This window comes from Ruditapes philippinarum, unplaced genomic scaffold (genome assembly GCF_026571515.1).
Source record: "Ruditapes philippinarum isolate M1 unplaced genomic scaffold, ASM2657151v2 ctg5229_1_1_1_1, whole genome shotgun sequence".
Classification (NCBI taxonomy): domain Eukaryota; kingdom Metazoa; phylum Mollusca; class Bivalvia; order Venerida; family Veneridae; genus Ruditapes; species Ruditapes philippinarum.
The window spans coordinates 1-68,420 of record NW_026864426.1 but is presented as its reverse complement, the minus strand read 5'-3'; the positions used below and the strand labels follow the sequence as shown (position 1 = coordinate 68,420).

Here is a 68,420-nt window from a genome sequence, read left to right as displayed (position 1 = left end):
AGAAGTCATGTAATAATTAGGCGACGGGAATTTCATTTCTTATTCATATGCAAACGCTTCTTAAAACCTTATTATTTTAGAAGACCAAAATATAATCAAAACATCTGAATTAATGAATAATAACAATAAACAAGAACGTGTAAACTTAGGTAAATTTGTTAAGTGTATACTTAGTAGACTTTAAGGCATTGACCACTATGTAATGATTAAAATAGAGCTTTCTTTTCTCCGAATATCAAAAGTGCTGCAAAGTCTCTGTTTCGTTTTGGGAGACCTAGTGGCACCACATTTTATAGTATCCCGCATTTCAACTAGACCACAGATCTTTGATTTTTCTAAAGGAAAGGTCAGAAGAAGTTGTCTAGCTTTAGAAGTACTAATCAACTCCACTTCCGTATCTCAATATCTAATGCTATTTTTCACTATATGAAAATATGTTATTTCTATCTACATTATACAAAAAGAACTTTTTTTCCTCTATGGGCCTATGATACAGCTTTTCGCTAATTAAATATTGTAAGATTGTGTGGGAACTGTGGCCTCCGACACCTTTGTATAGGACTCACCGTGAAGTCGGGGGCACTCCTGTCTTCCGACCGCCATTGGGAAGTCGAGGGACAGGAGTGCACCTGGCACGGCCTGGGGCGCGTGTCATCGCAGGAAGACCTTATTGGAGCTTCCATGCCCCAGGTCGTGCTCTGATTGATTTAAGGTCCACGATAGAGTAGACGGAGACCCCAGTTCCCACCGATCTGAAAGTTTTTCTATAAAATACATAACAGATCATATTCAAATTCATTCTGCATAACTTAACACTTGATTATTACCTAACACTTTAACTAAAGGGAAGGAAATGCAACAACATCTACGTACATAGCTATTTTTGTTATCTCCCCTCATCTACCATTCGCAACTCTATACCATACCTTTTTTGTTATTGTTAAAAATTAGACTTTTCCATTGATACCTTAAAAATGATTCGCATGGTTACTAAAATTTGTGCAGTATATTCATGTACTATGGAACGCCATTCTGCCATGCCAATTCCAATTTACGAAATGACATTTGCTAATGATAAATGCGAAATGCAATTTGCGAAATGACATTTGCTAATGATTATTGCGAAATGACAAATGCGAAATGGCTATATGCGCTTCTTACTCTGGAGCTGGAATGGATGACCAGCAAATTGACGAATTTATCTTGAAACAAACAAAAATCCATGTCTGATATGCACCTACTTTTTAAAGTCAATTCGTGAGCTCAGGATGGTTCCGTTCATATGGACCGGCTACAGAATATGTAAATATTGCTGATGTCAAAACGCTTCTTCGTTCTCACCACAATGATATGTTTACAAGATGTGCTGTAATGAATAGATCATCGAATCACAACCAAAGGCTCGAAATGGTTTTTTGGCAATATTTGAGATAATCTCTGTTACAGACGTGCATGGATTAATTTGAGTGGTGTTTTGCAAACAGACAACGTTCTTCATATATATTGCTTGGAGTTCTGTTTCATTCCTGCAATTCGTAATGAACTTCAATATCATGCACACCATTGGAATAAACATCGTGTGCGAAAGATGAAGAATGTAAGATCTCTTTCTGAAATACCAAACATGATGTACACTACTGCTGAATTGTATTGCTGTACCGAGCAGAGCAAAGTTGCTGATGAAGTGGAGGTTGATCATTGCTTGCAAATAAAAACTGTTATGAACGTAATCAGTATTGCTTTCAAAAATGTTTTCCGACTGGGCCCTTTCTGTCTTTTGAACATACAGATGGCAGATGACAACTAATCTTGATAGAGCATTTTAACTGTTTTCAAATTTGATCATGGAAGTATATAGAAGTGAAAAGATTTGGAATACATGTAAATAAAATCATTATGTCACAGTAAAATTAAGAATAAAGAATTATCGATTCATTTGTTATACATGTACATAATTTAACCATTATAATACTCCCGCAAAAGAAGTTTAAGAAGGGGAAATTATTGAGTCGGTTGTTGGGGTGGTCGGTTGGTCTGTATGCATAAATACCTACATTCTCTTGTGGCGCCAGCTTCTTTCACAATTCTTTAGGAATTGGTTACAAACTTACAATACATCATCATCATGAAGTGAAGATATACATTTTACAAAAGTCAGTTAGGGCAATCCAGGCATTGCAGATGCCTTTGAATATAGACATGCACATATGTATTATTTGAACATTAAAGATTGTGAAGCAAAAGCTTTCATATTTCTTAAGTGACTGGCTTTAATCTTGAATTATATCATAATCATGAAGTGAATATGAGCATGCCACAAAATTATGGTCTGTCAGTTCAGGCATTGCAGAGTTATGTGCCCTTGAACTCAGACATTTTATGTATAAAGGCTTAAATTATTCCTGCATGAAATTAAAGTTTGTTGTGCGGGGGTTATTATTCGCATCTGTGACAATTTTAGATTGAACAAGTAAATTCATTAAATTTATTATGTATATGGTTATCGAGGCATTATATGTAACTCACAAACAGTACTATCTCTCCAGTATGTATTCTCATGTATGAATTCACGTTCTTCGGCGAAAAGAGGGCTTTTTGGTCAAAATGCAAAATACTAACAAATTGAGACGAGTTGGTCCACTGGTAGGACACTCGCATGGGGTGCGATAGTTACAAAGTTCGATCCTCGACGGGGATCTATTTGGTTGTTCTTCGAGCATTTGGAATAGCGTAAAAGGACGTATCAATGAATGAATTATGGGTTCAGAGTGCTATGTGCCTCCACAATTCATTGGAACTCCCCTTCTCTCTCTATCTCGGTTAAACAGGACGACTGTACTTGTCCCTGAGAGGGATTAAACAGTATTGGTACAGAGATATTTGAGAAAAAAATCAACAATTTTGTAAAAAGCATATGTCTTATTTATTTGATTCAAACAGAGAACAAAATTAAAGGAGAGAACACATCAGAATCAAATTCAAGGGAAGAAACACGTCAATTATAAACTACAAATTAACAAGCTGAACTTAGCAATCTCCATCATCATCAACAACAGCAGCAAGGTTTCTGATTCACTATGTTGCAATCTCTTTTTCTTTTTTCTGTAAATCTAAGAAACATGCATGTTATAATACAACAAGGTTACAAAATATCCAAAAGAAGGCAAAAGAAAACACACGTTTAACTTAACAAACTTATTAGCATATTGAAAAATTAGGTATCTCCAAGCAGAGTGTTAATTTTATGGGTAACATTATATGAATTGGGAAAAATCTTGCTTAAAATACAGATATTATATCAAAAGATAATTCATGGATACAAATGCTATGATTGAATATTACCAGTATAAAATATACAGCTAGAATATGAGATATTAATAAGTTTTATATTATTTAAAGAATGTTTTTACATTGTGATCTAAAACCAAACTTTAAACTGGACGGGTCCTTTCGGAAACGGAAGTAGCTATGTCTCGCCTCACAGAATGGAATGTTTCTTTTAACATGAAGGCCGAATTGTAACACTTGCATTTTTTTCTAACAGCGCTGCATGTTGCAAAAGTGCTCATCTTTTTCTGCGTATGTGCGAATGAGATGTATTGACCTATCAGAGATATGGCCCGGACATGTACTAACTATTGAAATTTACAAAAGGTAATAACTCTTAATCTATGAAAAAAGAGTCATGGTTTTTGTGTAATACACTTCACATATATGTAATTAATCTACCTACAAAGCTTCAAATTGATATCTATTATACGTTTTGATATAGCCCAGACAAGAATTTAGTATAGAAATTTACAAAGGGCAATAACTCATAAACTATGAAAGGAAGAGTTATGGTTCTTTTGCACTTTTTCATGTGTTATAGCTTCCTATCAAGTTTCAAGTGGATGCCTCTTGTAGTAGAGTTCTGGAGCAGACACAAAAGTGTGACGGACAGACAGAAGGACGGACAGACAGACGGACAACGAAGTTGAACCCTGTACTAATTCGGACTCATTCAATGGAAAACATACATGTAGCATCATAATTATTATTGTTTTGGCATCAAATGACTGCATATCATAATAAAAAGTACACAGCAAAGACTGAAATAATAATACAAGCAGAATCAACTCACACATAAATTATGTTACATTGTACTCATAACTAACAAACATGATAAATGTTCCATACAATACTAAAAGAACAACTTCATTTCTTTTTCTTTTATTTAAAAGTTTCATTCATAAAAGTCAATATTCTGTCCATCAGATTGCAAGTTATCAGGTACACAACAACTCATTCTTAGGGAAACTCTACACCATTACCATTTTGGTACATACAATAAGAGATGAAGTACATGTACTAGTAATAGGACTAACATTATATAAATTCTTGTTATATGGATCCCCAAAATTTCAAACAAATATATTTTCGTCTAACAAAATGTCTTGAAAGAAAGGACTATGAAAGCGTTCATTACCTTACATATTTATTTAATATGGCTCTAAAAAATTCAACATGTAAAAAAGAAAACTAGATATGAAGGGACCTTTAGAGGACAGTGCAATTGATTTTCTGAAGAAAAAAAAAATCTTTTGAAATAATTTCTTTTGTATTACTAGTATTGAACAGAAAAAAACAAAAGCTGGTCGTATTACAGCCAAAGCTCAAGTATTCAAAGTTTTCACTATATTAGAGATTTTGACAGAGATACAATCAAAATTGAAAATATCAGTATAAATAAAGTTGGAATATTAGAAACTACAAATGTAGTTACATTAGAAAAAGATTACATTGAAACAAAGAAGGTAAACATGCTCCATCACTTTAATGACTATCATTTTATTAAAGTTCTGACATAAGATTCCAGCAAGTCACATCACATTTCTTTACAGTAACAGACTATTTCGGATCCAGCTTAAGCTCCAGTTCTGTTCTCCTTTACCCCACAGCGTATCAAGTACTCCTCAGCCTGCAATACGAAACAATAACAGTAAGTATTTATAGTTACTTGCTACAGGGCATTGGCAGTGTTCATTACCATTAATGTCAATAAATAGTCTAAATCAAGCCCAGTCTTCTATCTTCAGTTTTTGTATGTATTTTTTTGGTTCGGGTGGATCATTTATCAAGAACTTATTGCTAAGTTTTTACTATCAACAATAGGAACTGTCAGATTACTATGGATGGCTTTTCAGTAAGGCTTTGGTCACAATTTTAAACATTTATCTACAATAACAGCTGCCTGCTGGCATAATGAGTATTTTTTAAAATTGATATCTTTGTGACAATGGCTACTGTACTTGCCCGCAAAAATTAACCAAGCTGTGAAGCTGACGCGATTGCCAACACTAGGGTGAGTACAATATCTTGAAATATTCTTGGGGCTAAAAATCATACCTTCATTTTCTGTTTTGTTGCAACAACTAGAGAACTTGTTGGCATCTTTCTTGATGCTTTTAAGGACATGAGTTTCCATTTAAGTCTTCTAAAGTAGGAGCACTACCTATAAAATGTTTTGAAAGAGTTAAATTATTTATATTAGCTAGCAAGCAAATAGAAAGCAAATGTTTCCTTAAAATGGAGCGTCTCGTGGAATTTCCAACAACATGTTACATTTTGGTCATTTTGAGATAATTAAATATTCACAAATCACAATCTATTACAGACATTTTCATATGAAAAGTATTTTAAACTGTAGCTTGGATATTTATTGATTTTGATAACTATTTACACTATATTCAAGCGAAATACCGGAAATGACTTTTAAACAATTGATAAAAAAGTTAAAAACATATATAGTTCTTTTTAATATTTATCACACAGTAAAAGGATAAACATTTGATAAGCATTGGCACACACATTTAAAATGTCATGTCGGGTCCAAATCGTTACCAAAACCACTTGTTACATTTATGTGAATATCGTAAATAAAACTATAATTTTCCTCAAAATATGCCATATTTTGTATAAAATTAATAGGAAAAACACTGCATACAAAAGAAATTCCTTATGGAAATATTATTATGTAAATACTTAATATTATTTGTAATATCTGGTCATTCCTGGTACAAAGTACCTCCTGCATTAAGTACTTTGAGGATACTGTCGTAGATCTTATCCTTCAACACGCCTTAATTGAAGCTTAAAAAACCCAAATATGTGAAAAATATTCTTTATTACTGTTTATCTTGATTTTATTCGCAAACATCTGTTTACTACCTACCTTCCTGGAAGACAGCGGTCTGAATTAATGGTGGAAATTGATCTGAAATAACCTTGTGCCAATAAGCATTTTGCATTTATCATTAGCAAAATATCATTTCGCATTTGTCATTTCGCAAATAACAATTCGCAAATAGCAATTCGCATGGCAGAATGGCTTTCCATAATTTACGTTAAAAATATTGATTGTCGTTTCGACTGTTGAGCTGTAATCGTCAATTTAATACTACACATTGGTGAAATAGAAAGCTAATATGTTAATTAACTGCTATTTGAGCCTCATTATACTTTATTCATGTTTATTACTCCATTATGTCATGTTTGTACATGGAATGATAGAATAAAATGTTTTTTGACTTGACTTGACATGGCTAAGGGACAAGCTGTTAAACTCAGCCTGCAATTTCATGACAACAATAATAATGCAAACCAAGCGGCGATCAGTTTTCGTCCTTTTAAGTTTGACATGAAATTTTAAAAATATCATATATAATTTCTTGGAAAATTTTGAGTTTACAGTTCTTTCTATTTTTCTTTCAATTTATATGATAGAATTATTTTAATTTTGAATTCAAAAACGTTTCATATGGGAGATAACTTTCACACTTTGTTTGCAAGTATTATTCTGGAGGCATTTTTACCACAAATTATGCATTTAATTTCTATATTCGACTTGTATCATAGTTTGAGGACCTTTCTGTTGAAAAAGTGTCAGAGTTAAATCGTATACATATACATGCACAGTGCGGTAACTGGAGTGCAGGTATCAGTTACCCGCATTTCAGATCATGCCCGTTGATTGGCTCATTTTTGCTGGGGTTTACATATTATGACGGCAGAGAAAGGGAAAGCGGCAGAAATATCATATTCAGACGCTCGATCATTGATTTCTTTTTCCCGGGGTTTAAAATTGTGACAACAGGGAACGTGTTTTTATGTTTGACTATGATACAAAAGAGAAAGAACACCAAAGCACTCGGCAATCTGATTTATACTCGGGGGGCTACGCCCCCTCGTACAAATCAGATAGCCTCGTGTTTCGGTGCTCTTTCTATTACTTATCCTACTTGTAATAAAAATGGGTAATGTGATGGGTTGCAGAAAAAATATATTTAATCAAAACTTGAGCAGCCGACAATTCTGACAATGGTAAGACTTAACCTGCTGAATTTGTAAAATTCACTTTTCAAGCTGCCATTTTATCAAACTGTCTTTCAATCTGGGAATATCGTGATATAAATTTCTAAAGTTAGTCAGCTATAAGTACAGTGCCGGTTGTGCAGTTCGGCTTACAAGTACATATCACTTTACTGGTAAATTCTTTTTGGTTACAGCAGTGTAAAGTTGTAATGTTGTTAACAGTTACTGTTGTCATATTAACACATATAAGCTCACTTAAAGTTTGAACAAAATCTATTATACAGTTTTCATTCTGCCTTATTGTCTATGTAACTGTAGCATATGCCTTTAAACTTTCATTTGTTATATTTTCTCAAGAAAGAAATGTTACTAGTACGATAGGTGCATCGAAGAAACAATTTTTAATGACACACAGTCAACGTAATTTCAAATCAAATAAAGTCTATCAATTAAATGCCATTTCACATAACACGAACTATACAAAATATCCGTAATTCTATGAACAGTGAATGTGAGCTTGAATTTCTGACTTTATGAGCATTTTCCGTCATTAAAGACAGCCTGAAAAAATAAAATTCTAGTTTGGAGGCCTGTAACATTCTTAAGAAAAGAACACCGAGTTGGTATTTTGTATTCGTGACCTAAAATGATGATTGTCTCAATAAAATTTGTAAAAAAAAAACTGTCATCTGATTGTGGCAAAATAATAATACATCATTACGACATTTAAAAAGGTAAATATTTCGAGACATTTGGCGTCGGTTGCGACATTTAGCGACAATAGTGCGGCATTTAAACTCATTGAGACATATTTAGTCATCAATAACCCAAAAGGATAAGAAAAATACGACAAAACTGAAATGAAGTACATGCTGCCACAAGACAGCACCTACTATTGCCGGTGTAAATATTTTGAAGTCAATCTTTTTTCACCAGCTAAAGCTCTTTTGAAGTCAGATGTGTAGAAAAACAAAAACATAATTTCATTTCATTTTTTTTTTCTGATCAAAACTGATAAAAAACTAATCACTTTGTTTTTGCTTTCAGTAATGCTGAAACACTTGTTTATGTTTGAAAAAGGGTACACCACGTGCGTGTTCGAATATAATACAAAACTTCAATGATACTCGTGCAAAGATTGAAGTATACACAGCTGAGGTTGACAAGATATGTAAAATAATCAATACCAAAGGTAACCCCCCGTTCACACAATGACGCCGCTTCTATTACGATCAAGTTATGACCGAAAACGTGGCCGATCGTGGCAAATCGCAGAAGAAACGTAGTCGAGTCTACATGAGCGCAGTATGATCGCGGTAGCGTCTTCATGATCGGAAAGCTCTACGCTCTCGCCAAGTTTATTTTGAACGTACGCGGGATCGTGGCCAACAAGAATCGGGGTAAAGTCGTAAAAAGAGTGTGGTAGAAGCGCCGTAGTCGTACAAGCAGCGCGGAAGCATCGTGGATAGTTCTTCATGATCGTAGTAAAAGCGCAGTAAAAGCGTAGTACAGTCGGGAACATACCGAGTACGCTTCTATAACGTTCCCACTATGTTCTTACTACGTTCCCACTACGCTCTCTCTACGTTCATGACAAATCCTACGAAGACCTACCATGACCTTACGACTATCATACTACGACCTGTCGGGCAACAGTTTGTTTTCATAGCGCTGCTATTTGACCAATCATAATCTGAGGAAGCTGTGTCTTCCATTCGGAGTTCTCTCATCAGTGTATCATATTGTCCAAACTGGAGCCTCCTATCTGCAGATAGCCATGGTCGTACCCAGTATCTTCTTGGCCTCCTTCTGCGCCTGCGCCTGTTAACAATCTGTGCAATATTTGTTCTTGTTGAAGTAAAGCCAGATCAGATCAGCATTAATACGTCCGTTCATGTTTGAAGTTTGGAAGTAAATGAAAAATAATTTTTGAAACCCAAGATATATATATCATCGCTAAAATCGTACCAGAAGCGTACTACAAGCGTGATATGATCGGGACCGTCGAAGCGATATCGTTGAACAGTCTTCTAGGTCTGCGTATCGTCGTAGTGTGATCTTGAATGTCGTAGCGGCAGCGTAGTATAAACGCAGTAAACGCGGCCGCTGGTCGGCATCGGTAAGCGTAACATCGTAGTAGAAGCGTGTCAGCAGCGCGTTTGACGTGGGAACATCGTAGTACAGTCCTAATGAAGACCAAAATTTGCCAAATTGTTCGATTTCGACGCCGATCGGCCCCGATCCAATACTTTTTCAGATCGTGGCTTGATCGGCATGATCGTATTAAATTCGCAGCTTTGTGTGAACGGGGGTAAGTTGATGATGATCACTGATTAAAAGAAAAATAAGACGTCAGCCGAGTTCGATATAGGTTATCTGTTTACTCATCCAATGGAATTCAGTATTGTACTCAACCTAATGATAATGCACGTCGTGTAGTGAAAATAAATACGTAATGGTTATATTATTAGTAATACAGATTTTTGACAAGTGATATGGCCATATATAAAATTATAAACGGTTATTTGGAAATATAACCCGAGTCGCTAGGCAAGGGTAATATTTGAAACAATCGTTTATATACGGTCATACAACCTCTCTGGAAGATTTATAACGAATTTATAATACAACAAAATTGCTTTTTAAGAGAAAAATGTGAGATTTCTTCGTAACAGAAAACTATATAAACGTCCACCTTTCCGCCATTTTGTTTAAAGAGTATTACAACTTATCGGAAATTTTTTACCTAAAGAGTTCCGATTCTTGATTTAATTTGTATCAATTTTCCTCAGATTCAATTGAGTTCTTTTTTAATGTTCTCTTTTCTCAAATGCAAATTAAAATTGGCGGTATTAGCAAGTAAGCAAGTCTGGGGAAATCTCGAAGATCGTGAATTTGCATTATTTATTCTATTATGATAAAAAAAAATATATTAAAACATGTTTCGCTGGTTAATATGATAAATAACAATGGAAATGACGCTATTGCGATTACCGATTTCAAAACACATCACCTATTCCTCCCCATGAAATTTATCTTCCTGGTCATAATCATTGTCTTCAATGAACAATAACTTGATAAACTAGATTAATTATTATTAAATACATTTGTGAATACATGAACTTCTTTTTTAAGTTAATTGATACCAGACAAACAATCAGACTATCAAATTTCGCAAATATCTAATTCAAGCGAATGTATAAAATAAGATAAGCACTTGATATTGTTTTTCTATTTCAACATTAATAAATAATACGCAATTATTTATGATTGAAATATTGTTTTATATAAGGCTTGAATTATATTGGTTTGAAGATCAATTTGATTAACATCAAGAGCATTAAATTTTATTCACATTGAAACGTAAATTATAACTGTTATTCAATTTGTTTGTTATCCTATTTGTAAAATGTTTAAACATTTGATTTTCTGCCCGGTGCAATAATGAAAACATTTTGTTTTTCAATTTTCAGAATTTAAGAGAAATAAGCCGTGTGTTATTAATCAGTTGACAGAAGCATACTACCCATGCGTTGAGAAAGAAAAATTACCATTATTATTATTTTATTCTTAAATTGCAAAATTCAAACTTATATTGGTAGAAAACCTTCTGCAAAAATTTTGCAACTTTTGTACAAATGTAAATTTATAGCAACATACTCCTAACGTATTGTGTGACTTTCAAAACTTTTGCAATAAGTTCTACCCTAAAAGTTATATTGATTGTATACTAGTAATGAACTTATTAATATTCTAGAATATAATTTTCTTTACAGAGACTTGCAGAAACTTTTCAAGTGTATCGGTGATGCATTAAATGGAAAATACAATGGTGACTACACCAACACAGTGTATGGAATAATTAAGACTTCGTTTAATGACGCCATTGACTGTGACATCACTAGCACCGCTTTTGTCATTTATCCAAATTACACTGTTTTGTTAATATTACTGTTTGTATATCAAAGTATGTTTAAAAGTGCTTACATCAACAGTTGAAATATATAAATGTTCTCATAGGATAATATGGTAGGTCAGGTGTGTCATTGATGCTCCACTTGATGTATTTAACTGTTCTTATGAAGTGAATTTTTAAAAATAGAAGCTCGATTATTTAAAGTGAATTTGTCTTTAATGGAATGTCTGTAATACAATGAATAGCCTTGTTAAATTGAAAGTAGTTAGCATCAGACATTACAACAAAACACAAAAAGAAATATATATGGATTGTTGGCAAATATGAGATAGGCCCCTATATAATCCGATATTACATATATACTCATATAGAAAATAATAGATCTATACTGTATGGTTCTATAGAACGAAATGTTATTATTCGTGATATAATGAAAAGTTTATACTTAAGCACTTGGAACTTTAAGATCTTTTTTTTTCAAGCTATTTTACTGCAAGATAGGTGTATTTTTCAACATTGAAACACCCTGTCTTCATATGTCCTCCAGGGGACACATGAAAACAAAACTACATACTTAAAGGTAGTTGGTAATTCGGATATTACTCAGTAAAAACACTAACACACAACACAGTACACTGTCACACACCATAACACACAAGGCACTACTCACACACAGCACACTAACCTACCACTGACCAAACACACAGGACACAACTCAAACACTGACACAAATAGCACTACTCAAACACTGACACAAAGCATACTAACCAAACACTGACCTACCACACAGTCTCTACTAAAACACGGACTACAGGACACTACGAAAAATCTGACACAAAGCACACTAACCACACAGGTTACTGTCACACACTGTAACACAAAGGTCACTACGAAAAACACTGACAAACTTGACACTAATCACACACGGACCTACACACAGAGCACTGTCACATACTATAAAATAGATAAATACAGAATCCCTGAAGAAAGCCCACACAACAAAATTGAAAATGTTGCAGGCTCGGTTTGATTGAGCCTGTTCATGGACGGTACTGGAAAGTGCAAGCTACCGTCCACGCCCCCTAGCACCGGCTTAAGCAGAATTCAACATTTAAACATGAAATAGTAAAATTTTGAATTTAGAAACATCCGCAGATGTGTTCATACGGCGGTTATCACTATAACACTAACTAACACTTACAGGATATAAATCACACACTGACACACAGGACAGTCTTCAAACACTTACGTGACTTACAGAACACTCCTCAAACACTGACCTGACACATTAAACAATACAGCACACTACGCACACAACATACATGAGTAACAGGAAACTACTCAAACACAGACCTGACACACAGAACACTACTAAAACACCAACCTTATTACATACAACCTTATAACAGACAGAACACTACTAAATCACCGGCATTACACACAGAACACTACTTAAACACTTCCCTTAAAACAGAAAGTACTTTTCAAATTAACGCGAATAATCAACCAATAGTCCCCTAGTTGACGTTAAGTGATAGCATTTGGTAGAATTCATCCATCTTGTCATATAACCATGTTAAGTTCGAATAACCAACTACCAGAATCAAGTACCAAGGACCAGCTGTTTAATATTTGGGAATTAACAATTACCAACTACAAGCAAGTACATAGTTTTCAAACTACCTACCGAATTGACGCTCATCCGTAAACGAGTGGTTAACAAACCATTTGCTATCCGAGGTATGATCAAAAAGTTCTCGGCCCGATATACTCCTTGCCACTACACTGACATTTACACACCCTACTTCGATACCGATATTTTATTGAAGATTACTATCCGAGATACACGTGGTTTTACACAGATTAAGTAACATAAAACACACATTGATCAGTAGAGGGGCGAATCATTTAGACCAAATGTAGAAAGTTGAAATCAGAGCCATTAGACATTAAGTACCTCTGTAAGAAAGGGATGTCCCCCAAGGATATCAATGAAAACTTCATGGATACACTTGGGAAGCAGTCCCCTTCCTATAGCACTGTGACAAAATGGGCTTCTGAATTTAAAAGGGGCAGAAGGAGCATTGGACATAATGAGCGGCCTGGATGGCCAAAAGAGGCCACCGACGATGAAACTGCCGAAGCTGTGCACGATCCTATCTGGTCATGTGCGACAGAAGGCAAGACCTGCGAAGCATTGCTAGTGAAGTGGGTATAAGCCTGGGTTCAGTTCAGACAATTCTGACTATGCCAAATGTTTCCGCTGGATGGGTCTCCAGACATTTACTGACGACCAGAAACGGACCAGACTAGACATTTCAAGATATCCTTTGTCTCGCTACGAGGATGAACTTGATTTTATCTACCGGATTGTAACTCAGGATGAATCATGGGTCCATCATGTCGATCCAGAATCCGAAAACAGAGCAGTGGAAGCACCCTGACTTACCCCCTCCGAAGAAATTCAAGAGGGTGCCATCAGCAAGGAAGATGATAACTTCAAGTTTTTGAATGTCAGGGGATAATCATGATTGACTATCTTGAGCAAGGTCGTACCTTAAACGGTACGTACTATGCAGACGAATTGAGACGTTTGCGTCAAGAAATCACGCGTAAAAGGAAGAGCAAACTGACTCAAGGAGTTCTGCTTCTGCACGACAATGCGCCAGCTCACACATTCCATTTTGCGATGACTGCTGTATCTGACTGCGGCTTTGAAATTCTTCCCCATTCCCCATATTCTCCGGACTTGGCCCCCTCTGACTTCTACCTGTTTTCGAAACTGGAAACCAAGCTTCGTGGTAGACGTTTTGGAAGCAATTAAGGCGTCATGAAGGCGGTCAATGAATTATTTGAGGAGCAAAATAGAGAGTTAAATTTTGAAGGGTTTAACACTTCGAGCACAGGTGGGCAAAGTGCAATGATGTAGAGGGCGATTATATTGAAAAGTTAGACCATGAGTTGGGTTCTCTGACTACCGGAAGTACATCGGGTAAGACCTTTTTTATCAATTCTTGTATATTATATCTTGTGTTAAAGTCTATTAAAAGATGTGTCACATATAACATAATTAGTATTTAGAACGCAGACTCAAGTAATTTGGGTATTGTATCTGTGGCGGAGTGGTAGAGAAGTCGTTGATTACGAACCACTTTAACCCCATCCCTGTGGGTAATCCCACCGAATCCTGTCAGAGACTTTAAAGAGTATTAAGCTATATCTTATGAAATATTTTTATAATATTTATCAACAAACAATGAAATTATGTTAGTTCCATAATATTATGATCGGTTCTTAAAAGAGTTGTAGCATAGAATGTCACACATATGAATAGTGTACGTAAACAGAATAAAATGTTTCCGAAATTTTAAGCAGGGTTCTAACCGTTTTGCAATGATTTCATGCATGCGCCAATGGCTTTTAAGGTAATTTATACTATCATATTTATTCCATACAAGTAATTTGTAAGTATTGTTTGGTAAAATGTAATAAACAATAATTTTTTAGCAGATATATAAGTTTATACAATTAAAATTCTTACATGTGAGGAAGTTATCCAGCTAGCTTACGGAACGTCGAGGGTTCTACTCAGATACCTATGCATAATGTGATTGAAATAATACACGGAGTAGATATAAACTCTTCCTCCACCAGTTGACATATGATCAATGATGTAAAGAAATATGACTTTGTGCAATGTCATTTATTGATGGTATTTATTTAAGAAAGAAGTCATGACCTATACCAACCGGGACACATGCATGTTTAAGCACCGACATTATTTTTGGCGTCCGCGCCGAAGCGCGACGCCCTTATGGAATGAAATCAGATTTTGTGAAAGGGCAATTGCAACTTCTCGAGCCTTTTTGTCGGCCATAATAGACGAACATTCCGATAATAATGTGTTTGATTATCAAAAATTAAATGTCGCGATATGTAAAATAAATAGCGAACTGGATAATTTCGCAATGTAAACATATTCAAATGAAATTATCTTATCCGTCAGATTAAGTCATTAAAATAGTAGATTGACCTCCCAAATAAATCAATTAACAGATGCTTCTAAAAAAGCTAGTGGACTTTCCCTTTTTCAAATGAAAGGAACATTTATGAGAATCAGGTAGAAGAAGATATACTATGATCATCTTTGAGAAAATAATTAATCACAGATATATTGGAATCTATGAAATTTCTACCGAATATGTCTAATTTGAATAAAAGAATGAATATATTATGTATAGGAAGGTGCATTCCCTTTTACTGGACACTATATATTCATATTGTGACCACCTATAGTGGGTAGAATTTTAAACACGACATATTTACTTTGAGTGAATGTAAATATGTTTTAATTAACAGTTTATATTTACAACGAGACTATGAAGATAATATCAATATTTTCTTTTTCTAATGTCAAATTTGAGCATAGTTTATGTACTCCCCTCTACTCATTTGAAATATATATTTTTTGCCTGTAAATACACATTATTAACAATGATGGCCTCAGGTCGATCAGAAGGTAACGTGTAACCAAGGCAGAAAAGCCTTATCCATTGAGAAGTTGCAGCACTTTGAAATCATTTTAATGGAAAAAATGAACGCAATCTAGTGATTTTTTGGCAATTTTGTTATGTCTCTTCGTAGCCATGGTAACAGGAAATTTAAGATTGACCATGCTGTTACAAAGGCTGTGGTCCAGTCAACATTAGTGCCAAGTATGAATGAATATTGAAGCATCTTTTATAGATTCATAGCAAATTGAACTTGAAACAGGAGGTTTTTCAACGTAAACAGTCATTTTTCACAAAATGCTTATGCAGTAATGGGTGAATGATATTGTAAAAAAATAGTTTCTGCTAAAAGCAAACGCATAATTATTCGACGTAAATCATTAATTATTAATCTGCTAACTAAACATTTACATAAATAAAAATAAACATTCTGCAAATGGAAACGTTTTTTTTTTTCAATTAAAACAAACATTTGCCAACCCAGGTAACAATCCATGTTCCAGTTAAAGTGTATAAATAAAATATAAAGAGTCACTGATGTATATGAATTCTAATGGAAACATAGACCTACTGGTTTCTTCACGCTATTTCATTTTGAAATGTTTTATTAATACATTTTGTATATGTAATTCTAATATCTCTTTTGAAATTAAGTAATAAATTACCAATTTACAGATCCATTTTAATTATTTCGTTTTAACAGACTATTTCTAAACATAGCATTTTATGTATTCATACAATGTGCATGCAATTTAATCATTTCCCATTAAAACCAATGAGACTGAAAGAAAACTTTATTTTTTATGAATTGGTTGTGATGTAATTGATTTAAATCCATGTATTCTTTGATCATAAAATTAAACTTTAAAAGACACTCCCATGTTTTTTAAGCTGTCGTTGTTTCATAGCCAGTGTCTCTCGAACATAGCAAATCCAGGGCCTAAAGAAATGGTTTGTTCGTAATACGCAATTATTTATGATTAAAATGTTATTTTATATTAAACTTGAATTATATTGGTTTGAAAGTTTGAAAATCAATTTGATTAACATCAAGAACATTTATATTCACAATAAAACGTATTATAACTGTTTTTCAATTTGTTTGTTATCCTACTTATAAAATGTTTAAATATTTGATTTTCTGCCCTGTGCAATAATGAAAACGTTTTTTTTTTTCACTTTTTCAGAATTTAAGAGAAATAAGCAGTATGTAATTAATCAGTTGACAAAAGCATACTATCCATGCATTGAGAAAGAAAAATTACCATCCATTATAAATAATGTCGGTATGTGAAACCCAAAATATTCCATTTTTACTGGGGATTAGAGGGGGAAGGATGGAGAAAAATTGAAAACTCTTATTTAGCGAGTCTTTTAAAAGTACTTTTAATAAAACCTAAAGTAAAGGTTAAGTATGTATTAGTGTTAATAAAAGATTCATTTGAAATACTAAAATTATATTGGACAAAAATAATTTCAAACACTATCAGGTCTGATAACTAAGAGAGAAATAAAAATAGAGTTTGCCTTAATTTTATAAATTTAAAAAAAAACACTATTTCAAGAACTAATTTTTCTTATTGCTCTGAACGAAAATTAAAAACTTTACCGTCACGCAAAAATAACTATGAAGTTGTTTGGAAATATGTGACGTATGGTGGCACCAAACTTTTATTGTAAGAAAATGCCTTCTGCAAAAATTATTACTTTTGTACAAATGTAAATGGCATCATACTCTAACGTGCAGAGTGAATTAGTTCTACCCTAAAAGTTATATTGATTGTACTAGTAATGAACTTGTAAATATTCTAGAATACAGTTTTCTTTACAGAGACTAGCGCAAACATTTTAAGACTTTTGTGTGTCGGTGATGTCATAAATGGAAAATACAATGGTGACTACACCAACACAGTGTAACTGTAGACTTCGTTTAATAACGTCATTAGCTGTGACGTCACTAGCACCTCTTTTGTACACTGTTCTGTTAGTTTTCCTGTTTGTATATCAAAGTTTGTTTAAAAGTGCTTACATCAACAGTTGAAATATTTAAAAGCAAGCTATCATGACAATTTTAACATGACAAGTGTATCATTGGTGCTACCATGACTATTTCGCATGATGTATACATTAACTGTTGCTATATGGTAATATTTAAATAGAAGGTCGAGGTTAAAGCGAATTTGTCTTTATTGGAAGGTCTGTAATACAATGAATAGCCTAATTAGATTGAAAGTAGTCTAGTTAGCGTCAGACATAACAACAAAACACAAAAGAATTATATATGGATGTTGTTGGCAAATATGACATAGGCCTCAGAATATCCGTTTCTATTGGTTTGTTTATCAATATTTGAAGTACTTTTAGAAAATGTGCCCATTGTAAACCAATCCACTTTATTGTTCAGTTGGTATCCGAAACCAGCATCATCAAATTTTCATGATTTAATTTTGTTCCTACAGTGACTTTCTATTTTCGAATCAGCAGACTAGTTGCAAAGTAAACAGTGTAATTTTATTGAAATATACTTAATTTATGAAAATCTATATTAATTTCATTCATCGATTTTGAAAAAATAATTTATTTCTAGATCTAATAATATATCTATCTGTAAGTTTTTTAATGTGTCTACTTCAATTTTTATATTGCTTAAAATTATGTTTCGTTTTGTAGAAATAATGCGTTGTTTTCTTGAAAAAATGTGTTGTTTTGTTGAAATGAATGTGTTTTTTTGTGTGTGAAAGAATGTGTTGTTTTTATGAAATAATGCGTTGTTCTGTCGCAATAATGCGTTGTCTTGTTGAAATAATGTGTTGTTTTGTTGAAATAATCTGTTATTATGTTGCAATAGTGTGTTGTGTTGGTGATATAATGCGTTGTTTTGTTATAATAATGCGTTGTTTTGTTGAAATGATGTGTAATTTTGTTGAAATAATGCGTTGTTCTGTTGAAATAATGTGTTGATTTAGTAATATAATGCGTTGTTTTGTTGTAATAATGCATTGTTTTTGTCAAACATATATTATAATTTTAATAATGATCATGACAATGCGTTATCGCCTGAAAATAAAGCCTCTATTGATTATGACTTTCTAAATTAGAATAAAGGTTGTTGTGCAACATTATACCCGGTATTCGTAGAATCTTACCAGTATCACTTCTTTCTGCAATATTCTAGTGAAAAATGCAAAATATATAACACGGTAAACAAGTTTTCAAAAAGTTCGATATCCAACCTTTTAAGTTGCATTTAATATTCAATATACCAGTCCCCTGGTCGATTTATGGTGAAGGGATGTTACCTTATTATAGAAAACACATTTTTAGTTATATAACCGTAACATTTGTTTCAGAAAAATACTTTGTTTTCAGAGGAATATATGTAATATCCGAATTACCAACTACCTTCAAGTATGTAGTTTTGTAGAATTGAGTATCGCTCAAGCCGGTGCTAGGGGGCGTGAGGGATGTTGCACGTATTCATTATCCTTTATGTACAGACTCATTCAAACCGAGTCTGCAATTCTCTTGTAATTTTGTTGTGATTAATGCTTCCGAGGGATCACTTTGTTACCAGAATTTTTATACTTCACAACAGCAGGTGTCAAGTGCTGTGTGGCAGCTGTAAAAAGTTGCCCAGTGTTGTTATATTTTCTGGTCCTTCGGGATCATTGATGCCAGCACTATTAAGTGTTGAGAATTGAGTACCGCTCAAGCCGGTGCTAGGGGGCGTGAGGGATGTTGCACGTATTCATTATCCTTCATGTACAGACTCAATCAAACCGAGTCTGCAATTCTCTTTTAATTTTGTTGTGATTAATGCTTCCGAGGGATCACTTTGTTACCAGAATTTTTGTATTCAGGCGAAAAAACAACTGATTCCCATGGAGGACATAGGGAGACAGGGAGTTTCAATGTTGAAGAATACATCTTTCTTGCTATATATCCGTCATATGTGCTCCTGTTTGAGAGGTAAACATGCAAAGTTCGAATTACCAACTACCTTCTGGTAGGTAATTGTGGATTCACGCGAATAACCAACTGTGTCCCTTGGTCGATTTATAGTGAAGGGGTGTTACCATATTATAGAAAACACATATCTTGTTATATAACCGAAACATTTGTGAACCGTTAACATGCATGCAATATCCGAATTACCAACATCATTCTGGTTGGTAGTTGAGGAATCACGCGAATAACCAACTGAGTCCCTGGTGGACGTAGAATGCGAGTTGATACCATTTGGTAGAATTAATCTATCTTGTCACATATGTTATTTCTTACCTTCATTTTGTATCTTCTTTTATATTTTTACCTTTTATCCAATAATACTTCTTTTGTGATTGTTCTTTTATTTCTTATGTACAGCGCCTTTGATCGTGCCCTGCATGAAAAAGGCGCTTTAATTATAAATCTGGTCATTATTATTATTATATCTGTTTTGTTGTTGTTGTTGTGTGTTCTTTTGCATATTTTGACATTTATTTGGTAATTCACGTGGATTGAAAGTGTTGTTTGCAAAATATAAATTATCTTTGCTCACTCGAAAATATTTTATCTTTAATTTATATTGAATTTTTATAATTTTTATGAAAATTCGCATGAGTCTAGAGACTTGCTGCTTAAACATACTTTTTCACCTAATTTCCGCCAACAGTAATATTTTTAACATGTGAAAATTAGATTAGATAGACTTGTCTCACATTAACAACAAATATTGATTACAGCTTACTTATTGTCAACATTAGAACTGCGATTCTATATAACGCAACGTGGCATTTTCTGGTACGGTTCTTTATTGTCAATGCCTGTCAACAGTCTTACTTATTTTCCCTTTACTACTCGTTTGTGTAAAGGCCTTTATCATAACCCCTCGAGCAAGGACACGAATGTCAGCCATTGTAAAACACCTAAGACCTAAGAGCTATGTAATAGAAAGAGCACCGAAACACGAGGCTATCTGATTTGTACGAGGGGGCGTAGCCCCCGAGTATTAATCAGATTGCCGAGTGTTTTGGTGTTCTTTCTCTTTTGTATCATAGTCAAACATAAAAGCACGTTCCCTGTTGTCACAATATGAAACCCCGGCAAAAATGAACCAATGAACGAACATCTGAATATGACATTTCTGTCGCTTTCCCTTTCTCTGCCGTCACAATATGTAAACCCCAGCAAAAATGAGCCAATCAATGGGCATGCTCTGGAGTGCGGGTAACTAATACCCGCACTCTAGTTAACGCACTGTGCATGTATATGTATACAATTTAACCCTGACACATTTTTAACAGAAAGGTCTCCAAACTATGATACAAGTTAACTATATAGGTGTGATAATTCAATTGTATAACTCAATTTCAAGTTTATTAATGCGATAAGACACTACTCAAACAATGACCTGACACACAGGACACTCTTCAAACACTGTCGTGACACACAGAACACTACTCAAACACTGACCTGACACATTAAGCAATACTCACAGCACACTACGCACACAACGAGCATGATTTACAGGAAACTACTCAAACACAGACCTGACACACAGAACCCCCTAGCACCGGCTTAAGTAGAATTCAACATTTAAACACGTGTGCCCTAAACGAGAAAACAATGGGCAGAACTAAATAAAATGGTATTTCGAAAGGGGACCTGGGGATATGAAGCCTGCATATCACAGATAAGAGGTCAAAAGACAATTTAAAAAGCAGGCGACATATTCTAACGATTATAAGACAGTAATCAAGTAGGAATACTGGAACAACCAAGGTTGAAAAAGGCCAAATAGAAGAAACTAAAAATACCACATAACATGTATAAACAACAATTATGTCGAGCTGAACGATCTTCAAGGGTGGAAGATATATCATGTTTGATTAAATGTACGGGGAGACTTTTTACGGTCGCGACACAGCACAAATAACACTGGTGTGACCATATAATTACACACACAATACAATACCAACACACAGATTACTAGCAAGACACTGACCTCATGAGAGGAAGCTGCCCAGCTAGTTTACGTTCTACTCAGGTGCCCGCCCGTACTTGAAATAACGCACGGAGGAGCATCTGAACTTTTCCTTCACCAGTAAAGCTGGAAAGTTGCCATAATTATGACCTATGAGATTAATAAATATGCTCCTAATTTACATGTCATTTATTGATGGTATTTATTTAAGAAGGCAGTCATTACTTATACCAACCGGGACACGTGCATGTTTAAGCGACGACATTTACTTTATTAAAATTTATGAAATCATTCATTTCACGTGAACTATTTAATAATGAGGGGCAATGGTTTCGTCTTATCAATATACGTACTAAATAGCGTGCCCTGACAATTCGAATTTAATCTACAAAGTATTTGTAACGTTCTGTTACTTAAAAAAAAACGTGTCACATACTACTGTTTTTAAGGGTTTTTTTTAAAAAAAATATGAATTGCATTGTTGATAAATTGGCAATCAATTAAAATCCATCATCGATATATAGAATAATAAATTATTTAAAACTAAAACGTTTTTAATTCAGTATAACATATTTATGCTCTACTGCTTATTACCAATGACTTTCACCGTTGTGTTATAAAATGTCATTTATTAAAACAACCGTGAAATTTAAGAATGTTTTACAATTCTTCGGAAAGATAGAAAAAAATGTAGTTGGCATTCCTGTTTTTCAATTGTAAAATACAGTAAAATGTAGTGTTAAGCTTCGGGTATGCTACTGGTATAACTGTTACAAGTTTAGTGACTGAACGCTACACACAGTTTTAACATCTACAAGTTTATTAGTAATATAAAGAGCATCGAAACACGAGGCTATCTGAAATGTACGAAGGGGCGTAGCACCCCGATTATAAATCAGATTGCCGAGTGTTTTGATGTTCTTTCTCTTTTGTATCATAGTCAAAAATAAAAACACGTTTCCTGATGTCACAATATGAGACCCCAGAAAAAAGGAACCAATGAACGAGCATCTGAATATGGTATTTCTATCGCTTTCCCTTTCACCGTCGTCACCCTATGTAAACCCCATACAAAATGAGCCAAACAATGAGCATGCTCTGCAGTGCGGGTAACTAATACCTGCACTCCAGTTAACGCACTGTGCATGTGTTTGTATACGATTTAACTCTGACACATTTTCAACAGAAAGGTGCCTAAAGTATGATACAAAGATATACTAAGATCATCCTTGAGAAATATATTTTAATCACAGAAATGTATTGAAATCTATGAAATTCTTACTGAAAATGTCTAATTATATATTTATATTAAAAGAATGAATAAACTATGTATAGGAAGGTGCGTTCCCTTTTACTGGACAAGTCAAGTATTTTTAATGACACTATATATTCATATTGAATTTTGAATTCATATAGGTAGAATTTTAAACACGACATATCTTCTTTTGGTGAAAGTAAAATATGTTTTAATTAACAGTTTATATTTACAACGAGACTATGAAGATAATATCAATATTTTCTTTTTCTAATTTCAAATTTGAGCATAGTTTATGTACTCCCCTCTACTCATTTGAAATTGCCTGTAAATACATATTATTTACAAAGATGGCCTCAGGTTGATTAGACGGTAACGTGTAACCACGGCTGAAAAGCCTTTGACTCTGTCTCAATCCACTGAGAAGTTGCAGCACTTTGTAATCAGTTTTAACGGAAAAAATTAACGAAAACTAGTGATTTTTGGCAATTTTGTAACGTCTCCTCGTTGTCATGGAAACAGGAAATTTAAGATTGAGCATGCTGTTACAAAGGCTATGGTCCAGTCAACATTTTAGCCAAGTTTGATGAATATTGAAGCATCTTTTATAGATTCATAGCAATTTGAAGCAGAACTTGTAACAGGAGGTTTTTCAACTAAAACTGTCGTTTTTTACAAAACGCTCATGCGGTAATGGCTTAATGATATTGTATAAAAGAAATTTTCTGTTAAAAGCAAATGCATATTTATTCGACGTAAATAATTAATTATTCATCTGCTAGCTAAACATTTACATAAATAAAAATAAACATTCTGTAAATGGAAATGTTTTTTTTCCAATTAAAACAAACATTTGCCAACCCATGTAACCGTACAATGATAGTTATGCATGTCAATGTTTAATTAGAATTAGAATACAAAAAATAACTGATGCATATGAATTCTAATGGAGACATAGATCTGCCGGTTACTTCTCGCTATTACATTTTGAAATGTTTTATTAATATATAATGATCCATTTTAATAAATTCGTTTTAACCGGCTATTTCTATACATAGCATTTTGTGTAGTCATACAATGTGCATTCAATTTAATCATTTTTCATTAATTAAAACTAATGAGGCTTACAGAAAACTGTTTTAATCTTTTTATTTTATGCATGGGTTTATTGATTTAAATCCATGTAATCTTTGGTTCATAGAATTACATTCTAAAAGTCACAAAAAATGGTTATAATATAATATATGATATGATAGGATATAATATGATATGATATAATATGATATTATATGATATACTATAAAATAATATAATATAATATTATAATACGATACGATACAATACAACACAATACGTCAATACAAAACAATACATAATTTAATATATAATATAATGATACGATGCGATACGATGCAATATCATAATTTATCATATCATATTATGATATGATGTGGTAATCGTTCCGGGCTGCCTTATTGTTAGTACGCCAGACCCTTTGATTAAATATTTCCTTGAAATAACCATACCATTAACTGGTTTCAATTGCCCATTTTATTTTATGATAAGACAACGAAACTATTTATTCGGTATAAAAGCATGCTTTATTCGGTATAAAAGCATGCTCAAGTACATACTTATTTTACATTGGAATTTGGAAATTTTTATTCCCATTGGAAAATTAAAAGCTAAAACAAAATCAGGCTGAAGACGAACACAATTTTATTTAACATATACATTTACATACGTCTCTCGTTATACATCAAAACATAGACCATATACATTTTAAACAATTTGTTGCGGTAGGAAATAGATATCATTTTTGAGTGAATTTTTGTAGAATAATTAACGGTTATGTGTATGAATAAAATCACGAAGGCCGTTATTATTACAAAGCATTTGCACGACAGACCGTGCGTTATTGTAGTATTACTACAATGTAAGAAACATTAATATCTATTTCCATTCTAACATGCTAATAAAAAGACGGAAATTAATAAAAATATGTTGAACTACATTTTGTTTAGAAGTAATTTTCCTGACCTCATTTGACAGTTTATTGACGTTAAATCTGACATCATATGGCGTGGAAGAACTCTTTTTTATTAAAATAGATGGTCAAGTGTTGTGGATAAAATGTGTTCTTCACAGGTGGGTTTTTAAATAATAAATATTCATGAATTTGCTGTATAATTAGTCTATATGACATATTGCAAACAAGACCCAGTTGCGCAGCCCGTGATAAATATGATAGAGCACTGATAGTAATGTCCAGTCCATATCTTTTCCATTCCATTCGGAATTTCCGGGTATCTCTTTATGGATATGCACGCAGTATGATCAAAGCTTTTTTTCTAATATGGCACGCATAGGAGCGTAGGCCTAATGAATTTTGATGATTTTAAAAGAAGCGATGTGCAACATAAAAGTAAACAAAGTATATTAATATACACATATTCTAAAAAAGCAACTAATATGCAATCAGAGACAAAGATAACATATTTAAGTATCTTGTGCAAAGAAGTAATTAGCATAAATACACATAATTTGCTAAATCAGCATCAATTAAATTTAATGTGCGTATACATGAGTATACATGCAGCTTGAAATTTATTATTCACATTTCGTTTTCGTATGCAAAACAATAAATCAGTATGCAATCAACATACATGGGATAAGTAGTAGTATTTAGATATAAACATGTGATCAAGATAATATACTTCCGGCGGATATTCCCCTCCTTATCTTAAAACATGTACTTATTTATGTATATTATTATTACTAGGACATTGTGCACAAATACAAAGCAGAACTGTGTTTAACCTTCTCCTTAGTTGAACGGCGTGCGAACAACAACTTCGCAAAGTTGCATGAAATTACCGTTTGTGTGTTGGACTTTTAGAAACTTTCCGTAAATCGCATTTTCACACACCATCGTTAACTTAAATGGCGCTGTGCTGACTTCAGGACCAAAGTAGGTTCCGCAGACTGTTCCTACGTCATTAATGACATCATTACGGGTTGTAGCTACACTGACTGTAAAACCAGTGTTTCGGTAATCTATAATAAAGATACAATATCGTACATTTTACAGTTACATTCTATAACTTGTATACAGCGTAATATTCTACTTTCTACAAGATATAAGTTATGCAGCAAGTTGCCATTATTCTTTTCCTCAAAAGATCTATATTTTATTCTGGAATTTATTGAACAAAAAAGAAACCAGTCAAGTCAAATATTTTGAGCAAATGCGATGATTTTTAGATAACATGTTAGGTCAATTACATTTTTTACTATTACAATTACAGATTTCGACAAATGTATATATTTATATGTATTTGGCCGTTTAGCGTACGAATCAATAGATAATAAAATGTAACGTTAACAATAAATAGAGGATATTGAATGAGTGTAGGTTTAATACTAAATTTATTGAACGAGTTGAATAAAATCATATTATGCGAGCCTCTGGCGAGCATAATATTGTTTTATTCAACGAGTTCAATAAATTTAGTATTGAATCTACACGAATATAATGTTCTATTTATCACATATATAAAATAAGAACGGTAAACTGTTAACAAGAGTCATTTTTCTTTGACGCGCCGATAGTGTAACGCTAACATTAGCGCGCTTTAACGCTATGTTTATAGCGCAAATTACGTGACGTCAAAGTGTTATTACATAGAGGATATTTGTTTGTTTCAGTGTAAGATCGAAAAATATTTCACCGAGTGAACACCAGATGCAATATTTTCCACGAGTGGCGTAGCCACGAGTGAAAATATAATAGCTGGGGTTCACGAGTGAAATATTATTTGATCTCACATGTAAAACAAACAAATTTTCTGTTTATTTCATGATTTTTTAACGATTTTTACACCATTTTACTGATTTTTGCCGCGTAACGTCATGCTCTTATCTTCATGACGTCATCAAATAATGACGTCACAATGTTGAAGCAAAATATAATTCCATGATTATTTTTAGATTTTAGATGTTTTTCAGCACAACGTTCGTAAATATTTACGAACTACAGTTATCACGTACATTTTTTATTATGATTGACTACATTTCCGCTGAAAAAACATTCATTAATGATAAATATTTTATTTTTACGCCAAATATAGTTCGGCTACTGTGAAATTATATTTGGTAATCATTACTGTGAAATTATCAGAATATAATTTACCGTTATAATTCAGTAATCTACTGCAAAACATGTAATAAACTAGTGTAATATTGACTAGTGTAATATCGTTTTTATTAAATGGCTTTATTACACTCCTGCGACGCGGTTTATGTGATAATAATAAATATATTCACATGAATCTAGACTGTAGAGATATAAGTCTACTTCTTTAACGAGACCGGCTGTACCAAATTCCACTGCCCAGTATGAATTACCCGTCTCCTGGTAGAAACAGGAAGTGGTGATAGTGGCAAAGCTTGTCGTCACGCCATCTATTGCCTTTTCGGCACTCGTACCACCCGATAAGGATTGCCACGCCACTGCACCGTCCAGAAGGTTGACATCTACAATTGAATGATTGATCGATTGATTGAATGACTGATTAATTGATTGATTGAGTTCAATATACAATGAGATACCATAGCACATTCATAAAACATACACAAAACAGAAACAATACATCTAAATTTATGAATACTATATCAAATAATTGATATCAAGATAAACATAACCGAAAAATATGAAATTATAAACGGGTGAAGTGCAGAATTTTCATTTTGGATCAGTAAATTCACAAAAAATCATCAAATTCATTCGATTCAAAATTATTGAAATTGTCTGATTCATATACAGTTTAATTCAATGATTTTCATCTCATTTATCATATTATTGAAATTAACCGATTCAGATACAGTTTAATCTAATATTTTTTGCCTTATTTATTGAAAATGACTGATTAAGGGAACTCCACTGAGGTATAAAAAGCCTAAAACATGAAATTTAAATTTCTTACTTAGAACAGATTGGGCACATAAAACAGAAAGACATTCAAAAGATAAATAAGAAATATACTTAGAAATTAATTGAAAATTGTATTAATGTGCCTCTCTAAACTCAATTTCGATGAAAGGCGTTGCGTATTGTCATTTTTCACAAGTAAAATAATTATTTTGAGAAAAAAGGATTGGACGAATGATCTGAAACTTTACACACAAATTATTGGTAAATGCCTTCATCAAATGGAATATTAATCTCGAAAAAAATTGCTAGTCCCGTCTAGTCACAACACCTTAGTGGAGTCCCTTTAAGATACAGTTTGGTCAAATAACATTTATCTCAATTTTTGAAATTCTCTGATTTTCAGATATAGTTTAATGCAATATTTTTCATCTTAATTATTGAAATTGTCTCCATGCAGATACATTTTAATCAAATAACATTTATTTCAATTTTTGAAATTATCTGATTCAATTACAGTTTAATCCAATAATTTTCATCTAAATTTGTTTGAACAGCCACTTCACAGTCTAATAATGTCTTTCAATATACCCGGTAGTTGATCGATTGATTAATTCAAATAGCTTGACCAAAGACAGAAAACAACTTATTTGCGTTGAAATTAATTCATTTTTAGACAAAATTTAAAAAAAAAGCAAAACTGAAACATTTGAATAAAAAAGATTTTTTAGAAGGTCCAATTTCTGAGAAATTATCCGTCACGTAACAAATACATTTCATTTTTTAAACAACAACAACAACTATCTTATTAGTAAAAAATGGCCTTAATAATATATAACGCATATATTATGACATCACGCATTTTTAAGTTTGTGTCATATATTACATGTTTCATAATGGCATATACAGAAAAAATCGATTTATTTTATCATCATTAGAACAATTCATTACAAAAAGATACAAATTCATATTCACATCTACCGTTTTATCAGCTTAGTAAATATTGTTAAAAAATACATGAAATTCATCTTCAGTAAAGTTAATATAACAATACTGACAATATACGCTATTCACTTGGAAAACCAAGATGACAACCAATTTCAATAAAAACATGACTTAAACAACGAAATTTTGCAAATCAAATGCTTTTCTAACTTAACATTATAGTTTTGATCGACAAATATCTCTCGGTGTTTAACATAGTTTGCACGCGTTTGTTTAAAATAATACAAAACTGCATTGATATCAATATCACCTATAGTTTGGTTCAACCAAACAAATTCAAAACCATATCTGTATAACAAATTTCTCAGGGCAATTAATCTCTCATAAGCAGACTAGCTGTTTTAACATTAAATAAAATTTTCATGGAGGCATAGATAAGACTTTAGTCTCAGTAATGAAAATAAATCATCAATTATTTTGTCATTGGTCCTGTTTTTTTCCTATAACAAAAACGGACATTGTCCTAAGTAATATTTCTTTATGAACACGTGGCAATATCCTAATATTTTTTACATGATAAACGCTTTAATATTGACCTATTTTTTTCTTTTTAGGTTGCTAGGCATAAATATCAAAATTCACAATAAACAATTACCTTTTCCCGAAAAAAAATACCAATAACAGTAATAGTGTTCAATATTCAAGTTTAATTTTTTTTAATCTGACTAGACCAATCTGGTTTAAAACCAGTCCCTAAAACGTTCATCTTTAGAAAAAAATAGATGTAACTTTAGTCAGCTTGTGAGTGGACTTTTAATAATTTTCTAAATCTTTTTACCATTTGTTGTAGATCTATACCAATAACTTGGATGTATAATTTCAGATCATTCGCCCACTCCGTTTTTTTTGTAAAAAAACATTTAACCGTGAAATCGCACCAAATATCGATTTTCAATTTAATTCTGAGCATACTTTTTTAGTATGATTTTCACATTTTTTTTCCGTTTGGCGGCCGTAAGATTTCAAATTTTCCGATTTTAGGCTTTTTTGACCCCTTCAGTGGAGTTTTTTTAAGCGCCAGTTCATCAAATTTATCAATTAATAAAAATCAATAAAAATAATAAAAATTTAGATCACCTATGAACAGTATATTATTGATGTAGTAAAGAAGCTTCCAAAAAACAAACAAACAAACACCGACTTACTTGGGAAGCGTCGAAAGTACACTTTCCAGCCGGCCTCGGTTACACCGGTACTTGTCCCTCTCAGAGGATAATAATCAGTCAGTTGACACTTTTCGTTTTCTTTATGGAAATTTACCGAAAAACACCCAGTTGTTGCGTTACAGAGGATAAGGCAGGAATGTGCCGAAGTTGTATCAAAACTCGCAATGGTAGTTTCGAATTTTTCATCCTCAGAGAACAATTCGAAGACGAGTGAGCAATTTAATCCGATTATTACCGCATAAAAATAAAAACAAATGTGTATAACGAAAAATGATTTCTTCATATTTTTTCACCTTAAACCTCAAAGAAATTCTTTTATCATTTATGAGATCCTTCTAGTCAAATGCGTGCAAGAAAAGTGATGATTAAAACTGTACGGCTCGTAAATTATTTGTCAAGTGACACACGAAGCATTTCGCGAGGTGTCACAAATATATCAATAATTGTGACGAGATTACCAAAGCGCTCATTGAATTAAGAATTATAGTTCACGGTTCCTCGGAATTTTCCAATACCTTACTTTCAACCATTACAATTCAGAGCATGCAGACATTTATTACATGCTTTTTGGTGGTTTATAGAAATATATCATAGAAATAAAACTGGTAATTTCACTGTTTGAAACAGTGAAATTACCACTTTGGTAATTTCACTGTTTTGAATTTAAGCCCCTTACGTTGTTTCAGTGAAATACCAGCGTGCACAGTACTGGGAACCAACTTAATGACGTGACGTCGTAAATGACGTTGTATTATTATTTGGCGCGCTTTTCATTCAGTATTAGGTTTAATGTCTTTTTAAAATGTTTCTTTGCATATAATAAAAAGAAAATTTGTTTAGTTTAGTGTAAGATCGAAATATATTTCACCTTGTAAACACCAAAAGTTCATATTTCACTCGTGGCTGCGCCACTCGTGAAATATACCTTTTGGTGCTCACTCGGTGAAATATATTCCGATCTTACACTGAACGAAACAAATATCCTCTATATAATAATTAGTTTGATGTTAAATTTTGTCAACGGTAACTCGAAGCGAAAAATTATAAAAGGCGTTACAATTAAAGGTCTTCAACATTAATTTTTTTTAACATAGTTAATCTACGTTCGTGTTAAAATTGTTTATTGTAACCTTGTGTAAAAAAAGTAAATATTAGAATCAAGTATCCCGAAGGTCTAGAAAAACAACAACAACAGTGATAAAAATATGGAGCAGCATTTTACAGCTTTATTATGAAGGCAATGTACTCATTATCTCATTATCTCATTATCTTTCTCATTGGCAAATGTGACCATCTCAACAAACCGATTTTCACGTTTGAGCATTCACATTCTAATGCAAACAACAGTGTGTGTGTGTTCAAAATGTTAGCTAATGTATTAAGTGAGAATTTGGAGAAGGGATTAGGTAAGTAGATAACTTGGAAGAATGCTATTGGGAAATGGATAAACTCAAGAATATGCGTAATTACAGGGGAATGGGTAACCTGTTGCTGTTGGTACCAGTTTTGTCTGGATGACTAAATAACATACGATATAAGTCTGGCACAGATTTTAGATGCACCATTGGCCCTTTGCTGACGATTTTCTTGTGCCATTCTCCTTTTTTTAGCGCCAATGCCTGAAGTGCACAAATAGTTGAAAATCTGACACATGGTTTTATTGAAATGATATTAATTTAAGTTCAAAATATCACGTAAAATCTCAGAATCAAAAATCTCAGACTCGGCGTCTGGCACTACTATTTCTAGATACTAATATAATTACTTTAATTTGCTATATAAAGTACAACATCTTCAGTAAAATAGATTGTCAGAGACAAAGAGTTTGATTACTGAGATTTGTTGCTCTAGATTGATTATATTTAAAGTGATGTCTTCAATTGGGAATAACTGATAATGTTGTTGAGATTATTGTTATACAGTTTGGCTCAGCAGTGTTTTCTCTGTGTTCATCTTTTCCGTAGTTCACTATGATCTACTTCAATGGCCGAATTTTACATTCAAATGAGTCCATTAAAATAAGCGGCACATTGGTTTATTAATTATAATTAAAACGCTCATATATAGACACTCTCCTCTTGGTACCTTTTTATTTTATAAAGCACTGCAAAAAGGCACTGCCCCTCTGGTACCTTGGTATGGAACGAGGAAGAGTAACCATAAACGATTCGCTTAAATTTCTTTATAGAATAATTATCAACAAATTTGCTATTTACCGTAATCAAATTTTCATTACCGAAATCAACTCATAAAATTACAATTAACCCATTACCCGATATACACGCCTTTTATCGCCTTTTTCACCCCCCCCCCTCTCCCTTTGTTGTCACAATGGTGAAAAATGCCTTATTTAGGCCCCCAACACTTGTTTTTGTTTGAGAAATGTTGTTTTAAAAAGTGACCACTTTTTCGGCGCCGCCTCCTATACAAAAGATGCATCAGGGTGGTTGCCAGAACGGGGATGTGCCCTCTGTCTGGGGGTTTGAAGGGGCGATAGCCCCCCTCATCTCCAAGAAAATTTTGGACACATTAGAGGCTAAAAATGACGCCAGGTCGATCATAAGGTAACGTGTAGCCAACGCTGAAAAGCCTTTGACTCTATCTCAATCTATTGAAAAGTTGCAGCACTTTGAAAACAATTTTGCTGGAAAAATCAACGCAAAATAGTGATTTTTGGCAATTTTGAGATGTCTCCTATACGAGGTAACAGGAAATTTAAGTCTGAGCATGTTAATTGTTACAAAGGCAATGGTCCAGTCAATATGTGTGCCAAGTGTGATTAGTATTGAAGCAGTTTTTATAGTTTTATAGCAAGTTGAACTTGTAACGGGCGACTTTTCAATGAAAACAGCCATTTTTCACAAAATGCTCATGCAGTAATGGGTTATATTAATTAAGCGTTTTAATACATGTATTTTAATTATTTATTTTATCATAATTTATTACAATAGGTTAAGATTGTCTAATTTCAACGTCTGAAGTCGGGCTTGAAGGCTATGGTCACTGGCAGCATTAAATTACTATTTATTTACATGTGTAGATTCTTATCTAGTAGGTAAGGCGGTAGACCCGTTCTGTGTACTCGAAGTTTGTCGGAAAGCGCCGAGAAGATGCGATTCTTTGTGTTGTTTGTGGTTATTGTTCTTTGAGTTCATTTTCCGGTAAAAATACTCTTCAAATAAAAGATAAACCCGGAAGTGAAACTTCCAAATAAGAAATAAATATGATTTGCAATTAAATGTGAAAGAATATGGATAAAAAGTATAAAAGCGACCCTTATGATACAAGCCAAAGAAACCCCCAAAGACTAAGACAAACAACCGCAAGTATGGATTCCATAAGTAACTCAGTTTCAGAACAATCGGCCTCATTTCCCATGAACGACTCATCGAGTGAAAAAGATACTGGGTCGCCTTCAAAGTCGCTTTGCTCCTCTGCTTCCTCGTCATCAGAAAATGTTCAAGCACACGAAATGAGAGTAAGTTGTCCAAATCTGGTGTCCTATTGTACAGTATTCCTCAAAAACCAGATACCCCTTGGTCTTACTAATTGACTAAGGTAAAGAGTCAACTCGGCCCTAGGCTATACTAACTCGGTCAACTTTTAAGAAAACATAGTGTAAAAGTAGACAAAGCTTGTGAACAGGGAAGTCAAATAAAAAATCATTTTATATTTTCTGTTTTGAAAGTGTCATTCGGTATTTTATGCATGGCATCCAGTTTGACTAGTACCCAGTGCACTTCACTGATAGGTATGGAATTCTATAATATATAATTATATATTTTTTTAAAATTTAACTTCCTCTTTTAAATATACACATGTAGTCTATAGTCGTGCAAGCCAAAGCCTAGGACAGCTACCTGTGCCGAGTTGGAATAGGGCTGAGCTGACTCAGGGACAGAGTACGTTTTAGGGCCGAGCTGACCCTGATTCCTCACTAAAAAGTGTCCCGAAGCAGTTCACTTGCTCAAAAACCATCATATATCAATTCTGAGAAAAGTGGAGCGTGCTCACACAAAAAGGTTTTGTTTGTTTAATTACTAGTATTCATTAATTATACATTAATGTATTAGATGCGGGTAAAAAGACTATGAGAATGAACATTTTTAAACTGTTAATATTTAGTGAAGGAAAACATGAAATCAAGCTGAAGCTGCTGATGTTTTTGGATATACTTGTGTAAAACACACTTTAATCTGTGAAAATGAAATAAGCATGTTTTTAACAGGCAAGCGTTAACAACACATGCAGCACTCTTGTTATAAATGAATTTAATATTGTAATTATTTTATTTTATTTTTAGCAACAACATAGATCACAGTTACATAATAAGATATATATATAAATAAATATATATAAAATAACAGTTTATCCAAATTAAAATATCATTTCATATTAAAAATAAATAAAACAAATTTAGTTAATGACTGAGATCAGATGAGGCATTGTTAAATGTATTTTAAAAAAAAATTAATAAAATCACATTTCAGATTAAAACTACAACAGTCAGAATTATAATTATCACAGAATATTGTTTAAAGTTACTGATAAACATGATATAAAAGAAATAAAAGAATTTCTATAAAATTTCAATACAAAGTTTTTATTTAAAAGTGATCTAGACTCTATGGTTACAAGGATAACCCATTAAGCTGGTGTGCTTATTTCCTATGGGGTCCTGTTAACCAAATAGATGGAAACAAATTATGTTTTTCTTTTAGTGGAAGAGCTTTAACACTGCATGCACTGCTTTTGTAGTAAATATCTACTGTTTTATATATTGTGCAGGTCTTCAAAGAAAACTTAAAGCATAACAGCCAGTCTGATGAACCTCCTATGTTGGACGGAGAAAAACAACAGGAATCGACATGTGAGTTGTCTGGATATAGGCATTATCTTTTCTCAATTTCATACAAGAGTGTTGAATTACTTGAAAACTCTGATTATAACAATTTAAACCTGCCAATGTTGAGAGATTCAGTCAGCTCAACTTTTTTGTGTGCAAATTTGATGAAAATTCAATTAAATGTACATGTATGTTAATAATTATATGTATTATGATCATAGACAGTAAAAATTCGAATGTTGTGAAATAGGTGTGTTAGGTTGTCCCAGTTTTCATTTGTTTACGATGCTTAATTGCCCAATTTAAAATGCATCGGTTTATTGGGTTTGAAATGTGTTAAAACATTTACTGTCAGAAAATTTAACAGATAAATAATGTACACTACTTATATACTTGTATATTTCAGTTCATATAAGATCATAAGTCCATATCACTAGTATTTATATATCATTGTCTTTACAGTGACAACTTAATTTTACTTGTTAATGCTTTTATTTTTGTTTTGGATAGGGAGAGAGGTGACCTACTTATGTCCTTACAGTGACTTCATCAAAGGAAATTTAACCATCACCAATTACAAGCTTTACTTTAAGAGCACAGATAGGGTAAGAATTACTATTTACTATGTACATGTGTAATAATATAATCTGCCACTGGGTTAAATAAAGGAAATGCCTAACCTTCTGGCGATACGTTTCATCTGGAACTTGAAGAGTATGTGTAGGAAAATGTAAAGAAGTGTTGCACATGGAGTGTCAAGAGAAGCCTATTTGTCAGAGATAAGATTTTCTAGCACCAATGTTTTTATTGACAGAATATTTTATTGTGGTAGTGAGAATTTTCCAAATGGTAGAGTTACACAGTAAGATAAAGCTTCATACAAGTATGGCAGTGGAGGGAAAAGTGGGTGGAAAATGAGTCGGGGGTTTTCTCTTACATCTGTGACAGGAGGGCAGTATAGTTGTTTTGTGTTAATGGGGGATACATGTATGTCCAACACACAGTGGAGGAATTTGGTGGCACCATGATGTTGCCTCTGGCTGTTATGAAATGTTTGAAAATCTTTAAGTCAAATTCTCCTTTTCTTTTTGGGTTGGGAGCACGGATTGCAATAGAAAGATGCATAACAAAACAATTAATTGACTTTACTTTGGGGGATATAAATGTCTTAAAACAACTGTTCAATAATATTTCTTTTCATAATCATTTATAAAATGATTTATATACTTTATTAGATACACATGTATGATACACATGTATATGCAGCCTAATTTTTTTTTTGATTTCACAGGAACCTCCATTTACGCTTGATGTACCCCTTGGTGTAATCAGCCGTGTAGAAAAGATAGGGGGCGTTTCCAGCAGGGGAGAAAACTCCTACTGTATTGATCTAACATGTAAAGTATGTAAGATTATTTTAAAGCTACTCATTCAAGTATTTTTTAATTGATTCAAAAAACAATTCCTAGCAAATGAGGACCTCGTCCATTTACCAGTCCATTTTAGAGGTGTCATTGATAAGGATTTTTGTATCGATATATCGGTAATGAATTATCGGCGATACAGCAATATATCGATTGCCAGGCTAAATTTTAGCTTTCAAGTCTTTTTAAATGTTTCCTAAAGACACTGACAAAGCAGTTATATTAAGACAAATGCAAAAAAGATAAACTATGAAAACTGAACAATTTGTTTCCTTTTTTATCATTTAGCTATAAATGCAAAAACTAATGACTAGTAACTATAAAGTTTATTACTTTAGTTGTTGTTGTTGCTATTACGTAGTTACTGATCATGCTAAATACCGTCCATGCCGTTCCAATTAAGCCGGGTTTAATTGGCAAATTATACTAGACTAAGTGTTAAGAACCTGAATAATTATTAAAGTTTAACATTTTGTAATCATAATTTTTACAAAGAAACACTGACAAATTTTTCTTGGCATTTTCCCTTTTTAAAATCTGAAATGAGGGGTCTTGACATCCACTTAGCAGACGTGCGAGATTACAACGAAATTAGGCAGCATTCGTTAGAGACACTGGGGGGTAACTTTGGCATTGATTTCCGTTTTCATTTCAGAAAAAAAAATGTTTCTGGCTTCCATAACTTTATATGTCGCTTTTATTTTGACGTTTTGCGACAGTAAACAGGTCTATCAGTTCTTTAAAACCTGTTCGCTGAAGTCTCTTTAGCTAGAAATATATGTGCATTCGATATCCGATATTTAAAAAATGGAATCGATATCGAATCGGATCACAAAGATCGTTGATACACCGATATCGATTGAATCGATGACACCCCTAGTCCATTTTAACCCTTTCTGTGCTAAATATTTTAAAAATGAACTTGTCCGTTTTTTAACCTGGATAAATTTTATCAATTTTAGGGGAAATTTCAAAATATGTAATGACTGAATAGCAAACAGTGCAGACCATGAACAGTTATCTGGAAATTGGTCTGAACTGGTTTCATGGGTGAATTCTGTTAACACAGGCAGGGTAAAAGTTAAGTTTTGAAAAATAAATCGAAACAACTGTAATCACCACTTTGTAGGACAACATAATAATTTCGTAGATATATTTAGAGTTTTGGTGTAGAAATATTGCATGCTGTCAGGGTGCTAATTGGAATCAGTATAGTAGAAAATGTAGTTTTTCCACCGTCAGTAAACTTCTTAAAATCTATATGACATACCATCAGTTTGATCAAAATTCAACCAAAATATAAACATTCAATATTAAAGGCACATTCATACCCAGGAACATAAAAATTCATGTCCATAAACAGAGTCAAGACACGTGTCACAGTTTAAAAGTTTATCAACTTTTAATTATGTGTTTAATCACTGGTAAAATTATAAAGCATACTTTCGAAAAGCCATGGATTGGGTTGATAATCACTTTATCGTGTAATACACATAATTGTAAACAAAACGTATTATAAATGTTTAGGAAACATTGTGGACTGACTATGGAACTCTTCGCATGTATTTTAAACAGACATCGGAAAGTCTCCCTATTGAATAATTGTTAACACATTCTGTATTTTGACATCAATAAGAATCACTAATTTTGTTTTTCATACAATTATGTAGTATTGGAAATAAGAAATATGCCGATTTGGTATCAATTCAGGCCAGGAACAAACTGTTAATGTATTGTTATTATTTTTATAATGTAATTGATGTTCTAAAGAACAAATGGAGCTTTAACATTTCTGTTTCCATGCAAAGTTTTTCTCAGAAAATGACTATTTCTGGTTTACTCATCAGATTGACTTTTATTTTGTTGCTAGGATATGAGGAATTTGAGGTTTGCACATAGACAGGAGAATCATTCAAGACGTCTCGTCTATGAGAAGATACTTCAGTTTGCTTTCCCATTAAGTAATAAACAGGTAAAATTTCAATTTATATCTTAAAGATGTATACATGTCTGCAGGTAAGTGAATTAAGTTTTCAAATGATCAAACTTAGGAAAATTAGTTTAAATAAAATTTAGTTTAAATGTTAAAGAAACATTAAGTAATAACTAGGTAAAGATTTCATTCATACTCTAAAGCCCAAAGTTTATAGATAAATAAGCAAATTTTAAACAAAACAAACAAAAAGGAATAAAACTAGGAATAAAAGGGAAAATTTTTGATAGTAAATGTGAAAGAAATGTATACTTGATAGTAAATGTGAAAGAAATGTATACAAATTGTATAAATAGTTTCATATTATTAGACACTTTGTATGTTAAATGAAAAATAGGGCTATGAGAATAATGTAGAGGTTTTTTGCAATTTTATAAGCTTAGGTACTAAGTAAGGGCTTTTTTGTTACGTAGTTCTGACAAATTTGAATTGAAATATCATGTGGATAACAAGTACCAGAGGCTATTGTATCTTTTTTAAGTGAATATGAAATAAAACTTTTCATGTCAGAATATTTTTTATATTTTCACCCTTGCTATAACGATATAAAAAGTCATCATTTTTAAAGAGATATACAATGTTTCCATATTTTACTGACAACAACCACATATCTGGTATCTCTTGTTTACAGCAACTTTTTGCCTTTGATTTTAAAGAGGATTATGGGATAAATGGATGGACAGTGTACGACCACGAGGCAGAATTTAAGAGACAGGTATGTATCCTTATATGAGCCGCGTCATGACAAAACCAACATAATGGGTTTGCGACCAGCATGTATCCAGACCAGCCTGCGCATCCGCGCAGTCTGATCAGGATCCATGCTGTTCGCTTACCAACCCTATTACAAGTAGAGAAACTGATAGCGAACAGCATGGATCCTGATCAGACTGCTGGATCCATGCTGGTCGCAAACCCATTATGTTGGTTTTGTCATGACGCGGCTCAATTATGTAAGGACTTCTTTATTTCTGCTGATAAAATGTGTCTGACAGACAAATAGTAGACTTTAGTTTAGTTCGAAGAATAACTTTGTCATTTCTTGCCTTTTTGTCTGACAGTGTAACCACTGGAGTAATTGCCAGATATCAATTTTTTTTTAAATCCAGGGTCATTTTAAAAAGATAATTGGTTTGCAGTTGTGTCATTGACCAACCTATAATATCATGCACTTTCTTAATTGTAAAGGTTGTCAGTCCATGTTTAGGTGTTAATAGCTAAAACTTACATACTACAGGTTGGGCTGTCATTGAATATCGCTGTATCGATATATCATGGATATTCATCATCCGATACAATATTGAGACACACATTCAAATATCGATACAAGCTAAAAAAAATTTATTTATGTTGAAATATACCTCCCTATTTTGCCTTATAAGAGAAGTTATTTTTTTCCAGATTTCTTGGCTGACTTGAACTTTAAACTCTGTTTTCGAATGTCAGTGACAAAAATAACAGAAAAAAAAACAACTTTCATTTAGTTAATACTATTTGTAATGTCTAATACAAGCATGCATAACACTATGATCCTAATTTATAATCCATATTTAAATGTTTTTCATTGTATCTACTGTCAAAGTAGATATATCACTTATATTTGTCTCTTGATATATTGATACAAAATTTTCCATCAATGACAGCCTTAACTACAGGTGCACGCAATGATGTACACATGAAGGAAAACTTCAAGGCACTTCATGCCTTAAAAACAAATAAATATTTCATTCTTTAGAAAAGGCACACATTAACATTTAAATGAGCCGCGTCATGACAAAACCAACATAATGGGTTTGCGACCAGCATGGATCCTGATCAGACAGCGCGGATGCGCAGGCTGGTCTGGATCCATGCTGGTTGCAAACGCATTACGTTGGTTTTGTCATGACGCGGCTCAAATAATGGTTTTAGAACATGTTAGATGCTTATCACCTGAGGAAAGTAGAAATACATGTGACATTTCTTTGTCATAAAGGTAGCAAAATGTAAACAAAGTAGTATTTTGACTTCCTTTTAAAATACTATATATTTCTATATCTGTACTAATTGCCAAAATACAATAGAAGCAAAAAGATGGTTCAGGTAATTGGCCAATGAGTAACTTTTTGGAAATATAACAGGGCACCAAATATAAAAACTTTTGAGAAATGAAAATGAAAGCATCCCTAGGGCATGGGCCTTTTAAAAGACGGTAATTTTTCACTATCTTGGTACCACAACAGTATTGTAAATCAGTTATGTTCATCTTAACTATCTAAAATAGTTAGACAAGGGGAAGGCTATACACGTAGCATAATAATTGTACATTTTTAAGTTGATATTTTATTAAACAGTAAAATTATTCACCAAACATTATTTAGGAATCATGATCTCATTGATCACTGTCAACCTTTGTTTAGCTGCCAGGCACAGAGATTAGTCAAGTATTCAAGGACAACTTAATTATTGATGGTACAGACTTGTTTGGTTATTTCCGTGTTTGCTCTATCAATTAATTCTTTTTCGATGCCATATCATCTATTCATCTTGAATGAATGGAATTAGAAATATGTCCACAAGCTTCACATAAAGAACTGAAAAGGATGTTGGAATGAAATGTATAACTTTTTAGATTGAATACATTTCAGCCTCATAACATATTTATATAAATATCAACATAAAATTAAGTCATGCATTCAATATAAGGTATTTGATCAGCTTGGGGTTTTAATTGTTAAAAAAGTAGTTTCCTGTTCGCTATTGTATATTCTATTATTTTATAACTATGCAAGAATTACATTTTTATTGTTTTGCGTTTATATAGCTACTTTATTTTTGCAAATGATTGGTTTGTTACATGTAATTAATTGTTTGGTTTTTTTTGTTATGGATGTCCTAGAGAACTGAAAAAAACAAGTTGATAATTAATTTAAAAGTCTCAGAACTTACTATCCTGTTAGAGGTGTCTGTTTTTGTATTAAGTTAATAACCACATGTTAATGTGATATAATGAACTGCTAACCTGCCAGAACCAAAAGAGATTAGCCTTTGCCACATCCGTGCAGTCTGACCAGGCTCTACGCTGTTGGCTGACTTAACTTTGAATTTCTATCTTGCTATCACCAATATTGATAGTGGACAGTCCCAAAAATGGAAACTAGATGAGACCATTAAAATAAATATACCAGGTTAAGGGTTATTTGTTTATTTGAATATTTTATGAACAGGGTGTACCCAATGATAACTGGAAAATCAGCCGGATGAACGAGAAGTACGATGTAATTGACACATATCCTAGTCTGGTAAATATATTTCATTTCCATAATCTTTACATGTGTAGATTCTAGACAGTTTCATAAAAATTGAGCCACATCACGACACAAAACCAACATAGTGGATTTGCGACCAGCATGGATCCAGACCAGCCTGCGCATCCACGCAGTCTGATCAGGTTCCATGCTGTTCGCTTACCAACCCTATAACAAGTAGAGAGACTGATAGCGAACAGCACGGATCCTGGATCCATGCTGGTCGCAAACCCATTATGCTGGTTTCGTTGTGACCCGGCTCAAATGATCAACTTCTCTTAGAACACAAGACCTGTAACTATGTTAAGCTTTGGTTAGATTTGGTGTGAAGTATTGTGTAGTGAGAGCCTCTAACAAGTTTGGCAAGCTAAGGACTTTGGTATAAAAAGTGGCCTGCCCTATGGATAACTTGAGTGCACAGTTTAAAAATCAAAATCTTCCTGAAAGTTGAAGGCCTAGAGCTTAAATGTTTAGTACAGTTTGTATGTAACATAATCTAGTTGTCCTCTTTCAAGGTTGTTTAAATCATGGGCAAGAGGTCAAATACGGCCCATGTCAAGCTCTAGGGATCACTTAGTTATTTATAGTCTTAGGGTAGTGGGTACCACGGTTCTCAATTTTTCAAGTTGTGTAACTTCAAAAACCTTTTTTAAAATTAAATTTATTGTATCAATATTAAAGAAATTCAACTGAGGTTCAAAAGATTAAAAAACATAAAATTTTAATTTCTTATATAGATCAGCTAGGACACCTGAAACAGAAAGATATGCAAGAGATAATTAAAGGTTATACTCAAAAATGAAAATGAAATCATAACTTTGTGCTATTCTTAGCCTGGTTTGAGTGAAAAGCGTTCCAACAACTTTAAATTTAGGTCATTTTTGGCCGGGTTGCACTGGTGCAAATCCGGGTTATAGTATGGTGAATGTTCGGGCGGCGGGCGGGCAGGCAGGCGGGCGGGCGGCGGGGAAAATATTTTCGTAACAGTTTTCTCAGCAACTACTTATATCACAGCCTCTTGATATTTGGCATACAGCATTAACACATGGTCCCATACCGTGGGATTCGATTTCAGGTCTGTCGCTCATCCACTTCCTGTTTATCCACTTAGTTAAATTAGTTAGATTTTTCGACATTAATGGTCAATGGTAGGAAATTTTCGTAACAGTTTTCTCAGCAACTACTTATCACAGCCTCTTGATATTTGGCATACAGCATTGACACATGGTCCCATACCGTGGGATTCGATTTCAGGTCTGTCGCTCATCCACTTCCTGTTTATCCACTTAGTTAAATTAGTTAGATTTTTCGACATTAATGGTCAATGGTAGGAAATTTTCGTAACAGTTTTCTCAGCAACTACTTATCACAGCCTCTTGATATTTGGCATACAGCATTGACACATGGTCCCATACCGTGGGATTCGATTTCAGGTCTGTCGCTCATCCACTTCCTGTTTATCCACTGAGTTAAATTAGTTAGATTTTTCGACATTAATGGTCAATGGTAGGAAATTTTCGTAACAGTTTGCTCAGCAACTACTTATCACAGCCTCTTGATATTTGGCATACAGCATTGACACATGGTCCCATACTGTGGGATTTGATTTCAGGTCTGTCGCTCATCCACTTCCTGTTTGTCCACTTAGTTAAATTAGTTAGATTTTTCGACATTAATGGTCAATGGTAGGAAATTTTCGTAACAGTTTTCTCAGCAACTACTTATCACAGTCTCTTGATATTTCGCATACAGCATTGACACATGGTCCCATACCATGGGATTCGATTTTAGGTCTGTCGCTCATCCACTTCCTGTTTATCCACTTAGTTAAATTAGTTAGATTTTTCGACGTAGGAAATTTTCGTAACAGTTTTCTCAGCAACTACTTATCACAGCCTCTTGATATTTGGCATGCAGCATTGACACATGGTCCCATACTGTGGGATTCGATTTCAAGTCTGCAGCTCATCCACTTCCTGTTCACATTAATGGTCACTGGTAGGAAATTTTCGTAACATTTTTCTCAGAAACTACTAATCACAGCCTCTTGATATTTGGCATACAGCATTGACACATGGTCCCATACTGTGGGATTCAATTTAGGTGTGTAGCTAAACCACTTCCTGTTTACCTACTGAATTAAATTTTCGGCATAAATGGGTCAATTGAAATTTTTTTTCGTAACATCACAGCCTCATGATATTTGGTGTACAAATGCAACCCGGCCTTTTCTGTCTTTGACCCATTTTTTACAATTAGAATAATTACTCTCTAAAAATGGATTGAGCAAATGATCAGAAATTTTGCACACAAGTTATTGGTCTAGACCTTCATCAAATGGAACATAAATCTCCAAAAATTATTATCAGTCCCGCCATGTCAAAAAACCTCAGTGGAGTCCCTTTAACTTTTGAATTTAAAGAACATATGTCTACAAAAGTCATTAGCATTCATGATAATCTGCCATGTTATTTGTTGGCGCTAGTCTCCAAATTACCATGTTTGAGATATCCATGATATATAATTTCTGTATTTTATTAGTAGATGATTGTTGATTGTCTAATATTTTCCTATTGTAGATGGCAGTCCCAAAGCAAGCTTCTGATGATTTTTTGAAGCAAGTGGCAACATTTAGATCTCGCGGCAGGATGCCGGTAAGATAAAAGTGTCTGTGTAGAGTGGTCTTGGGAGTTATTACATTACATTATATTATCACATAAACCTGCGGCGCAGGAGTGTAATAAAGCCATGTAATAAAAATGATATCACACTAGTGTAATAACACTTTGACGTGACATCATTTGGGCTATATAGAAACATAGCGTTAAAGTGCGCTATTGTTAGTGTTACACAATAGGCGCGTCATTGAAAAATTACTCATTTTAGCAGTTTACTGTTCTTATTAGCTCGACTATTCGAAGAATATGAGAGCTATTGTAGTCGCCCCGGCATCAGCGTCCGCGTCGGTGTCTGCGATAGTTAGAGTTTTTTGTAAAGTCAAATATCTCAATTATTACTTGAGATATTCAATTGAAACTTACAATACTTATTTATAGTAACAAGGTACATCAGATTGACAAGTTGGATAACTCTGCCTACAATATTGACAGAATTATGCCCCTTTTTAACTTAGAAATTTTGGTTAAAGTTTTTTGTAAAGCCAAATATCTCAATTATTGCTTGAGATATTCAATTGAAACTAAAAAATTCTTATTTATAGTAACAAGGTACATCAGATTGACAAGTTGGATAACTCTGCCTACAATATTGACAGAATTATGCCCCTTTTTAACTTAGAAATTTTGGTTAAAGTTTTTTGTAAAGTCAAATATCTCAATTATTGCTTGAGATATTAAATTGAAACTTACATTACTTATTTATAGTAACAAGGTACATTAGATTGACAAGTTGGATAACTCTGCCTACAATATTGACAGAATTATGCCCCTTTGGAACTTAGAAATTTTTTGGTTAAAGTTTTTTTGTAAAGTCAAATATCTCAATTATTGCTTGAGATATTCAATTGAAATTTAAAATACTTTTTTTATAGTAACAATGTACATCAGTTTGCAAAATTGCATAACTCTGCCTGCAATATTTGCAGAATTATTTGCCCCTTTGAAACTTAGAAATTTTTGTTAAAGGTTAAAGGTCTTCAAAGATATTTACTTGAAACTTTACACGTGCACTTAGGGTCATAATTGGAGGGTCATAATTGTATGTCACTGACCAAGTTCCATAACTCATCTTGCATTAAGGCTGATTCATATCCCTTTCTACTTAGTCTCTTGGTTAATGTTTACATGCAAGTTTTACATATCTCAATAACTATTAAAGATATTTATTTAAAACTTCTCATATGCAATTAGGGTCATAATTGTAGGTCACTGACAAAGATCCATAATTCTATCTTGCATTTAGGCTGATTTTTCTCCCCTTTTTTCAACTTAGAAATTCATGGTAAAGTTTTGCTTGTAAGCTGTTATCTCAATAACTACTTAAGGGTTTGTGTTTTTTTTGGGACAATTTTATGCATTCATGATAACAAAGCAGTGATTTACTTGATAAAACATCTTAATAACAAGCCTTTGTACCTTTTCTGTCAAATTTATGTATTCATAGGTAATTAGTATTATTATACTCAATAAAACACCCTTGTGACATTTCCTTCCGAATAGTCAAGGCAATACTGTATAATTAGACTCTCTCTAAGGCCTATAACATGAATTTATGAAAAAAAATTAGCCCTTTTGTAAACTTAAAAAATTATACATTATCAAGGCTCTTTTACTATCAAGCACTTAGAATAGTCGAGCGTGCTGTCCTACCGACAGCTCTTGTTTTATATATGTGATAAATAGAATATTATTTTTGTGTAGATTCAATACTAAAGTTATTGAACTCGTTGAATAAAACAATATCATGCTCGCCATAGTATAGTATTAGATTACACTCATTCAATATCCTCTATTACTGTAATTCGATGTTGGAATGTATGTACTGAGACTCGCATAATATAATTTTATTCAACTCGTTTAATGAATTCAGTATTGACCCTTTACTCATTCGGTATCTTCTATTTATGCAATTTGATAATTAACACTTTTATAGAAGCACTCCTCTCGATTGATCATTATTTTCATAAAATCTTAAAAATTGTTCAAATGAGTGAAAATATTGCAATGTATACTAAGTAAGTTATTTAAAATTTGCCTAGCTCCTACTGGTTGTAGAAATTACATATACTGAACCAAAAAAGAAACTTTCGCAAAGTATGTGCCAGTTGTTCAAGGGTACCACTTAGATGTACACACTTATATACACTTATATACATGTAGTAGCTTGTAAAACTTGTTTTGTTTGCCAAATCGGTCAGCTAGTCCCCGTATAAAAGCCCGATATGTTTATTCAACGTAAAAATCGAGTTTCAAAAGGATTGAAAAACTGTACTAACATATCTACATTCAAACTTGGAGAAAGTTTCTTTTTTGTTTCAGTATACATGTATATCAAATTATGCAGAAATTTCTCTTATTGCAACAAGATAGAATTTTTATAATAAAAATGTCAAGGTATGTCATATGTTGCCCACTACATTCAATATCACCTGGATTGGTAAAATTTATATATTTCTATAACAGTAGATATAGATTTCTAAACGTTTTTTGAAGGATTCAAATCATGCCACTTTGAGTAACAGTTTAATGCTTATAGTAAAAAAACTTCAAATTTTACAATCTTTATATGTATTGAAACATTTTTTCATCAAATTTATAATGTTGTCTGCATTTAGGTATTATCATGGATTTCTTCTATTTTATTATGTCATCTGTATGTAGGTATTGTCATGGATTTCTTCTATTTTATTATGTCATCTGTATGTAGGTATTGTCATGGATTTCTTCTATTTTATTATGTCATCTGTATGTAGGTATTGTCATGGATTTCTTCTATTTTATTTTGTCATCTGTATGTAGGTATTGTCATGGATTTCTTCTACATTGTATTTTATTATGTCATCTGTATGTACGTATTGTCATGGATTTCTTCTATTTTATTATGTCATCTGTATGTAGGTATTGTCATGGATTTCTTCTATTTTATTATGTCATCTGTATGTAGGTATTGTCATGGATTTCTTCTATTTTATTATGTCATCTGTATCTAGGTATTATCATGGATTCATCCCAAAAGTCAGCGGACAATCACCCGTCTAGTCAACCTTGATTGGCGTGGCTGGTAAGGCGAAACAAGGACGACGAGATGTACGTACAGATGATTATGGATGCCAACGCCCACTCAAATAAACTGTATATCATGGACGCGAGACCCAGTATGAATGCAGTTGCTAATAAGGTATGGTACATATTTTGGTTTTGTAACCATTACTTATAGAACTCATAGCCTACAGACATATTACCTAGTTTAGCATGTGCAAAAATGATGCAATTTCAATATTTCATCATAAATTGTGTTTACATTATATATGGTCTAACCTGTTCAGAAGGACTTTTTGTAAAAAAAAAAACTTAAGTAAACTAACATTTAATATTAATGTGTTAAAATGTGTTAAAATAGTAAAGGTGATAAAAGGGCAAAGCATAGGTTAAAAAAAATAATGACTTTATCAACATTTTGCTTAACATACAATGTAAGTCATCACATGTAATTATTTTATGAATGTTGAAAAGTTTCTTTAAATTATTACCGTCTTGAATGTTATTTTTGAAACATTTGCCATCTGTAGGTGTGCAGTTTTAAGTCTTGAAATGATGTAGTTCTTAAATGGCTTGAACTGGAAGTGATATTAGCTTTTGTCACCAGTAAAGAGCTAGGACAGCCTTCATACTTGTTATTCAAAACATGATATGACCAGTAAATGAACACAGAAAAGGATTAGGCACAGAAATATTCATACAGTATTCATATTATCCTTTCATATTACCTGCTTACAGGCAAGAGGCGGTGGTTTTGAGAGTGAAGATGCATACACAGGGGCAGAAGTTCATCTTCCTTTGATTTTAGCTCGACTTTTCTATGAAAAGGGGAGCTATCCTACTCGCCCCGGCGTCGGCGTCGGCGTCACACCTTGGTTAAGTTTTTCGTACCACCCCACTTTATTTCAGAAGTATTACAAGTATGGCTTTGAAACTTACCATACTTGTTCACCATCATAACCTCCATCTACAGACAAGAGTACATAACTCTGTCAAGGTTTTTGACAGAATTATGGCCCTTTTTTGACTTAGAAAGTGTATTGAGCTTGGTTAAGTTTTTTGTACCACCTCACTTTATTTCAAAACCATTGGAGGTATTGCTTTGAAACTGACCATACTTGTTTACCATCACGACCTTCATCAACAGACAAGAGGACATAACTCTGTCAAGGTTTTTGACAGAATTATGCCCCTTTTTGACTTAGAAAATACATTGAATATGGGTAAAATCCACTTATTGCCTTAACCCTTTGAGATATTGCTTTGAAACTTTTAATGCTATTTCACATCATTACCCCCATCTGTACGCAAGAGAAGGTAACTCTGTCAAGGATTTGTTTTAAAAATTAAGGCCTTTTATCGACTTAGAATCTTGGTTAAGTTTTTAGTACCAGTCCACTTTTTGACTGAACTGTTTGAGATATTAATTTGAAAGTTGGAATACTTGTTTACAATCATGATTCCCAAACATGTCCAGGAGAAGGTAATTCTGTCAAAGATTTTATTTGAATTATGGCCCTTAACTGTCAATGTTTTGTATTATAGGCAAGCACTAAAAAACTTTTTCTTTCTTACCAGCCCTCTTTGACTTAAACATTTCAAACTTTGCTGCAGTGTTCAAGGGTATCCACAATTCAGTAAAATAATTCTTCACTAAATATCTTAATGCTCATGGCCATTGTTCACTTTAAAAATACAGAGATTCTTGTATTGCCTTTTACTGCAAAAACTTTTTTTATTGGCAAGCAATAAAAAAAGTCGAGCGCGCTGTCTTACGGACAGCTCTTGTTAACTGTCTTTATAAAAGCAATGCCTCAATGGCTGAGTGGTCAGTCACTGATTTCAAGTTACTTGCCAACAACCTTTGTGGGTTGATTCCTGGTATATACATGATACATGCAATTGTTTTTATTTCATCTAATACATAGAAGGTAAGTGGTCCTACTCTTGTACTTAAAATAATGCCTAGATATACACACTAAAGTCTACTTCTATCAATAAAGCTAAAAATTAGCCATTTGACCTTTACATGGGTGGCATGACTTAAAAGCCAAAAACAGCAAAATCAACAGAAAAGTCATTAGCATTTAAGCTCCACATTGTATATTTTTGATAACAAAAGCATCTATACCTGGCTACAGAGAAACAGATTACCAGGAAAGCATATTTATATGCCCACTATTTTAAGGGGGAAGCGTATGTGTTTGCCATTGTTTGCCCGTCCCTTTTATTTGTCTGCCGTCCTGCTGACTGTCTGTAGACTGATGAAACCTGTGAAATGTTTAGGGCATCCATTTTGTAATGGACACGTTTTTAATTACTAATAACTATGTCATTACCATGTCTTTGCAAGTTTAAGAAAGTTGAATAGATGTAGTTGTTCCCAACTATAGATGATTCCAAAGTGGTTAAGTAACATAGAATCAACACATTTGGTAGATCATTATCAAGGTATGTGGTATTGAGTTAGGTAGAATCTAAGACAGCTTTTGTATCATATTAGATTATGTGATACTGGTAAAATTGAATCTATATTATTGGTTGGATTACATGGTATACAAAAAGTACAAAAGTTGTTGATATCATGTAACTAAAAGTACATTTTTTTTGTGTTTTTATGTACAAAAAATAAATGTATGTTGAGTTTTGTTGTACAAAAAATAGATTTGTGTTGTGTTTCAATGTACAAAAAGTACATTTTTGTTGTGTTCTAATGTACAATAAGTACAGACTCCCAATTTCTGCAACCATATTTTCAAAGATTTTTCTTCAAATAAGGGGTATTTTCACAAATTTAAAGAAATCTTTGTATTTTTTATGTCAGAACTTTCTGCTTTGTTTAACAAAAGACAATTGATTTAAGTTAACATTGCATTTATTTAATTGTTTATACATTTAAATGTTCACAGCAAATCCTGGCGGGAGCTGTAAAAGTGGCTGACAAAGTTGAGAACAATAAGACGTCGGTGCTGGTACACTGCAGCGATGGTTGGGACCGTACCGCACAGCTAACAGCACTCTCCATGATCATGTTAGATCCTTACTATAGGACCATCAAAGGGTTTGAGGTACTTCTAGAGAAAGAATGGCTCAGCTTTGGACACAAGTTTGCCCAGGTTTGTTCTATTTTTGTAAACTATGTTGAAGATAAGTTTTAATAAAAAAATTGCCTTTTTTTGGGTGGATAGGGGTGTTGGGGGGATATTTTAATGTTTGTTTGATAAAGGTAAAAATATATAATATTCTTCAATAATGAATGTTATTTCATAAAGAAGATAATACTGTTTGCTCTTCCATTTGTGTGCTTGGACACACATAAATTGTCATGGTTCAGACGATTTAACACCTTGATTAAAATGTTATAATTATGTTATAGGGTTTCATATTGTTTAAATACAACATTAAGATTAAAATTAGGATGTGACTAAGATATGACATTAAGTTTATATATCATAATGTAGAGGGTGGGACATGCTGAAAATGTGATGTTTAAATTATATAGGGACATGGTGAAGATAAGACATTGACATTATATATTATATTGTAGAGGGTGGGGCATGGTGAAGACAAACATTCTGATGCTGATAGATCTCCAGTCTTCTTACAGTTTATTGACTGTGTTTGGCAAATGACAAAACAGGTATTTCAATCTTTTACCAATATTTGGTGTAAATGTACTAGAAAAAGAAGTTTTCATTTGATAATAAATGTCTTCATTGTCTTAATGAATAGAAATTTTGCTAACAATATCACAAAAATATTATTTTCAATTTATTGTAATTCATTCATTTATGCATTTTTAGCTCGACTTTTTTTTTTTTGAAAAAAAAAGTAGAGGTATTGTTATAGTCAGGTCGGCGTTGCCGTTGCCGTTGCCGTCCGAAACTTTGTTACCTGGATCATAACTTTTTTATTTCTTTGGTGTATTTGTCTTTCATACTTGTAATAATATATGTATATATACATATATACATATACACATATATATATATATATATATATAATATATATATATATCAAATATATATATATATATACATTATAACATATACACATATATATATATATATCAAATATATATATATATATATAACATACATATACATATACACATAATATATAATATATTACATATAATACATGTATAATATATAATATATATATATATATATTTTTTTTTAATTTTTTTTTTTGAATATATATATGCATATATATTATTATATATATATAGATATATATATATATACATAATATATATATATATATGCATATATACATACACACACACATATATATATATATATATCAAATATACATGTATATATATATATATATATATTTTTTTTTTGAATATATATATGCAGTATATATATATATAATATATATATAATATATATATAATATATATATATAATATATATATATATGCATATATACATACACACACATATATATATCAAATATACATGTATATATATATATATATATTTTTTTTTTTTTGAATATAATATATGCATATATATATATATATTATATATATATATATATATATATATATATATGCATATATACATACACACACACATATATAGCATATTATATATATATATATATATATTATATATCAAATATACATGTAAATATATATATATTTTTTTGTTTTTTTTTTTTTTAATATATATATGCATATATATATATATATATATATATATATATAATATATATATATATATGCATATATACATACACACACATATATATATATATGAGGCGCGACGCGAGAAAAACCGGTCTTAATGACATTTTTTTTCGAAAATTTGGTTTTTAACTAAATTATTGTAGATATTTTTTTTCTGCATAATGAGAGTGAAAACCGTTTTAAAAATCAAAAAGATTAATTATCGAGATATGCCCGATTTAAAGAACGTCATATATTTGAACACTTTTTGTTATCAAATGAACGTCGAAAAATTAAATTGACGTTTAAACGTTATTAATTGTAGACTTTTAAATGCGGCAATTACGTTTTCTTAAGAATCCACTCAATAATTATGTTAAAACTTTAAAAGAAGTTAGTAATTAAGTTATTTAAACATTACATCTCTCGCTAATTGCGATTTTAGTGTTGCTTAGCAACGTAATAAGAACACGGCAATATATAATAAAAGCGTGTCACACCACGGGCGTATTAACCATTGCCACGTTATATTCCTTCAATTTGTACAAAACATTTCAACATCCTTACGGGATTTTTTCAAAAAATATATACTGCCTGAAAACAAATATTGCAGACCACGAACAGAAGGCGTTGTTTGGGTTTTTATATGCACTGATCGAATATGTTTAATCCGTTGCCGTCAGCAGAAACCTTGTTAGGCCAAATACCAAATACAAAATGTACAAAGAAATAAATAAACAAACAATATAGCGTATGTGTCTAGCGTTATTTTGAACAATTATTTTATTTTTGCGGCTATGGCAAAACTATAGACAGTTTTAAATAAAAAAGCTCCATTTTTTCCTTTACAACAGAAAAATGTAGAAAATTGGTAAAATATTAAATAATTATCTTATTAAGAACATAGAAACAATGGTGATAGTTTTTTAAACTACAAACAAAAGTTCTGTGGATACTTAAAGTCAGCACTTGCAGTTATAACAGTGCCCCTTAATCACTGATAATATGACTGACTGTTTGACTGACAAACGCTCGCAAAACTTCGCGACAAATATCTCTTACGCTCTGATGTCATTCCCTCCGGGCGTAATACCCTTGGACGGGCAACATGAACTGGAACCGGAAATCCGGGTTCTTTCAAGACTTGGATCAAATGTTCCTCGCTTCAGGTGTTTTTCTCCGCCATTACCACTCCCGGTGTGTCCGACTGGAACCGGAAATGCTGGAATTTTCTATCAAATAGAAAAATGATAAATATCCGTTATGACAAATGCAACAAACTTATTTCCTAATATGCATCTATAATATAAAAAATAAAGATTTTTCAGAGCTTATTTAGAATTATTTAAGTTAAAAGAACCGGTAGAGCTTGGAAAGCTCTTACATAGCATGACCGTTAACTTGGGTCACGCGGGCAGAAAAAATTGTTTAAAGAATTTTATTTACGTTAAAGTGTATTAAGAATGGGGGTTTATATGCGAGAGACGAAATTCGTCTGCATAATATTTTGTTCCGGAACATTTTACATGTATCCTGTTTCATAATAAATATAAATGTGGAAGACATTCTATGTGACAACTCTTTTCTTTTCAATTTTTCATGTGTAAAGTATTTATTAGATATTGCTTATAACTTTTTAAGAACCATTGAGTAAAATCAAAGAAAAAAATACTAGTAAGACGATTAATAGAAAAAAACTCTTAAATTTTCATGTATAAGATATTTTCTCTTTCTATGGTTCAGGAACGTAGAGTCTGGAATTGTGAGTTAACAACATTTTTATTTGAATGAGATTAACCTAGTTTACTTATACAATAATTGGTTTTGAAAAAATCTCTCTAGAAAGGGGTTTCCATTGCCGCCATGACCACTGAGGGTAACATACAGCACTGTTGGTTGTAGATGATTTCTCTGTTACAGTCGGCCAGCTGTTGAAGAGTTTCTACATCATGCCTCCGGAATTTAATTTTTAGATGTGCAAATTCCCGCATCAACTAAAACACCTCGCATGTTCCTTAAAAGAAAATTTAAATCATTTTAATTTGGAAAAGCCTTACCTATTGCGATTTAAAAGGAAAAACATAAATAAATTATGCTTTTTGAACAAAACTACGGTGTTCATGTTTACATATATTTTGTCCTTGGGGGGAAAAAAAAGATAAGATTGTCAAATTTTGTGTAGATTGCCCAGTTACTAGAAGTTAAAAAAGAATCTAAGTAATTAAGATTTCTTGAATCAGTACCTGGTACTTGCATATGATACTCCGATCTTTTCATTCTGTCCTGTCATAACGCGCCCCACATAAAATATCCAATAGTGTAACGGTTTTTATTTTTGCCCTTGAAATAAGGCATGCTAGTTTAAAATAATATTCAATTAATTTTTGTATGGAGCAATAGCAAATGAGTTATACACAATAAGTATTTTAATTGTGGAAAAAAAGTAAGACTGATATTTTTAACTATTGTACAGACCATGCATTTAATTGCATTACTTGGTATTGATACTGCAGTACCTATAGTGCATATCTTATTTTGCAAAAACTGCATAAGTACTGTCACACACAAGATATGCTGCACTTGTACTGGTACTGAATAACTGCTCAAAATTTGGTACTGGTACTGCATTTGGCACTACTTTGGATTTCATTATAAATTGAAAAGAACATTTTTATAACATATATTGTTCTATTTAATGGAAAATTTATACTTTTACCATTACGGAACATTTGTTGTGACAGTCTGTATGCAAACTAAGTACTGGTACAGGAAGTACTGGTATTTCTCCTGATATTACATAAAGTTGAAACTGGTTTCTGGTATTAATTTTAAAAAGTATATATAATCGCAAGTATTAATAGAATTTTATATCTGATCGGGTTAAGAATGGTAGTTAAGGTGATATAATCTAACCGCATTGTAAATATTATGTTAAAAATAAAAATAATTACCTGGGCAATTATCCAGTGTATCGACAAGGCAGGAGTCTGATTAAGCGTGATCTGCAATTGTCCAGTCTACCATCGACAGCACAGCGTCAGGTCCGTGTGTCCCTTTACCATCTGGACCCTATGGTTTGATCTTCGTCAATCAGGAAGTTTGAGTTGGTGAGGCCATGCCATCCAGTTCTTACTCCGAATATTTGTATTTTACGTAGGGTTAGAAAGTATAATGGACCCATCTGGCGAGAAAAAATGAGGCAAACTGACGTTCTGACTAAAGATCAAATGTAAGATGGACAAAAACTTTTCCTCCGAGTCACGTTGTGTCCACACTACGCCGTATGCACTCATTATATAGATCACGTTCCTATAAAATTACAAAAAATATATATCCAAAGTAAAACATAATTTTAAAAACTTCTTTCTTAAAAAAACAACGATTTTTTTTAATATTCAAAATCATAAGAATCATAATATTTTCGGGGATAGAAAGCACATGCATTTTTTTTCAATACTTTTTCGGGCATCGAGTCTTATTCTGTTATATAAGATATGCTTAGAAAATAATTAATAATTCATGCAGGTCAAATATCTGGTTAAATTATTTATAAGTGTGAAATTACATTATTGTTTTTTTTTTCAATCATTAACCTTGTGCAAGAAGTACGTGGTCCCCGCAGTGCCGTCGTTGTTGCTGTGTCACATCCTACTTTCACTGTACCTGCTATTTGTCTTGCGCAGCTTCTCACAAAGTTTGGCACATACATCAATCTTTTAGGGCTAGCTATAACGTATATGCGGTAAACATGTCCGCCAGATGTCTTTGAAATGACGGTGAGCCTATAAAGGCGCGTACACGGGGATCTGAACGAAGACTGTTTGTACAGGCTGATGCATGGGTCTTTTTTGGGGTTGTGTCAGAAGGTCAGATACACTGGTGGGATGTTTGGTCCGTAGGCAGACCGAGGGGCTGGCAGGTTGAGGGAGACCTCTTTCTTCTGCATAATTTCGGGAATGAAAAAAAAACGCGTATGACAATCATGATACGTAATAGAACTTTGGTTTTTACCTGCGTGCCATGGACTTGGCCTTGGAGTTACGCCGAGATGACTTGACATGTTTTAACAATGGCTCCTAAATGCATATTCGTAATGTCATATACATAACATGAAATGTTCCTTTGCAAACCTGTTTTTCCTGATACCCGAAATGTCTTCCTTGAACGCTGCCTTTTTTTGCCAAACGTTTAGTTTTCTCGTCGTTTTCCCTCAGCCACTAACGAACATGATACAACAGTTCTTTCTCATCCTTTGTCATTTCCCTGATAGAAAGAATATGACTCAGTATGTCGTCAAATTTAAAAACTTTTGTATGACAATTAAAGAGCGACAACCAACAACCTTTTATAATAAAAATATGTCTTACTGTCTGTGGTATCATCACTATGTTTACACAAATTTCCTCCTCACTTACTATTACTATTCCGTTCCATCGCAATGGGGAAGAATCTGGACTGTTCGCGGTGGGGAAGTCTCTTGCTCTTGTAGATACGGAGTTCGGGCCTCGTTCATTCTCGGGCATTCCTCAGACAAAAATCTGAGTCGCTTATTATCTCCCCCCAAAATTCTGTGTTTTTGAGAGTTTTTAGGAGTCCTTCCAAAATGATCCGAGTAAAAGGGATTCAAAGATCCTATAAATGAAAAAAAAAAAAAAAAAAACGAATAAAAGATGTTAGCTTCAGCTGGGATTCGAACTCGGATTTCGTTGCGTGACAGGCCAAGTGCAAAATTATCCCACTGAGGCTATACACTTATCGCAGTTCTAAATTGGTATATTAATCAATATTATAATCTAAAAAACATTTTTTACTCATGATGACTTAGCATATTTGGACATATTTACTTTCCTATTTCTTGCAACAATTTTCCTAAAATGAATATGAGTAATAATTTAACTTGCGACTGATTTAGATTATTCTTTTTTTAAACAATTTTGCCGATAATTATATGAAATTAATGAATTATGAAAAACAACGGCTCACTACAATAAAACAACTGTACTGGGGACAGTTAAAATCAAAACCCAACGTTAGAATTTCATATCTAAATTATTCTATATAAAGTTGCCAATTCTTATTCCTTTTGTATATTGTATACTAGATCTAATGAAAGTACTGGTATATCTGTAGGCTTATTACTGTTTACAAACGTCGGTTACTACCAACAATAAAAGATTATCAATGCTATGCTCCGATTATAATTTATAACATGCAAAATATGTTTTTTCCTGTTGAATTTTCAATCAATTATACATAATAGACACTTACTTCTAATTCCTCCTCCATAATTTTAAATGTTTCCTCTGAAAATTCCAAAGTCAAAACACTTTTAAAAAAAATATCAATTAGCACACGTATAAACAGTATTGTCCGTATTAACATGTGTAAATACGCCCAACAAGAGTGACGTCATTTAAATCCGCCTGTAGTGCACATTTTATTGTCGTGTCATTTAGACCGATTTTTCTCGGCGTCGCGCGTCATATATCCAAATATACATGTATATATATATATATATTTTTTTTTGAATATATATATATGTATAGTATATATATATATACAAATAATATATAATATATAATATACAGTATATATATATACATATATATACACATGTATATATAGTATAATATATAAATATTTTTTTTTTTTTGAAATATATATATGAATTATATATATAATAATATATATATATAATATATATCAAATATATATATACATATATATACATGTGTATATATATATAATATATATATATATTTTTTTTTTTTTTGAATATATATGCATATATTATATATATATAATATATATATATATATAGTATATATAGATATATAGATATATATATGCATATATACATACACCACATATATATATATAATATATATATATATATATATATAAATATATATATATATATATATATATATCAAATATATTACATATGTATATATATATATATATATTTTTTTTTTTGAATATATATATGCATATATATATATCTATATAATATAGATATATATATATATATAGATATATATATATATATATATATAGATATATATAGATATATATATATATACATGCATATATATATATATTGCATGTATATATATACACACACATATATATATATAAATTGCGTCATTGTTTCATTTTTAAAAATTGCGTCATTTTTTCTATTTTTAGAAATTGCGTCATTTTTTTCTATTTTTAGAAATTGCGTCATTGTTGCTATTTTTAGAAATTGCGTCATTTTTTCTATTTTTAGAAAATTGCTGCATTGTTGCTATTTTTAGAAATTGCGTCATTTTTTCTATTTTTAGAAATTGCGCTCATTTTTTATTTTTAGAAATTGCATCATTGTTGCTATTTTTAGAAATTGCGTCATTTTTTTATTTTTAGAAGTTATTCATTTTTTTCTATTTTTAGAAATTGCGTCATTTTTTTCTATTTTTAGAAATTGCGTCATGTTCTATTTTAAGAAATTGCGTACTGTTGCTATTTTTAGAAATATGCTTAATGTTTCTATTCATATATATACAAAATATATAAACAAAACTAATGTGACAAGACAGACCAACTAAATTTATAAAAAGGAAACGTCAGTATATGTTCAAACCTTTCTATGTTTGCGTTTAGAAAAAGTAAAAAGTCGAGCGTTGCCCCCGCCCGGCGGTGGCTCTTGTTAATTTTGGTTTTTGTTTTAAATACCTCAGCTTATATGTATAAGAATTTTATGTGTTTACACTTTAGGACCTCAGTGGAGTTCCTTTAAGGTATTTCAATACTAAAACATGAAACTTAGGCTACAAACAGTATCAAGCCTAGTCAAACTACATGGCTGAGCAGGGAGACTATACAGGTGGTAAAGTCTAATCTTTTTGGTTAAGTGTTAACAATTCAATAACTTTTTTTCTTGCAGTTTCCAAATGCATTTGAGTTTAATGAGCACTTCCTGATTACAATCTTGGACAATCTGTATAATTGTTTGTTTGGAACTTTCCTGTGTAACTCTGAGGCACAGAGATTTAAAGAATTGGTAAGTTTCCATTTTCAGTTATTCACCGACTTTATTCTACATAGTAGATGACAATTTGATCTAGGACATGGAGTCTATTGGTCATTTGTCCCTTAGCTCTGATTCATGTGGGATAAGTAGTCTCATCACTTGTGTAGAAATTAGTAATTATTGGTTAGTTGTCCAGGAAAGCTGTTTGATTGGACCAACCAGAAACATATGACCAAATCAAGGTTAAAACAAACAAAAAAATGTTTTAGGCTAGTGATAGACTTCTGTGCCAATACCAGTTAATGGAGATTTGAATGTTCAGAAATGTTTGAATGGCTTAAATTTATGATAGCACCTACATGTATCTGTTTACAGTCAATATTTTTGTTCACAAGTGAGATGTTGCAATGCTCATAAATACTGGAATAAATTACCATTTCAATGAATTATGAGCATGAAATTATGATAGATGTTGATGTAGTTATTACTAAAAAATAAAAAAGTGAAATCTTCACTTATAGATCAAACAATGGAAGGTTTGTAGAGCTGTTTTTATCCAATATCTGCAAGTTCACAAAAAACCACAAGAACATGAAACAGCAATATGTTTTTAAACCAAAATTTATACAATTTACTTATCTATACTGTTAGTTGATTTTATGTTTGTGGCCTCCTTGACAGGATGGTAAAGCTCACTGACAACTGATATAGAGTCTTAGCGGGAAGTTTAGATAGTTTTGTGTGAAGAAGCTATCCAGCCAGCATATGGAAGGTCAATGGGTCTACTCAGTTCTTTCTTGTCTGAAATTGTGCACATAGTGGCTTTTACCCGACTTTCTCCACCAGTAGAGCTAAAGGCTACCCAATGATCAATACTTTGCGTAACTTAAAAATCAAAATGAAAAAAAATAGGAATATGTGTAACCATAAGTATTTAACTATTACAGAAAGTAAAGGAGAACACACAGTCTCTATGGTCGTTTGTTAACTGTCAGATAGATGAGTTCATGAACCCTTTGTATGCAGAATATCTACATAAACATGTACTGTTTCCTGTAGCCAGTCTACGCCGTATTGAGATCTGGACTGGTTACTACTGTAGGTGGAATCCCAGAATGAGACCTCAGGTATGTATTATATTTTACAACAATCTTATCTATCATTCTGTTTAGAAAGTGTATAACTATTAGTAAGTAATTGTTAAGAAAAAAGTAAATGATTAAAACAGCTAAATGAAGGGACGAGGACCCACTGTAGCTGTTTAATTTTATCTTATTAGAGTCTATATTCTTTGTTGACCTACTTAGGTTATAAGCATGCACATTGTTTATGTATATAGGTAAAATGTGTAAATGAATCAGTTGTTAAATAAACACAAATGAAGACAATTTATGGAAAATAGGTTGTCAGCATTGTTGAAATATTGAAATACAGGCCTTCTCATTGAATGTAGGGCAAAGATTATGTACCCTTATTTTACATACACACTGACACCAGTGATTTTTTTTTGTTTGTTGAGAATTTGAATTACTAAAAAATAAATTGGTTAGTATTGGTACAAAATTAAGTAACATTGGTTCGATAATGTCTGATTTGGATGATTGTGAACATAGATGGCTAATATAAATATGCTACAATACGGACCAATACAATCAGGAACACTTTGTAGATTCAGTGCTTACCAAAAGAAATAACCGAAATATGGAAACAGAAACTAAACTCTAATCAACAAAATATGCAGTTGTCATAAAGAATGTTAATTGAAATATTATTTATTGTTTGTCTTTTTCAAATCAGGAACCAATACATTCAAAAAGGTGAAATTTCTATTTTTTACGGGAAAACTAAAAAAAAGTAAAAAGAAAAAAAAAAAGAATTTGGGAGATAAAGTCTGGGGGAAATTTTCCCCGAGTTCCCCCCCCCAAAAATTTTCCATCCCCAGTGAATTTTTTTAGTAGTTTTTTACCATTCTATACAGAAAAATTAGCAACAAAATGATAAAAAGGGGAATTTTTTAAAACCACAATTTTCAAAAAGGGAAGCAAATGAAAAATTTCAGCGGGGTGAATTTTTTGTATTATTAAAGGAAATTGTTTTTGGGAGCATGAAAAAAGAAAAATTCAGGTGATTGCACTTGTTAATTACTAACTATATAGCAAAGATTTTGTCAATTTTGTTCTCTCCCAAGTGTAAACAAATTTTATTGCCTTAATCTGCTGATGTTTTGTTTAGTATTCAAAATAAAATTTGGTTTTACTTATAATTACTTGCAGGTAATTGTTTTCAGAAAATGTGAAGAAAACTTAAATCCATGAAATTTTGTGGTTTTGGCGTAAAAAAACAATTTTTTTGTGGATTTTTAAATTTGCAAATTGTCTTTTTGTGAAAAAAACAATGCAAATAATGTAATGCAAAAATTAATTTTTGGAGAGAGACAAAAATAATATTATTTTAAAGATTTAAACTTGATGGGTTGGGAACATAGGCATAAATTATGACTGGTAGGTAAAAAAATAAATTATGTAATATGGAAATACTAATACAGGGAAAATTTAATTCAGGAAAAACTTTTGGGGTTTTTTTTTTTTAAAAAAATTTTTGGGAATTTTGTCAGTATTTAAGCTTCATAGAAAATTTTTGATTTTTTTAAACTTTGGGGGGTTGAAAGTAAAAAACGAGTGAAAAATTTTTTTCCCATTGTGCTTTTAAATGCCAAAAGGCCCTAAAACCCCTCCCCTTTCTCCCAGCCCGGGAGATATTTTTTTAAACAATGTGACATTAGGAATTTTTTTTGAAAATTTTGAATTCACATTTAAATTTGATTTTAATTGTCATTTTGTATAAACTCTTCTAGTAAACATGAGAAACCCCTAAAAAAACGTGAACAGAATTTTTACTTTTGCTTTGTGAGGCTTTTGGGTTTTGAATTTTAAATACTTTTGTGGGTTTTTTGGCCCCTTTGCATTGTCAGAGTGGTGCTGTAAATTTTTAATAAAAGATGCAATATAAAGGGGTTTTTGGGTTTAAAATGTTTTTATAAAATTTATTTTGTTTTCAGTTTTTTAAAATTTAAAAAAAACCACAAAAAAAAGAAAAAATTGCAAATGGGCAAAAAGGCCCCCCTTTACATTTGAAATTTTTTTTATTTTTTTTGTCCCAAATAAAGGGCCCAAACCCCAAAAAAAGGAAAAAATGGAAATTTTAAAGGGGTACAGACCCCTTTAAATTTTGCATATTGTTTTGCAAATTTTGGTTTTTCATCCTTTTTTTAATTTAAAATAAAATGCCCAAAGGTTTTGATGAAAAACCCTTTTGTAATCCTTTTTTTATTTTATATAATTTAAGAAATTTTTTGCTTTAACCCTCAAGGGTTACTAATTTAAAAAATAAAAAATTACCAATATAATAAAAAAAATTTTAAAGATTTGTTTTAAATCCCCTAGTATTATTTAAGGGGAAAAGGGGGTTTAATTTCCCAATTTAAAAAAATTTTAAAGGGAAAGGGTTTTTAAAAAAATGCAAAAAAATAAATAAATGTCCCCCCCCACGTTTTTAAATTAAAAAACCTAAAAAGTAATATGTTTTTTTTTAAAATGTTTTGTATTTTTTTTATAGGGGAAACCCAAAAAACAAATGTCCCATTTTTTTTTGTTTTTTTTTAACTTAATTTAAATTTTTTATTGAAATTGTCTTTTGAGAAAGTTTTTTTTTTAATAAAATTTGAAAAAATTATTTTTTCCCATTTTGAAAAATTTGTGCCCCCCCCCCCTTTAAGGGGAAAAAAAAAAAAAAATTAAATAAAATTTATCGTTTTTGAAGTTTTCCCCCGAAGTAAAATGGTTTTTTTATTTTCAAAATTTTAAACTCCAAAACATTAAAATTTCCCCTTTAAAATAAAAGGGGAACAACCTTTGAAACCAGTTAAAAACGGGCCCCGGCTTTTTACACCCCTGTGCGGGCCCCTATATTATTTGTGCAAAAACTCAAAAACCCCCCCCCCCCTTTCCCCCCCAAAAAAAAAAAAAAAACACACCCCACAAAAAAAAACCCATTTCATTTAGAAAAATTTAACCCTTAAATTGAAAAAAAACCTTTAAAATTAAAATTTTTTTTTTTTTTTTGCGAAAATTAAGCAATGTTTTTTTGGAAATAAAATTGTTTTAATGGATAAAATTTTAAATTGAATTCTTTATTTTCAAAAAATTAAAAATTTTTTTTTATCATTGAAAATTTTTTCAAAGGGGGTTGGTAAAAACTTATACTTTTATGGGGTTAACGGGCCCCCTTTTTTCTCAGTTTAAAGTATTCATTTAATTTTTTGGGGGTTAAAAATAAATTTTTTTTTTAAAATAAAGATTTAATGTATTTTGTCAAATTTTTTTATTATTTTTTTCATTTCTTGAATAAATAGAACTAAAAAAACAAAACCATAAGAGTGTTTTGTTTTTATATTTTCCCAAATTTTTCCCCAGCCCCTGGTATTTTTTTAAAGGATGTTAAAAAATGACATTTAAGGAGCGGGTAATTTTAAACCCTGTTTTTTTTTTGGGTTAAAAGGGAAAAGTTTTTTTCCCCGGAATTAATATTTTTTGCTTTTGCCAATGCCTAGGAACCAAGATTAAAAAAAAAAATTCTGAGTTAAAGAATTTATCATGTTATTTAAAAACAAATCTTTTAAATGTTTTTTCCAAATCCCCTTTGTTTTTCCTAAAGGTTTTTTTGACGTAGAAATTAAGTATTAAATACGGAAAATATATAAAAAATAAAATTTCCCCCTTTTTAAAATTATTTCTTTTGGGGGGGCCCAAAGGGTTTGTTTAGTATTTTACTCCCCTCTGGCTTTAAACCAGGAAATGAAATTTTTAAAATTTTAAAAAAAAGGTGAAATGGTAAATTTTTTGTTGCCCTGCCCCCTTAAATTCAAAAAGGGGGCCCATTGTTTTTTAAAATAAAGTATTCCCTGGTTTAAATTTTAAAAGTGGGTTTCAAAAATGTAAAAAATTTCCCCTCCCGGAAAAGGTTTTTTGGACTCTGCCCCAAAAATTTGTGCCCCTTGAGGCAAAAAAGGGGGGTTTTAAATGTGTCACATAGCCCCCCATCATGTGGACATTTTGTGTAAACCCTTTTTGAAACCCTTAAAAGAATAAACAATTTCTAAACGGCCAATTTTCTAAAGGGCCCCCACCGGATGAAAAACTACAAAAAAACTCCCCAAAAAGTAAAGGGGCCCAAAATGATTCCCCACAAAATTTTGGAAACCCAGCGACCACTAACCCAAATTTTTCAAAAGCATAAGCAAATACGGGGGCTTACTTTTTTAATATTTTTTTTTAAATTGACCTCTTGTCCCCCAAAAACCTTTTTTTGCCAAAAACCCCCTCAACTCAAAAAGGGAAAAACATTTTGAAATTAAATGCTAAAAAAGAGGATATTTTTTTGTTTTTTGTAAAAAATAAAATTTTTAATTTAAAAGAAAAGCTTTAAAAGTTTTCTACTTTGGGGGCCCCTTGAAAAAAAAAAAAGGGATTTTTAAATATTTTAATTAAAAATTTTTTCCTGTTTTTTAAATTTTTAACATAAAAAAAGGTTTAAAATATTATGCATATATACCCTTTTTAAAATTTTATTAAAAAAATTTTTAAAAGAAATTAAATTTTTCCATTACTATTTTAGAAAAAAAAAAAAAAACTGTAATATATTCCTATATTTTTAATTTAAATAAAAATAAATGCCCTTTTTAAAATTTTTTGCGTAAAAATTTTTTACATATAAAAAAAACAACAGATCTTTTTTTCGAATCCCTTTCTGCTTTCAAAAATTTTGGGACTTATTTTGGCCCTTAAACCCTTTTAAAAAAAAAAAATTATGGTGAAATTTTTTTTGTTTTCTATTCTGTTATAGAGGGGGAAAAAAACAGTTTTTTTTTATTTTTTGGGAAGTTTTTTAGAATTTTTTTGGGGAAACCTTTCTTAAGGTAAGGGGACTTCTTTTATGGAAAAACGGGAATTTAGCCTTCCCCTCGGGGGGAAGGTTTTGGGGGGCCCCTTGAAAGGTAGTTTGGATTTGCAGTTTGGGTTTGGACTTTGCCCCCTGAAATTAATAAAAACTTTTGACCCGGTTTTCACGAAAAAACCAAACCAAAATTGGGGGTTTGCGACCAGCGGGTTTTCCAACCCAGCCTGCAAAAGGGAGTCTGACGGGTTTCCATGTGTTCGTTAAAACTTTAAACAAGTAAAAAAAAATGAAAAGAAAAACATTTAAGGAAACCCCTGAAACGACTGCCCGGATGGCCCCGGTTTGGTTGGTTTCCATGTTTGGTCGAAACCCATTTTTTGGGTTTTGTATGACAAGGCTCTTTTCTCGGGGGAAATAAGTTTTAGTATTTTTAAAAATTTTTCCAATTTAAAAATCAAAAACGGGAAATTTGAAACCAATAAGCCGGGGTTAGGAACACAATTTAGTTAAATAATTTAATTTTAAACATATTTTTTTTCTCGCTAAAATTGTTTCCCGGGAAACAAACCCAGTTTTGGCCCCAAAAAAGAAAACTTGGTAAAAGACTTTTTTCCCGGGGTCAGACCAAACCAAAACCATTTGCATGAAAAGGGAGACCCCTTCCCACTAGGCATTCCTCTTACACGTATGTGTAAAAACAAAAATAAATGACCCGTGTACGAAAAACCAAAAAAGGGGTGTTTGTGCCCAGCTTTGACCCAGCCCAGCATCCGACCCGGCGTCTGTGGGGAAATCCTGCTGTTGGTTTAGTTTCTATACTTTTTTATAGGGTTTGAAAGGAACACATAGATCTAAACCCAGATGCGGGATGCGAAGGCTGGTCTGGACCCATGCGGTCGAAACCCCCATTATGTTTTTTTTGGGTCATGAATGCTAAAATTTTTCTTTTTTTAAATTTCCCAAACATTTTAAAAACCAAGATATGTTTTTTAAATAATGTATCCCCCTATGGGCCCCAAATTAGTCATGGGGTTTAAGGGTTTTTATTATGATAAATTTTAAACCTTAGTGATAAAAAAATCAATGGGGTTTTTAACGGGTCAAAATTGTAAATTCCCCGGGAAAAACGGGGTTAAAATTTTCCCTTTTTTTTTTTTAATGGGAAATTTAATTTTTTTCGTGTGGTGTTTTTTGTGAGAGAAAAATGAAAAAAAACAACATTTAAAAACAAAATTTGGGAAAAATAAAAATTGTAAATTGAATGCGGGAAAATTTTGGTAAATTATCCATTTTAAAAATTTAAAACCTGTTATCGATTTAAAACTACACTGTAAACCTTTTTTTACGTATTAAATCTCAAAAGGGGCTGACATCTCCCCGACTATGTTTTTACTTATATATTTCCCTATATTTTTGTACCCCTCGGGAAACCCTGTTTCAGGTTAATTTAAAATGAAATAATTGGGGTGAAACTGGGGGGATTTTTTGTAACATACCAATGCACGCGAACTTTTAAAATTTCCCCTTAGGGGGCCTAAACCCCCTCCCAAGTAAAAAATTAAGAAAAAATTTAAAAGAAAAATATGTACACACTAAAAAAAAAGGGTGATAAAAGAATTCACAATTTTAAAAATTGTATTTTACATTAAAAAGCTTTTTTCTTTTTTTTTCAGTAATTAAAATGTAAAAGGGAAAATCAATAAAAAGGGTTTCCTTTTCTATAATAGGTTTGGTTTTTTATTTTTTAATTTCCCATAAATGTATAAGTGTGCCCTTACAAGCAGAAAATGGTAAAAAAAAATTTAGTTTTTTTATTTTAGCCCTACTCAGTACTTTTTGGAAGAAGAGATTCGATATCCCAGTAAAATTGTTTCCTTGCATTTTAGGGGTTTAAATATATCCCTGGAGTAGAAAAAAATCAGTCTTGTTAACTTAAACCAAGTCAAAATAATATATAAAGCTAACTTTTTTTTTTACAATGAATTTCCCCTAAATATATTTTGGGTTTTTTGGGCAGGTAATCCCCTTGAAGTTTATCCCCTCACAGACGGGTTCCATTTTGATCTTTATATGGCCCCCAGCTCAATAATTCCCCACCCTGTACTTTCAAATATCCCCAAACAGGAAAAATTTAAAATCTTCTAAAAAAACAATTTTGAACATTTCCCCCTTTCTAAAGGGTAGGATAGAAACCGGTCTTCCCGGTGTCTTTTTTTTTTTTTTTAACTTGTACAAAAAAATTAACATTTGGAAAACCCCTTTTACCCTTTGATAAGTTACTGGTTTAAGATAATTTTTTTGTTTGACAATTATTGCACTATTTTTAAAAATATTCAAACAAGGGGAAAGGGGGTGGAAAACTGATAAAAAAATGTGTGGTTTACCATGGAGATTATCCCCGAGCAGTCTAAAAGGAGGGCATCGGAATTCTGAATAAAATCCCCCTTCAACAAAACCCAGGTTTTTCAGTTTCTTTTAAATTTATTTTTCTTCCCATTTTTTCAGGTTTTTCCCAAAAATGCAACAATTTTACACTTTATCAAAATTTTTAAAATTTTGAGGGATTCTTTTAACCCATTTGTTTTTCCCCATAGAAGGGGTTTTCCCCCTATATTGGTTTATCTTCGGGGTTAAATTACTAAAAGAATAACATTATTATTTTATTATTTTTTTGGTTATACCCATCAACCCGTTCTTTGGGAAAACTACCAGTGTGGTTTTTCAGAAAATAAATTATTTTTTTTAATTTTTGGGAAAAACAATTTGAAACGGCTGAATTGGAACAAAGTAATATAAAATTTTTTTAAATTTGTTTTTCCCCAATGCCTTCCCATGATGATTTTTTTTTTTATTTTTCCCTTTTTCAATGTTTAAACGGCGCTTTTTTCCTAATAAAACAACTGTCAAAAGTTTTTATTCCCCTCATACTTTTTATTTAAACTTTAGACGATTTGTAAAGGGGTTGTCATGGGCCTAAAATTCAAAGGCTGGTTTTCAAGAAATATTTCTTTTTAAAAAAATTTTCAAAAAAGGGAAAACCAAAACCTTTTTTTTAAAATAATATTAAACATATTAGCCCTTTTGGGAGTTGAAATTCAAAAAATTTGGCCCGGGAAATTTCCCCAGTACTCGCCCATGGTTTTTGGGAAAGATCTGTGAAAACTGCCTTTTAAAATATGCCCCCACATATTTTTGTATTTTTTTTTCCCAAAACATAATAATCCCCTTAAAAGATTCAAAATTTAATTAAAAAGGGGCTTTTTTTTTATTCAGTGAGGGTGAAAAAAATTCTCCCAGCCTTAATAGTGAAAAAAAGGTTTTCCAAAAAAATAAAACTTAAAAGGCAGCACCCCTTTAAAAAAATTATTTGTCAGAAAACCATATTTTAAAAGTGTGTCTGATAATAT

General features: G+C 32.1%; 1 protein-coding gene and 1 pseudogene across 1 annotated transcript; one reads left to right on the top strand and one right to left on the bottom strand.

Moving 5' to 3' along the window:
• Positions 1-24,709: 24,709 nt before the first annotated feature.
• On the bottom strand, positions 24,710-30,569 carry LOC132725524 (uncharacterized). Its single transcript, XM_060710660.1, has 3 exons — positions 30,081-30,569; positions 27,327-27,536; positions 24,710-26,057 (listed from the first exon to the last, which is right to left on the bottom strand). Exons 1-3 carry the CDS (start codon positions 30,382-30,384, stop codon positions 25,828-25,830), a joined length of 744 nt encoding a protein of 247 aa, XP_060566643.1. The 5' UTR covers positions 30,385-30,569; the 3' UTR covers positions 24,710-25,827.
• A 2,690-nt stretch (positions 30,570-33,259) lies between these two features.
• LOC132725525 (myotubularin-related protein 2-like) lies at positions 33,260-60,875 on the top strand (annotated as a pseudogene).
• Positions 60,876-68,420: the final 7,545 nt, after the last annotated feature.

Excerpts from the sequence above, each read along its gene's own strand:
- LOC132725524 (XM_060710660.1), bottom strand. The coding sequence starts at position 30,384 with ATGAAGAAATCATTTTTCGTTATACACATTTGTTTTTATTTTTATGCG. Across the intron at positions 27,537-30,080 it reads GTACTTTCGACGCTTCCCAA|ATGTCAACCTTCTGGACGGT; the intron begins GTAAGTCGGTGT and ends ATTCAATTGTAG. Across the intron at positions 26,058-27,326 it reads TCTCTACAGTCTAGATTCAT|ATTACCGAAACACTGGTTTT; the intron begins GTGAATATATTT and ends TCTTTATTATAG.